The sequence below is a fragment of the Haemaphysalis longicornis genome, unplaced genomic scaffold (genome assembly GCF_048455015.1).
Source record: "Haemaphysalis longicornis isolate Haplotype H1 unplaced genomic scaffold, Haemaphysalis longicornis Haplotype H1 scaffold_8, whole genome shotgun sequence".
NCBI classification, from domain to species: domain Eukaryota; kingdom Metazoa; phylum Arthropoda; class Arachnida; order Ixodida; family Ixodidae; genus Haemaphysalis; species Haemaphysalis longicornis.
Window position 1 is genome coordinate 163896563 of NW_027526445.1, and position 72089 is coordinate 163968651.

Consider the following 72089-nt stretch of genomic DNA (forward strand, 5'->3'; position numbering starts at 1 on the left):
TCTCAAGGGCGATTGCAGTCAGAAGCAGAAATATACAAGTGGCGGTCATCGGAACGGTGTTTGCGCATTTGCAATCAGACGGGGCACTATGTGAGGCCGGAATAAATCCCCCTAGTGGGGGAAACTTTGCTCTGCAGTTCGCTTTTTTCAGTGGTCGATCTTTGCAGATGAGCTTGAGTTTTTAGTATGCGCGTGGACGCCGCGAGCGGCTTCCAGTGGCTGTCACTAACTCAGCCAATTCTCTACCCCACCACTTTCCTTTCTCTGGCGTTGCCTTTTCATAGTGGCTCCCATTATGGCAACTTCCAATCCGTGCAGGTGAGAGCAGAACTGTGCAGTTTGTGTGCAATAATTTTCATTAATTGAGGCGCACCGTGCCCTCCATCTAGCTGCTACGTTGTGCTTTTCCTTGCAGCTGGTGCTCGGTGTTGGCGGCCATTCTCTGTTGACTTTTCTTCAGTACATTATGTCACAGCTGTGAAACCTGCACAAATCGACATAAAATGGGTAACATAAGTGAAACTGGCATTGAGAAGCTGTTTAAAACAATTGTGAGCTCTGATGTTACGACTGAAAAATTGTGGGAATAAGGGACCCTCATGAGTGACCAACCCAAATCTCGGTTCTCAGTCCCCAACAACTCTAGATCACTTGACCACGGCGGCGGTAAGGCCAGTGTTGCCGCGGAGGGTGCTAAAAATCTCAAGGTGTGCACAGGCCGCGTTTGTAAATTGAACTTGACAACGTTCAATGCATGAACACTGATGAGCGAGGGAAGCTTAGCTGTACTAAAAGAGGAGCTCCCGGAAGGCAAATGGGATATTATTTGGCTAAATGAGGTTAGAACGGGAGAACGCTTCTTAGAACTGACCCACCGGCAGGGAGGAGTGGGACTCTCTTCTGCGTGGCCCCGCTCTAGCAAAGAAAATCCTGGCTGTCCGGCGTGCCCGCGTCCGAACCGGTGAGCTGGACCTGCCGGTCCCTACGTGGGACTACCCGGGTGCGCGACGAGCTCGCGTTATCGCCGGAACCCCAATAAAGGTATTTCACTCACTCAGTACACGAGAAGCTTGTCAGATCGTCTGGCGACGGTTAGGGGTAGAAAGGGTGGTACGAGCTGCTATAGCGTCATCTCTCTCCCCTTTCGGCAGGCTCTGCTGCTCCGCTCATCCCCGTGACATTTGCGCGGGACGTTCAAACACGATTTGCGACAACATGCTCGCCGGCACGCCGCCATGCGTTGGCTGACCTCACCATCACTTGTAGAGGCGCAGAAGATATGCGCCGAGACTGCAGTTCCTGCGGCGCATTTGGGAGTACAGTTCCCGCTGCGCGTTAGGAAACTTCTGCATTAGGGAGTATAGTTGTCTTCAGTGCATTTTTGGCCAGTTTTGTAGCCAAAACCAAAGAGGAGATGCCTTTCGAAGACCATCCTTGAAACGTGTAACTTGTGCTTTTTAAAGCTTTCAACCTGCCTCTGATGCCGTCTGTAGCCCACAAAAACGCACTGCGGGAAAGCTAACTTTCTCTGGCGATGATGATGATTGTGGATGGAGTGACGAGAAAATAAATCGGTCCCCGCGGTCGGAATCGAACCTGGGTCTTACGCGTTCTGAAGGCGGTGCATATCGATTGGTCATTAGAGGCGGACAAAGCAGATTGAATTTGGAGGTGGGTGCATGGACGCGCAAAATTAAGCAGGAAATGCACCCCTTCGTCGAACGACAACGATGATGAACGCTAGGGCAAACAGATAAGACAATACAAGCATTCACTATGAAGAAGTACGACTATAAATCTTTCTCATAAACCACGTTTCGGTATACATTTAGCTCGTCCGTGAATGGGCTTCTTAGTGCGCTAAAGATTGTCGCATGAGTTTGTTCGTCGTTTGCGATTTTGCGCTTTGAAGGTGTGACGATCGATTGTTTGCATTTCGAGAGAAGGTTGAGCGCTTTTTTAACGAACGTTTTGTCGCACTTCTTACGAATCTTTGATGAGAGAAAGCTTTCGCGCTTCACTCAACTTTCTTTAGGGTGGAAAGGAAATGTTTTTTTGTTATTTTAGTTTTGTTCATCTTTTTTCAGCTGGTGCAGTGGGTTGGGCAAAGCTTCATGCGTTCTCTGCAAGTAGCATGACGGTTAAGCCCCTGATTCGCGCAAACTACGAAACAGGTTTCCGCATGCGAATAGAGCAGGCCTCGCCACACGTATCCTGAGCGTAACGCAATGGAACACCATCTGGTATGGAGAAGGGTTTCGTAGATCGTCAGAGACAGTAAGACAGCTATCACTTCCGCTGGGTTCCGGCCACAGATATTTGTAATTATGGCATTTTATCTTTTGCTAAGCCTAAGAAAAAGGTGTATTTCCAAGAAACATGGAGGAAGCTGATGTCTACTTGCCCACTTTTGCAAAATCACAAGTTAAAAGCTAAAGACAACTAAGGACAAGACCCAGGCTTATAAAGAGATGATTTGTGCACTCACAACAGTCATCGCACGGTTTGGGCATGGAATTATCCATTCGCTTGATCTTATTAGGTGGGGGGAAAACCCGAAGTACGAATATGCAAGACTTCTAATAAAAACTGCACGCCGCCGCGTATGATCCCCGCGGTTAAAATGGTCGTAACCGATGCATAGTTTGTGGCAAATCGAGCATGACTTGATGGACAGTGTTATTTTTGTTGCCGGCATTCAGCGAGTACTATGTAACCCACACACGATAATGACTTTTTCAAGTACTCCTACAGACGACGCTGACAGAAGCATCTACGCAGCGTTGGATTGCCCTCTAGCATCATTTCCCAGTGCTTAAGGCACAACGGAAAAAGGAAACGGGACTGGAGGGATTCAGTGAGATGCCAAAGCCTTCCATCCCGACGTGATAATTTAAAGAGCCTGACTGCGCAAGTGCACAAACCCTTGGCCAATTCATCATAACATAGCTAGAGATAGCCTACGCAATCCTTCGAAGAAGTGGTTATGCAGACACGCTGGAAGAATAATGTCCAACGCGAAAGAAATGCTGCGGTACATGTGCATGGCGGAATAGCCACCTTGCATGGGTGTGATTTAGGAGAAGCGCATCGGTTTTCCATTTCATTTCATTTCATTTATTTTACTGTCAGGGCCGTTCAGGCGTTACAGAGAGGAGTGGGGTAAGTAAAAAAAAATGACTACACAACAAACATTAAAGGGATCAGTAAAAATGATTCGCGAGTGCAGACGTCAATTTTTCCAGTTCACGTGTAGAAACCATGGCGGCAGGAAGGCTGTTTCAGTCCACACTGGTTTTCGGGACGAATGAACCAAAATGAAGGTTGGTGTTGCTACTTGGCACACCTACTTTTAAATGGTGGTCAAGGCGAGAAGAAATGTATGTGGGGGGTTGAAAAGAGACTGTGTTAGAATTTTATTGTTGTAAAAAAATTTGTGATAAAGGCATCGAATCGTTAAAAATGGCAGATCTAAAGTTATTTTCATCATTGATGTGCTAGCTGTTCGGGCGTAATTGGACAAAATTAAACCTGCAGCACGATTCTGTACAGCTTCAAGGTTTTGGATTGTTGAGGCAGTTTGTGCATCCCACACTGATGAGGCATACTCCAATTTGGATCGAACTAGTGCTTTGTAGAGGAGCAGTTTTAGTGAACTGGGTGCACGTGAAAAATTCCGGCGAAGAAAACCAAGCATGCGATTTGCGTTATTAGTAACTTGTTCAATGTGCGCTTGCCAGGAAAGGTTGTAAGTGATATGGACACCAAGGTATTTGTAACTGTTAACGGAAGCTAAAGGTACAGTGTTAAGAAAGTACGTGGTGGCTGTTGTGCTAGTTTTTCGCGTTATTCTCATTGATTTACACGTAGCAATGTTAAGTTTCATTAACCAAGTGTCACACCAGTTAGATATGTGATTAAGATCATGCTGAAGTGAAAAGATATTGAAAGGGATGTAGATTTCTCGGTAGAGTACACAACCACCCGCGAAAAGCCTTATATGTGAGGTAACACAGTGCGGGAGATCATTAATATATACCAGAAAAATGAAGAGGTGCAAGTACAGAGCCCTGCGGAACCCCTGACTTGACTCGAAAAGGATCCGAATCGTGACCGATAGCAGTTACATACTGGATGCGGTTATGCAAGAAGTGTTCGATCCATTTTAAGATACTGGTTTCAAAATTAAGTTTGCTTAGCTTCAGAAGTAGTAAGTGGTGAGGAACAGTGTCAAACGCTTTAGCAAAGTCAATAAAAATACAATAAACAAGAGAAGAAATATCCAGGGCAGAAAACGAGTCATTAGTAAATGCAAGCAGTTGAGTTTCGCACCAGTAGTTTTTACGAAAACCATATTGGTACTGGGTGAAAAAAGAGTTACTTTCTAAGAAATTTATCAGATTAGCATAAATAATGTGTTCTAGAATTTTGAATGGGATTGAGGTTAGGGAAATTGGCCTGTAGTTCTGAGTATCACCGGCCTTGTGGACTGGAACCACTTTCCCAACCTTCCAGTCGATGGGCACCGCGGCACACAGCAAAGACTGCGAAAAAATATACGACAAGATTAAGGTAGAGTACACTTGCGGGCTTTTTAAAAAATTGTAGTTAATACCGTCTACGCCTGTCAACGCGAACGGGTGAAGGCACGCGGAGGAAAGGAGTAACGACGGCTGGAAAATCGATGAAAGGAGTGTGTTCTCGCCATTGTCTTAAGGGTGTGTCACACAAACAATGAGAATGTACTTCGCGCAGCGTGGTGGCCATGTCCACTGAGCGATAAGGAACGCAAATCAATTTGTGTTTAACAATACAACAGGGGACCCGCCAAGTTGCACCGTGCGGGAAGTGGGAGCACCGCCCGTACTTATGGCGCTGCCACATGCTTGCGCAACGTACGCAAGTACGCAGGGCGTTCGCTGCCGCTTATAAAGTGGCAACGAGGCGTGAAGAAAACCGAAGGCAAATTGAAAGGGAAAAAAATGAAAATAAGCTTGCTTCCCCTCCCGCAGTGTCGCACGCCTTGTCCCTGCCTCTCTTTCTCCTGTTTCCTCGATTGGATTGTTTGTCCCGCCGCCTCAAGCATTGGTTCCTTCAAAGCTCGTTACGGCTCGCGTGCACTCGTAATTAAAGGCGCGACTGAAGTAAAGGAGGCGAACACGACATCTCGGAGCCTTCTTTCCATTCCTGGAGGTGAGGCTTCACCGCAGCTACGGAGTGTTGTGCGTGTCTGCCGTGGTAAAGGAGGGCTTCCCGCGAACGGAAAGAAAGCGCGTTCTCAGCCCCGTCTCGTCGCGTGATTATGGTGGCTGTGGCGGGCACCTGTAAAGGCAAAAACGTGCAAAGGAAGTTCCGTCCCGCTCTTAAGTGGGGGACAGCGCCCTGACAATAGGAGCTGCTAATTGTTGTTCTGGTACCTGCTTTTTCCGACCTCTGAGCCGAAGTCAGGTCCTGCATGTTATTTTTTTAATAATTACTGCGAAGCAGTATGCCTCTAACCAGCAGAGCAATTTTCGTGTCCTGGTCAGCCGAAACTCAAAGGCCATTTCTAGCCACTGGCTCCACCCAGGCTCCGCCAGGGATTGAACCTGGGCCCGAAGAAAAGCGGAGAGAGAGCCCGTCGTTTTGGCGACAATGCTACGACCACACGTGGAGACGGGGACGGAGACGGTGGTTTGAATTCAGCGTCTGGGGGTTGGGAGGGACCTTTTTGGAGGCGACACATCAAACAAGAGTGAGCGGGAAGTAGCGAGACATGATGATGACGTCACTGCCGCGCGTGCTGCCCTCTCCGTTTTATTTCTCCGCTTTATTTCGCTGGACGCCGCCCCGCGAATCCCAGGTAAGAGCTGGCAGAGTCTCTTGTTTCACTCGTTGTAGAGGCACGTCTGTGAATTCAAGTGACGCTGCATGGGTAATCGTTGTAAGGGTCATTTACAGGTTTGAAGTCGTACCAGCTTCACAGCGTGGATTGGAGCCATTTTTTACAGTTATTTATACATACTGCAGCCCCCTCGCGCTATCGCAGGAGTGGGTAGGTAAGGCATGCATCACTGGTTACAAATAATAAAACAACGTACACCAGCGCTAGAAAACAAGGTCGTGCTTGCTATTTTATCCGTGGACCCACGTTAATCGAACCAATTTCGAAGGACAGTGATGTTTTCGGGTTTTCAAAACATATATTCTTGCGGCGAGCAGATACGGCGATCGTGAGTAATGAATTATTGTGCTGCTCGTACCAAATGCCGAAGTACAGTAACAATTGACGATCGTGATGATGAGGATGATGACACTTGACAGCAGCCAACCTTCTTTCAAGTGTGTCCTATTCATCATCACTGTCATTGCGACCGCATGTACGTTGGCTGCATGCAGTATCGAAGCTCTGCCTCTCTCACGTTAAATATTAGCGTAGGAAACGTAGTCTCTTTTAAAATTTGATTTACTAACCAGTCGCGACTTTTACACTGACGAAGGCATCCGCATACCGTGCTCAGTCACCTCCGTCATGAAGTGGTAGCGTGGCGGGCCAGCGCCAGCGGAAGTGCTCCCTTGGTGACTAAAAGCAGCTGAGAGCAAGACTTAACTGGTTTACTGCATGGCCAGGGATGAACAGTGACGATGCAGGAACAGCTGGAGTCGATGGGCAGAGCGGTACTCTTAGCTCAGCCTCCAGTTTCCACTGATACGAACCGCCTAGAGGGTGCAATTTATACAAAGAAGCGGCAACGGTTCCGCTTCTTCCAGGGCTTTGCACACAGCCTGAACAAATTACAGGCCTAGGGATAGCTGGCGCACGTTGAGTCTGACAGAGGGGTGGTACGAGAGATCTCCGTAGGCGGCGTCCTCTGGCAGAGCCAGGGCTCAACACTTCCCCTCTAGCACTAGTTTGTTCCGGGTTTTGCAACTTCCATGGTCGTGATTCACGGCAGCAAGGGCTTGCGCAGCGAATACGGTTCTGCGTGCCGTAGCTTGTTTCAGGAAGGTGGGCTTTGCTGCCATGCAAACAAAACTTCCTCCAACTACACCAGACTTGTAGCACGCGCGCTCAGGGTAGCGGCGCGCCGAATCGCAACAGGACAAAAGCCAACGTTCTAAAAAATTGAATCACAAAGCACACAACGGGAAGTAAGCAGGACGACAGAAAAGCGCTAAACCACAACTGGGTATATTCCAAGGCACCCTCTCATATAAATACTACCTCCAACTACGAGGTCCATACACAGTTAAAAACCACAGCTGAAAGGGTGAACTGAGCAAATTCAAAATTATATTCCGTACCGTCGGGTTGTTTCTCAGGTACCCGCCGCGGTGGCTCAGTGGCTAAGGCGTTGAGCTGCTGAGCACGAGGTCGCGGGTTCGATTCCCGGCCGCGGCGGCCGCTTTTCTGATGGAGGCGAAAAGCAAAAACGCCCGTGTGTACGAGATTTCGGCGCACGATAAAGATCCCCAGGTGGTCAAAATTAATCCGGAGCCCTACACTACGGCGCGCCTCATCGCCTGCGTTGCGTCGGCGCGTTAAACCCTACAATCAATCAATCAATCAGTTTCTCAGGCAGGCGCACATGCATGTCAGTGATGCATTAATCGCCCCTTTTCTTGATATAGGCCACTTCTAAGAGCTTCCGGGCTACGGCTGTGCCGCCCTTTCGTGACTACGCCCGTGGTGCGCGGAGGTTTAAGCAGATTGGATTTATCCGCATAGCGAGGCATTGTGGCCCGGGAGATTTAAAGAGAGTTCAAACGAGATTTAAAGACGAGAGCAGCGCCGACGACCTTTCAACGCTTGGTGCTGCAGAAAGAAGCTAATCGCCACTGGACGGGGGGCTGGAGGGAGGGGGGTGTCTTTTAATTCGTGGCTGTACATTTCTCACGCTCATGGGCACGGACCCCCAGCCATTTCTTGACATTTTGAAATGTTAAGAAATTTACTCAGTGCTTAGTGAAAAACCTGTTCCGCAGGTTTTTTCACTGAGTACAAAGTGCTGGTGAGTTAACCATTCCGCGTAGTCTACGGGACTTGGAGCTTTCACAAGAACGCAGATGCGTTGCGCCATTAGCCACTTCAAACTTCTGATGGCTAGCGCTGCCCAACAAAATACGTGCTCATATTCGATGTACTTCCTGCATTACCGTTTGCAGAAGATAAGTTAGCAGCTTTTACAGGAGACGATACGACACTGCGACAAGTGTATTCATGTAGAATATGGCAGAACTCTAGAACACATAAACCAACATATTCCTTTTTAAGAGAAGTCGGCACGTCAAGCTTGCTTCCTCTAAGGTTCGCGTGTAGTCACTCCTACCGCTGTTCGGCCGGATTGTTAAAAGTTAGTCCATGCCGGCCATGGAGGCACTGTCACCATAAATGCTTTAACTTACAGATATCATGGCGGCCTGTCATAAATAAACCTGGAACAAATGGTCACAATGTGTCCACAATGTCAAGTATACATGTAAAGGGAGTCTATAAATAACAATCTAGAATAAATATATGAATAATCTGCAAACTACATTTTATAAACTCGAGCTCGTGATGGCTCTACGAGGATATGAGTCGCACCACACCCAAAAACTGCGGCTGGAGAGCCGTTCACAAATTATCGCTGCGCAGTTAGGAAGCGTTCGCGCATAAGACACGGGAACGTCCCGCAGGAAATACGGCCAGTGCGACGGCAGGCTTACGCGCCGCAGAAGGCGAAAGTAGCCAGTACTCAGCCTGACGTTTCCAGTTCCACCCATTAGCAAGCATTTCCTGCTATTCAGAGGTGTGATTTCGTGCTTCTAAAGCACGGCGCAGGACACGTCTACATAAATAAATTAGTAAAAGCTATTCCGAAGCGGAATTGCCGAAGCCGAGTTGCCAAAGCCTTTATTGTTCTTTATATTTGTTCAGAACGTTGTTTATATTTGTTTATATTATATTTATATTTATATTATATTTATATTATTATATTATATTTGTTTATATTATTCAGAACGTTGGATTGGGAACAGGTGGGAGTAAGGGTTAATGGAGAATACCTCAGTAACCTCAGATTTGCTGATGACGTTGCCTTGCTAAGTATTAACTCGGGGGACGAATTGCAAAGCATGCTTTCCGCACTGGGCGAACAGAGTAGAACCGTGGGACTGAAAATTAATATGCAGAAAACTAAAGTAATGATCAATAACCTCGGGACAGCACAGCGGTTTGACATAGGTGGCGAGGCAGTAGAAGTGGTAAGCGAATATATCTATTTAGGCCAAGTTGTGACCCCAGATCCAAACCATGAGGCAGAGATAATTAGAAGGATCAGAATGGGGTGGGGTGCATATGGCAGACATTCTCAGATAATGAATAGCAGCCTACCATTGTCGCTGAAGAAGAAAGTGTATGACATCTGCATCTTACCGGTACTCACCTACGGGGCAGAAACTTGGAGACTCACTAAGAGGGTTCAACTTAAATTGAGAACGACTCAGCGGGCAATGGAGCGGAAAATGATAGGTGTAACATTAAGGGACAGGAAGAGAGCGGAGTGGGTCAGGGAGCAAACTGGTGTTAAAGACATATTAGTAGAAATTAATAAGAAGAAATGGACGTGGGCAGGACATGTAATGCGAAGGCAAGATAACCGCTGGTCATTAAGGGTAACAGAGTGGATCCCTAGAGAAGGCAAGCGTTGCAGGGGGCGGCAGAAAGTTAGATGGGCAGATGAGATACAGAAGTTTGCGGGGATAAATTGGTCACAGTTGGCACAGGACCGAGGCAATTGGAGAATAATGGGAGAGGCCTTTGCCCTGCAGTGGGCGTAGATAGGCTGGTGGTGATGATGATGATGATGATGATATTTGTTGAGCGAGAACAGCACGTACACTGCACCCCGCTGTTGGTGAGTCGCCACCATAGAGCAAATTGATGTTCCCTGCCACACTTCCCGCATATCCGTACATCCGTCCCAATCTACGGATTTCAGCATGAAGCGTTAACATATACAGCACATGATGCAAGAAGCTCTGACGACACAGGGGAAAGCAAGAAAATGTAATAAGACACCGTAGACAAATAGCGTCGATAACTTTGCAGCGTACACAGAAGAAAAAAACGTGATTTGCCGCTGTAGAGGGGATGGGGACATCTGTATTATTTGTATGCGGAGTTTGTCCACAATAGACCTGATTTTTCTCTCGGGTTGCGGCTCTTTAATAAAGCAACCAAGGGATTACGAAATGAGCAGGCGATCCGGCTACATTCTGTCTCTCGTCGCCTCTGGAACACGCCTGTACCACTCACAGAAACCGGCCAGGTGGTGGACCGCCAGTGGCCATGGCAAATTACGATTTGACAGACTAAACACGCTGGGAAGAATATAATCGAGGTACGTTTATAAAGCAAAGCTTTCTACGTTTACCAGCCAACGGTTCTTTCGCGGCGTGCGGAACAATAAACTCCCGATGCGGCGTAGGTGGCGGAGGGGGGAAGGTGGGGCGGAGGGTTTCAGTCACGGAGCACACTAACCCGCACTCACACTGCAGGCACCGTCACAAACACTGCTACAAATTAACAGAACTGAAACAATTCGATGTCTAATTCGCCTTGTAAAATGTACTTACAGGAGCACTAGTTCTTAGTTGCCTTTGAATGAACCACACATTTGCGCCCAAACGAACAAAAGCACGACTGTCATGAAATGCCAATGAAGCTCTTTATCGCCGTTTATAAATAGCGCTTAATATAGCCATTTATAAACAAGTTGCAGCGCAAAACAAAATACTGCGAAGAGCGTGCTTGTCGGATGGCAATCGACTCGCTCAGCTGCAGAGCCAGTGGCCGCTACCGAAAACAGCCGAAGCCCGCGGAAAGACAAAAGGCTCGGTTCCCCCGACAAATATCGAACACCACGGAAAAACGGCCATGGCATAATGTGCATCCCAGGGCAGGAAGGGGCCGGCTTCTCTGCTAACAGAACTGCTGTCTAATTACGATGCCTCTAAAGTTGATCCGATGGCCGTCGCTGCTCAATCTTCTGTTTGTAACCGCCACCGTGTTCACCCACCACTCTACCGGCCCCCAGTTTGCTGAACGCATCAGCCCACAAGCCTTTTCCGGGTATTAAACTTCTCCTTTACCTCCTTATTCTTCCGAACGCGTTCCTTTGTTCGGCACACAGGGAGGAAACACCTACGGCCGCGGCTTTGGATGTGGGGCGGGGGTGAAGTTGGGAATTTAACTTTGGGCCAAAATGTCGCCTCAGGGGTTCGTCGGTCGGTTCAGGAAATCCCCCTTTCATAAGACTCGCCGCGGTAGATTACCTTTTCTTGGTTCCTTTTGCCTCTCCCATTCGACGCAGTTTTCCGCTGAGCACGTTTCGTATTCTGGCGGGATTTCACTTCAACTAGTCCTCGGTTTCTTGTAGGCTCGAATGGTCAAAGGGATTTGTCGAAACGGGTGCCCGCTTGCTTGCATGCTCGATGCGGTAGGAAGCAAGGTGTTCGCTTGAGCGGCACTAGTGACGCTAGCAGCACCCCCTCCGCCTCCCTAGAACGTCTATTCGTTGGAAAGGCGACGTAGACTTCGGGGTTAGTCCACGAATAAGGCTTTCGAGCTAAAACATGTCTCTCAGAGATTCTGCTAAGAACGGTGCTCTAAATACAAGCTCCCGAAGTCGGCTATGATTTCCAAACCTCAAGGACTCACCATATGCGTAGAAAATGGCACCAAAAGAATGGGGCAACAATTAGGAGAATACAGATGGAGGGATGAGATAGAAAATGTAGGCCAAAAGTATGAGTTTTGATGCAAAAGTATGGGTTTTGATGCCACAGGGAATTCGTGGTTCTAACTTCAAACTCTGAAAGAGGCCTTATTCATACAGTAGAAAAAAGATGGCTGCCACTGTTGATGAAGATGATCATGATGGTGAACCCACAAAGAAAGAATGGGCAGTAGCAGAATTTCGCAGCTGCTTTACACTTGAACGCAGACAACCAAAGGCATTCGTCACCAAAACGCTTATAGCTTTGAAGCCCCCCGGATCCGAGCTGTCGCATTTTACCGCACGGCTTGTATTATGAAAACTGTACGACGCACAGACTAGAAAGTATATCACAGATGCGACAACTTCATGTTGTTTTCCCGTAGAAAACGTCCGCTTCTTAGCCTTTTTACCATTCTTTAACCATACCGCCCACTCGGATGTTATTTTTATATTTACATAAAAAACAACACTGCTTTTCTCGCGTTCGTCTTAAAAATGCATGTTACATCTGATTGCAGGCTCTAAATCAAAGCATTATAAACTTCATAAAAGTCTGCGCGCCTTCTTCCATTCCCCTCCCAGCATAAATGCCGTTTACGAGACTCTTGTCGACTAAGGCTATCAATACCCTCTCCATTGCATGCACTAACTTTATGCTTGCAATGCTGTACATCGCAATGGTAGACTAAATACGGCACAGGGTGCCCCAATTCCTTCCGACCCCGTCGCCTGTTAGTGCATGAACTTAATGAGGCCTTGTCTGAGAAAGGGATGCTTTGCGAGTTTTAACTGTTTGTAGAAACCCTAAACCCACCGTAAATGCATCTTACCCGTCGCTGGTCATCTCGCACCGGGCGCATTTTTATTTCATTCACTTACGAGGACAACAGTAACTCTCGTTGTAGGCTTTGATGCTGTCATGTGTCAGGACACCCACGGAGAGGGGATGTATCAAAACCTCTCGAAAAGGGAAAAAAAATAACAAGGAAACGGCCATTTGAATTTCGCGCCAGGAACGCACCAATGAGAGAACGCCAGCGCCAAAACTCCGAGGCATCATGGTCAAATATGGCAGCGCGCTGGTCAGCCAACTAGAGAACACCGCGCAGGAGACCAGTGTTGTGATGACCATATATGGACATGGAAAAGGCAAGGAGACAATGAGAGTGCGCCACGAGAGAGCCCAGAGGGCATAAAAGCGGGGCGCACAAAGAGAAAGTAGAGGCAAAAAAATTTTACCATCTTCCCGGGGGAGGAACCCTGAGGAGGATGCGAAGCAGCAGTGGGGGTTGGTTGGTGTGTAAGTAAAGTTGAAGTAAGTAGTGTGAGTAGAGTTGGCGTGTGGTGTTAGAGTAAGGAGACGCGTGGGTAGGGTGAGGAGGAGAATGGAGGAGAGACGCGCATGCGCAGTGGAGGTGTGGACGGCGCAACAACAAGGGACGGAACAGGCTCAACCATAAGCATCCTACGGGAAGATGGTGTGATTTTATTGGAGGGGGGGTGTTAGAGTGGAGAGGCATTAAAGAGAGAGAGAGAGAGAGAGACGTTGTACGTGGTATGAGTTTGTCTTTATTTAGGAATTATCATCATCATGTTCAACGTAGGTGACGTCGAGCTGTGGTTGGCGTTCCGCTTTTATTATGACCGCGTTATGGTCTGTGAAATGTAAAGTCACGGGCTGTTGCTGTGGATAAACCCTGAAGTTGATGAAGATAAGGTCGATGCACGTTCCCCGGATGGTTGTGGGCTGCTTGTAATAACTGCCCCCCGAGACTCGCCGATGCACACCGCCGCCGCCGACGACTATGAAACGTCGAAGGCGCGTGAAGCGTGCTCGTCTCGTGCCGGCCCAGGAAGACACCGGCAACACTGTCGCTCCAGGAGCCTTTAAAGGGGAAGCGTGCTCGTCTCGTGCCGGCCCAGGAAGACACCGGCAACACTGTCGCTCCAGGAGCCATTAAAGGGTAAGACGCCACCGGGCGTTGAGCAAGCGGAACAGGAGCAGTGGGGGTGTGGACGGCGCAACAACAACAAGGGAGGGACATAGCCCCGACCATGAGATGGTTCGCATCTAAAAAACCGAAAGGCAAGAAGCCAGGAGACGGCAGGAGCTCGTGAGCTTCAAGGCACTAGCCAGGGGGACGTGGCCAGGCCACCGACTAGGCGCACCACGAACCTGTGTCTTCGTGGCCCTAGCGGCGGCGGTCGGGCACCTGTGCCCAACGTCCACGCTCCGTCGACCTTCGTTTCGGCGGCCAAGAAAGGCTACGTTCGTGCCGAGCCTACCTGGGGCCTCCAGCGGCAGCGGCTACCAGGGCGTAGCCACCGAGGAAACCTCAGGACACGCGGAGCCACGTCGTCCAGGGAACGGTCGCGCGCATCGAGCGCCGGCCTCAAGGACCTCCAGCGGGAGCGGAGGAGGTTTTTGTCAAAGGGTGCTTTTTAAAGGTGGCGTGGTGGTTTTGAAGGATAAACGTTTACCACACGAAACGGGTAAGAAGCGGCAAAACCCGTGTTTTCCCGTGCATTTGCCAAACCCTTGTAAAATTGTGCGGTGTCCTTTTAGAAAAGAAAACAACAAACAAAAACATTTACACTGCACACGACCCGTGGGCTATCACCCATACATTACCGCGGGCGTATTTTACACACGCAAGCGCCTGTGTGATCGAATTCTCCCCGTACCTTTTTAAAAATAAATACCATTTTTGAACAGTCGTTGCTTATACTGTGTTGGTAATTTTATGTATTATTAAAAATACGTTTCTGTAGATGCGCAAGAGTATTTCAAAGAGATTGCTCGGTAAACTTAAGAAATTGGGAGTTCGTGTCTGCCCTGGAGCATTTCGTGTGTAACTTTTCTATATCCCATTTTCAAATCATGACATGAATCTCCGTGTCCAAAAATGTGTTTCACTCAGCATAACCATATGTCTAATATGGCCAGGTCTTAACCCCTTTAGGTGGACCTAAGTTTATAAAGAGGAAGGAAAAATCGCCTAATATAATGCACGTTGTTGCCCACATCTGTGGAAGGTGTGTGCCATGACTCGCTTTAAATACCATTTTGAATAAAAGGCGAGCCAAAATTCCATGAAAATCTCGTGCCAAAAGGGGGTTAATCAGTTTTCAAAACATTGGCGTCTATTTGTTGAAGTAGTGCTTTTTAACCGCTACGGAACACAACGCCTTGCGTATACTTCCAAGTGCAATTAAACCAAACGCCAATGTTTGGTTTTTCCCGTTACTTCTCGCTGTGTTTGGAATGTTGCCAGAACCCCTAAACCCCCCCCCCCCTCCCCAAGAAAAAAAAAGAAACGAAAAGCACACAAAACTTTTATCTGTGCCCTATTAAACCAATCCTCACGAATCAAAGCCAACACAAAAGCGTGGTTCCGTTTAGGACACAAAGCAGTTACCGGGAACCTGTTGCGATATTTCGTAACGAGAAATAAAGAGGAACGTTGTACTACATCTGCAACAGGGTAACTTCCTTTGCCATCTGTATGGTTCGTAAGCGACACTACGGAAGAATGCAAACACATCTCGCTATTCCGGGCACCTGTTAGATTTTAAAAGGAACGAAATGGTCAACAGTGGAGCTGTAACAACAAATCTTTGCTCACTGTGAGGTCCCATAAGGTTGGTTTGCACACTTTAAACCTGCTTGTCACTTCGCAAAAGTCTAGATAAACATGAGCTGTTGATTGTACTGCGCGCGTTAGCAATTTAATTCGCAGGTTCACTGCGAACAAAGCCATCAATCCGTCACCCAACACCGTTATTCGTCAAACCTGCCTTCAGAGTCGCCAAAATTTCGTTCAACTGAAGCCGCGCGCTAAAGATACGTCTGACAGTTGCATTATATCTGGCGCTGGTTAAACTTCAGTAATTTTATGTTGCTTTTCGAAAACACAAAAATATTGTAAGCTCTCAGAAAAAATGTAGGGGCAGTTGAGTCATGTTACCATTTCAGGGCATCGCACAAATCCAAGAATGCGTCACGCTACCAATGAAAGCGATTGAAACTGCTGTTGCAAACTGAATACCAAAGATCGAGACTTTTTGATTTGTTTCTATTTATGCTATTATTGAAGGCTCAAAACCATAGTCGGGAAAGATGAAGCTTGCTTCGAGCCACGGCGTTCAAGTTCATTGTCATTTTTTCGGCCGTTCCGAGATTCCCGGTAGGTCGCCGCTTATTCGGCGTAGTAATGAAAACTTATTGCCGCTTCCACGCAATGCTTTTAACGTTGAGGAACCGAACTACAGCATACCACTCTTTTCCGCGCCTTTCATGCTCACCTACGGCGCGAAAAAGGAACGAAGCATCCCCACAGTGTGCATTCACCTGAGGCGCTCAGCGGAGCATCCACACTATCAGCGCGACGCTGTTGCCACCTACATATCGATCTCGCGGCGAATACTCCGTCCTGCGTTTGGGGGCTCCCTAGTGATGCAAATAAAATTCTTCATTGTGTGCCAAGTAGGCTGAATGTCGTTGGGAAAGGAGAACACGTAGTGCAATTCCTCAGCTTTTCAACTGTTATTCGGGGTGCTTCGGCGCCCTGGCCAAGACCGAATATTCAAAGATACAAGAGTACATCATAGAACACAGGGTACGAGCTGTCGAGACAACACGCAGCGATAGGAACACTAAATCTCAAAGGAAAACAGCAAACATGAAACACCGAGTAGCATGTAAACAGGAAATAGAATTTTACACTGTTAACCTCTGTCTAGTCTTCAGAAACATCTACTAAGCACACTTTTCCAACGCCATTGATAGCAGGAACAAAAAAGAGGAAACGCAGACAGCCGCCAGCCAAATCCGTTACCTTATCGCTTTCCCCTGGTGGAAGCTCGGACATGATCTACCGGGAGGCATTTGCAAGAAGGACAGACATAATTAGCTTGTTCATGGAGAACGGCGAACACTGGAAACTCGCGTGTGTGTATTTTAATATCGTTCCCTGCACAAAAATATTCAATTTGTGTCGTCAAACCTTTATGCGTTCTACTGGCACTTATATTTTCTTTCTGAATAAAAAAGTTTCGTATCGGTACTAATCGCTTCGAGAAAACAAAATAAACTACGTAACTTAAACATTGTAGTTCTAGAGGGATATCTTTACCGCATGGGTCGATTTTGTACACACTAAAGTGCTAGAGGACCCTGCAAACCTTGTGTTCAATTAATGTTTCTGTTCGGTCATTGTCCGCACTACATCGGAGATATAGTTGGCTTAACGAAGAATATTAAACAACGCCGGATAGGCACAAAAACAACAAATAGCCATCGTTGCCTTTTTCTGGATTCGAAAAATTTGTTTTACTCAATCCTTCACCCCGGGCGGGTGCCCTAGCAACTAAACCTTTTATTCATTAAACAAAATGTCTTCTTTACTTATGCCCTCTCTTTATAGATATCGCTCTTAGAACTAGGCTCTGTATCCGTTCATTCCGCGCCCCGTAGCTGTAAGTGAACTCCACCCTCAATGATAAAATGAACGTGCTGCTTTGCATCCACAGTGTAACTAATGACCCGTTCCACGAGGAAAGAAAAAAGATTCCTTTCTTACACTTTGTGTCACTACCTTGAACGGACTGTGATCGTATAGGAACCTAATAGTAAATAAAATAGTGCCCCGTGCCTAACAAGAAAAAAAAATGTCATAGGTTTTGCCAACGCCAGAGAATCACGCCCGCATTAAGCGATAGGCTGTGTTTGACCATTGCTTCCAATCTTCACCGCTGCTATCGACGTAGCAGCGTGAAAGATATTTTTTTCTATCTGCGTTTCCTGGTGGTTCAACGGACTGCCACAAGACCATTAAAATTTGCTACTATATTTCCTTGCAGTGAACCACACCACTACTCTGGAAATTCTGTACATTAAAAAAAAAAGACGCACACACAAAAACAAGACGATGACGGCGTAATGAAGCCCATGACGGGTCCCGTCTCAGTGTTCTAATTTATAAAATCCCTACAAGTTTTTCTACGCAAGAATCATACCGGCGTGGCTCTCACCCGCATTATCTGCGACCTTTGGTACTGCGTGGTCAGTGTAGCGGAATCGGCACCCCTGCATCATTCAAACTTCATACCGGGAATTTTAAGTTTGTGACAGTTCTATTCTCTTAAACATTTTCTCTCTAGGTGTTTAGTAAGAAGCTAGCTTTCGACGCCAGAAGTCATTGCCGGCATAGCTATTGACTGGTAAACCCATATACGTTAACTCTAAAATTTTTTTGTGTAAAACAAACTGAAGCCGCTTACAGCAGCCTGCAACAGTTTTTCCATAGCAATCTTTTTATTACACTTTAATAATGTAGCCTCTGTGCAGCACGGAAATTGTTTGAGGGAGTTGCACTCTAAGCACCCTGACGGCTAACTTCATTGTTTTAAGTGATTGTATGAGTGTAGGACCCAATAAATTCCGGATGAGCAGACCTCATTCTCGAGGATCGGCTCAAATAATCATAACCTTTGTTCATTTTAAAAAACTCCAAGCGTCTCCAACTACGGGACCTTAGGAGCGTTGTAAGGTCATCTCAAGGTAACCTCTCAAGGCGGCAGGTGTGGCAAGTGCAGCAAGGCGGACCCTCTTTCGGCGTGGTTGTTTCTTTTTCCCGGCGTGCGCTCCGTCGCTCTGTGTCAGCGCCCTACTCCGGCCCTTGACGGACAAGCCTTGACGAACAAAGCAGCCACGGTCGCTGAGGAGCGGCGGCTGCTGGCCACCTACCCCGTCTAACCGAGTCCGATATGAATACCGTGCTTCTCTCTCTCTCTCTCTCTCTCTCTCTCTCTCTCTCTCTCTCTCTCTCTCTCTCTCTGCCTCTCTCTCTCTGGTGTCCGGCGACCCATTACGGAAAGACGTGCACGTGACGGAGCCTGTCAGCTCATGATGCATGTGCGCAGGTAAGAAGTGGGTTGCGAATTCTCGGAGGGCTCTTTAACTGTCCATGCGTATGGTAATTTGGTGCGTTGAGTGCCATTGCAGCGTGATCGAAGCAGCAATAACTTGTTTTTCAGCAGTTGTAGAAAAAGGTACACTAGAATGTTCGCCGATGATTTCCTCACATGGACCCAATGCGACAGTTGTGGATATGTTGTCTGTAAACATGGGGTCGGCGTTTTATGAGTCATGTGATGACCTGGAAATATAGAGGGCTTTATTTCAGCGGCTGCTGGAGTTTGAGGACGGGCCCATGTGGCTCGGGAGTAATTTGACCGTTATTCGAAGAATTGTGTCCCGTGGTGGAGGCTCTTTTGGTAGAGCACAAAAGGCAAGGTGTCCGAAACACGATAGCAACCGGGATGGTGCGGCCTTGGGTTGACGTCGTGAGCCTGTGCTGTTGGGGAGCGACGCGGGCGGCTAATTTCTTTTCAAAAGTATTGTGGAAGGCAGTTTCGGTAGGGAGACAGTTTGTGGCCTACTGTGGCACACCGAGCTCCGTTCACAGGGATTTCCGGAGGTCGATCCACAACTTATTGTATTGAGTTTTCGTGAGTTTACGCCGATGAGTTTACGGTAGGGAAGGGCGGACAAAAATGCGAAAAAGTTTGTTTCTTTTACCACCTAGCGAAGCTCACGTTCACTGAGGCCTGTGTTGTGGCTGCGGACACGACGAAGCATGCTATTCATAATGAGAATCGCTCCTACCGAGGCAACCTTTTTCTTGCTGCTGCTGATGCATCGTCAGAAGTAATATGCTTTGATTTCAAGTAGCGGTTTGCGCCTACCCCAATAGCCTGTCCTGTTTTCCGCTCGTTATATTTTGAAATCAGTTCACCCCTCTTTCGAGTATACTAAGCCAAGGGCAGTTGCTAAAGCATCGAGAGGCTGAGGCCAGAGGAGGAAAAAAAAACAAGGGTCGCCACCTTCATTTTCACACAATAATCAATTTTAAATCTACCCGCCCTGGCCAGCAGATGTAGGAGTGCTTGCTTGGAGTTGTTCTCAAGCAGCCATCCGAACTTGTGGGAATGGTTCTCAGGCAGTACACACCAAAACAAATTTGATTATCGCAGACCAACCCCTCGTAGCCGGCAAGAGGTTTGAAAAGCGCGATATTCATAGGTGCCGGAAATGCCTTTGCTTGAAGGGAACCCTCTCCTATTTCTGGTATGCGCATATGAAACACAAAATAGTGCTTGGAAATTTTTGCGCAAGGGTAAACTTCATTAGGTGTCACTTCGGACACCCTAGGATAAAAAAAAAGAATCAGGGTGATTTCACGGTGAAGGGGGATGACCAGCGGAGCCGTTTTTGGGTTGCTGTAGTAACGACACTGACTTCCCCGCAAACCAGAAACGTCGAAACACCGCATAGGAGGCCACAAACGTTTTGGCCACAAGTTCTGCCCAAACCATGCCATCCCGCAGGGGAGCTTTGAGCGAGATTATAGTTACGCCGACGTCGGGAGTTTTTTTTTGTTTTTTTGGCACGGGAATCGCCTTTACGCATGTCGTCCGCTGCGCGATCGTTCTGGTGGACTCCTTCCACAGCGTTCACTGTTTACAGTATAATTTCCCACTTGTTTGTGGGTGTCACTGGGACGAGAAAAGCCACTCGTTCTCTGGGGTCCGGGCCGGTGTTTTTTGCTCGTTCCGTGGATTGCCGCTCATGTTCTCCTTATGAAATTTATGGAACATAAATTTCATCAATTCAACTGCCTGGAGCCGGCTGGAATCAATGCTTCGAAAGGCAGCTTAGAAACCTGACGGTATCTGAATCGAGCAGAAAAATAATGCTCTTACAAAAAATGGGCATCTCCATTCGCAACAACCCTGCCTGCCCATCCCCAAAGCTGTTACTTGAATACAATTCCCGTGCTTTTATTTTCTTTTTTTTCCTCCTGCCTTGCTCCTAGCTGATTTCAACATACCACGTGCAGTCGCCTCGCTCGACCTTCGGCATTTCGTCTTACTACCTGCTTTACACACACGCGCAAAAAAAAAGTAAAAAGAAAGAAAACAGAAAAGAAGTCTTTGAATCTACGGCAAAGCTCCCCGTGGATTGTTCCTGCGCATCCCCTTCGATTCTTCTGCGAACACCGGCCTTCCCAACGGGAATTCTTCGGACTATACGGGCTGTTGTTGTTTACGAGTTTTCCCTCTTACACACAGTTCAGTAACCTTGCAATTTCACCCCCAAGATGCCCCTCTCGGCCCCAAAATTCCCGGCAGTCTCCTTTGAGGTCACCCGGCACCACCGCAGCCCAGCTTAAACCATTCCCCCTGTCTCCCCCGACCCTCTCGTAGTCTTCCCTCTTTCTCTCTTGCCGGGTCCTGTCGCAATAACCCAACACCACCTAGACTAGAAAGTCTAGGTGGTGTTGAATAACCACACCTCCGTTTCTCTCTCACTATTTCGCTCCTTTCAACCGACCGTTGAGTTACCCTGCTGTCCTCCTTCCGGCCCCGCTCGTAACAACCTCCCCCTTTCTCTCGAACTCAATCTGGATCTATAAAACAGTGTGCCAGAGATAAACCCTGATGCCTTGAAACAGACAAGTCCCCTTGTCGAAACGTTGGCAGAGGTCTGAGGCCGCTACCATATATATATATATATATATATATATATATATATATATATATATATATATATATATATATATATGTATATATATGTATATATAGTAAGGAAATGAGGGGCTCGTTGAGGAAATACAGAAAGATGCAGCAGTCTACAACGCCAAGGAGGCATAGGGGTGTGGTTAGGCTCTTTTTCTTTTTCACTACGGTTAATGAAGTAAACATTTTTTTTTAATATACAGAAGAAAGAAAGAAAGAAAAACACGCGCCCAGAGTGGGGACCGAACCCACGCCTTTCGATTACATGTCGAATGCCTTACCAATTCGGCTATCTGGGCGACTGTGTTCTCCTTCACTTTCCGGGCTATTTATATTTACTAGAAGTGTATCTGACGCTTGAGGGTGGTAGCCAGCGCCACTCTGACTACACGGGGAGAAGGGGACCTTCTTTTCAACCCCCGGGGCATGACTCGAGCGTCTACAGCCTGTCATGAGCGGGTAACTGGCGGGAAGCCCTCTTATGCTACCTAGGCATCAAGGCTGCCAGAACCGAGACCCTCGCTAGGCTTTCGCGGAATAATATAGTAAGGAAATGAGGGGCTCGTTGAGGAAATACAGAAAGATAGGGCAGCAGTCTACAACGCCAAGGAGGCATAGGGGTGTGGTTAGGCTCTTTTTCTTTTTCACTACGGTTAATGAAGTAAACATTTTTTTTAATATACAGAAGAAAGAAAGAAAGAAAAACACGCGCCCAGAGTGGGGACCGAACCCACGCCTTTCGATTACATGTCGAATGCCTTACCAATTCGGCTATCTGGGCGACTGTGTTCTCCTTCACTTTCTGGGCTATTTATATTTACTAGAAGTGTATCTGACGCTTGAGCGTGGTAGCCAGCGCCACTCTGACTACACGGGGAGAAAGGGACCTTCTTTTCAACCCCCGGGGCGTGACTCGAGCGTCTACAGCCTGTCATGAGCGGGTAACTGGCGGGAAGCCCTCTTATGCTACCTGGGCATCAAGGCTGCCAGAACCGAGACCCTCGCTAGGCTTTCGCGGAATAATATAGTAAGAAAATGAGGGGCTCGTTGAGGAAATACAGAAAGATAGGGCAGCAGTCTACAACGCCAAGGAGGCATAGGGGTGTGGTTAGGCTCTTTTTCTTTTTCACTACGGTTAATGAAGTAAACATTTTTTTTAATATACAGAAGAAAGAAAGAAAGGAAAACACGCGCCCAGAGTGGGGACCGAACCCACGCCTTTCGATTACATGTCGAATGCCTTACCAATTCGGCTATCTGGGCGACTGTGTTCTCCTTCACTTTCTGGGCTATTTATATTTACTAGAAGTGTATCTGACGCTTGAGGGTGGTAGCCAGCGCCACTCTGACTACACGGGGAGAAGGGGACCTTCTTTTCAACCCCCGGGGCGTGACTCGAGCGTCTACAGCCTGTCATGAGCGGGTAACTGGCGGGAAGCCCTCTTATGCTACCTAGGCATCAAGGCTGCCAGAACCGAGACCCTCGCTAGGCTTTCGCGGAATAATATAGTAAGGAAATGAGGGGCTCGTTGAGGAAAAACAGAAAGATAGGGCAGCAGTCTACAACGCCAAGGAGGCATAGGGGTGTGGTTAGGCTCTTTTTCTTTTTCACTACGGTTAATGAAGTAAACATTTTTTTTTAATATACAGAAGAAAGAAAGAAAGAAAAACACGCGCCCAGAGTGGGGACCGAACCCACGCCTTTCGATTACATGTCGAATGCCTTACCAATTCGGCTATCTGGGCGACTGTGTTCTCCTTCACTTTCTGGGCTATTTATATTTACTAGAAGTGTATCTGACGCTTGAGCGTGGTAGCCAGCGCCACTCTGACTACACGGGGAGAAAGGGACCTTCTTTTCAACCCCCGGGGCGTGACTCGAGCGTCTACAGCCTGTCATGAGCGGGTAACTGGCGGGAAGCCCTCTTATGCTACCTGGGCATCAAGGCTGCCAGAACCGAGACCCTCGCTAGGCTTTCGCGGAATAATATAGTAAGGAAATGAGGGGCTCGTTGAGGAAATACAGAAAGATAGGGCAGCAGTCTACAACGCCAAGGAGGCATAGGGGTGTGGTTAGGCTCTTTTTCTTTTTCACTACGGTTAATGAAGTAAACATTTTTTTTAATATACAGAAGAAAGAAAGAAAGAAAAACACGCGCCCAGAGTGGGGACCGAACCCACGCCTTTCGATTACATGTCGAATGCCTTACAAATTCGGCTATCTGGGCGACTGTGTTCTCCTTCACTTTCTGGGCTATTTATATTTACTAGAAGTGTATCTGACGCTTGAGGGTGGTAGCCAGCGCCACTCTGACTACACGGGGAGAAGGGGACCTTCTTTTCAACCCCCGGGGCGTGACTCGAGCGTCTACAGCCTGTCATGAGCGGGTAACTGGCGGGAAGCCCTCTTATGCTACCTAGGCATCAAGGCTGCCAGAACCGAGACCCTCGCTAGGCTTTCGCGGAATAATATAGTAAGGAAATGAGGGGCTCGTTGAGGAAATACAGAAAGATGCAGCAGTCTACAACGCCAAGGAGGCATAGGGGTGTGGTTAGGCTCTTTTTCTTTTTCACTACGGTTAATGAAGTAAACATTTTTTTTAATATACAGAAGAAAGAAAAACACGCGCCCAGAGTGGGGACCGAACCCACGCCTTTCGATTACATGTCGAATGCCTTACCAATTCGGCTATCTGGGCGACTGTGTTCTCCTTCACTTTCTGGGCTATTTATATTTACTAGAAGTGTATCTGACGCTTGAGGGTGGTAGCCAGCGCCACTCTGACTACACGGGGAGAAGGGGACCTTCTTTTCAACCCCCGGGGCGTGACTCGAGCGTCTACAGCCTGTCATGAGCGGGTAACTGGCGCGAAGCCCTCTTATGCTACCTAGGCATCAAGGCTGCCAGAACCGAGACCCTCGCTAGGCTTTCGCGGAATAATATAGTAAGGAAATGAGGGGCTCGTTGAGGAAATACAGAAAGATAGGGCAGCAGTCTACAACGCCAAGGAGGCATAGGGGTGTGGTTAGGCTCTTTTTCTTTTTCACTACGGTTAATGAAGTAAACATTTTTTTTAATATACAGAAGAAAGAAAGAAAGAAAAACACGCGCCCAGAGTGGGGACCGAACCCACGCCTTTCGATTACATGTCGAATGCCTTACTAATTCGGCTATCTGGGCGACTGTGTTCTCCTTCGCTTTCTGGGCTATTTATATTTACTAGAAGTGTATCTGACGCTTGAGGGTGGTAGCCAGCGCCACTCTGACTACACGGGGAGAAGGGGACCTCAAGCGTCAGATACACTTCTAGTAAATATAAATAGCCCAGAAAGTGAAGGAGAACACAGTCGCCCAGATAGCCGAATTGGTAAGGCATTCGACATGTAATCGAAAGGCGTGGGTTCGGTCCCCACTCTGGGCGCGTGTTTTTCTTTCTTTCTTTCTTCTGTATATTAAAAAAAAATGTTTACTTCATTAACCGTAGTGAAAAAGAAAAAGAGCCTAACCACACCCCTATGCCTCCTTGGCGTTGTAGACTGCTGCCCTATCTTTCTGTATTTCCTCAACGAGCCCTTCATTTCCTTACTAAATTATTCCGCGAAAGCCTAGCGAGGGTCTCGGTTCTGGCAGCCTTGATGCCTAGGTAGCATAAGAGGGCTTCCCGCCAGTTACCCGCTCATGAAAGGCTGTAGACGCTCGAGTCACGCCCCGGGGGTTGAAAAGAAGGTCCCCTTCTCCCCGTGTAGTCAGAGTGGCGCTGGCTACCACCCTCAAGCGTCAGATACACTTCTAGTAAATATAAATAGCCCAGAAAGTGAAGGAGAACACAGACGCCCAGATAGCCGAATTGGTAAGGCATTCGACATGTAATCGAAAGGCGTGGGTTCGGTCCCCACTCTGGGCGCGTGTTTTTCTTTCTTCTGTATATTAAAAAAAAATGTTTACTTCATTAACCGTAGTGAAAAAGAAAAAGAGCCTAACCACACCCCTATGCCTCCTTGGCGTTGTAGACTGCTGCCCTATCTTTCTGTATTTCCTCAACGAGCCCCTCATTTCCTTACTATATTATTCCGCGAAAGCCTAGCGAGGGTCTCGGTTCTGGCAGCCTTGATGCCTAGGTAGTATAAGAGGGCTTCCCGCCAGTTACCCGCTCATGACAGGCTGTAGACGCTCGAGTCACGCCCCGGGGGTTGAAAAGAAGGTCCCCTTCTCCCCGTGTAGTCAGAGTGGCGCTGGCTACCACCCTCAAGCGTCAGATACACTTCTAGTAAATATAAACAGCCCAGAAAATGAAGGAGAACACAGTCGCACAGATAGCCGAATTGGTAAGGCATTCGACATGTAATCGAAAGGCGTGGGTTCGGTCCCCACTCTGGGCGCGTGTTTTTCTTTCTTTCTTTCTTCTGTATATTAAAAAAAATGTTTACTTCATTAACCGTAGTGAAAAAGAAAAAGAGCCTAACCACACCCCTATGCCTCCTTGGCGTTGTAGACTGCTGCCCTATCTTTCTGTATTTCCTCAACGAGCCCCTCATTTCCTTACTATATTATTCCGCGAAAGCCTAGCGAGGGTCTCGGTTCTGGCAGCCTTGATGCCTAGGTAGTATAAGAGGGCTTCCCGCCAGTTACCCGCTCATGACAGGCTGTAGACGCTCGAGTCACGCCCCGGGGGTTGAAAAGAAGGTCCCCTTCTCCCCGTGTAGTCAGAGTGGCGCTGGCTACCACCCTCAAGCGTCAGATACACTTCTAGTAAATATAAATAGCCCAGAAAATGAAGGAGAACACAGTCGCACAGATAGCCGAATTGGTAAGGCATTCGACATGTAATCGAAAGGCGTGGGTTCGGTCCCCACTCTGGGCGCGTGTTTTTCTTTCTTTCTTTCTTCTGTATATTAAAAAAAAATGTTTACTTCATTAACCGTAGTGAAAAAGAAAAAGAGCCTAACCACACCCCTATGCCTCCTTGGCGTTGTAGACTGCTGCCCTATCTTTCTGTATATATATATATATATATATATATATATATATATATATATATATATATATATATATATATACATATACAGAAAGAAATGCGGCAGTACACTGCCGGCAAATGTAGACTGCCGGCATTTCTTTCTGTATTTTCTAACGAGCCCCTCATTTCCAAACCCTATATATATATATATATATATATATATATATATATATAAGCCCACCTTCATGTTGTGACGCCGGCAGACTTATTATAGCCAGCTGGTGATATTAAACGTGGATAAAAATCTCGACACACGGACGTTTTCGATTTCCATCTACTTCAGAAAAACGGTCGTTGGGAAGGGAGATCGAGGCCACTTGTGGTCAGCAGCAAACGGCTTAGCCACTGAGCAGCTCGTGCGGTCACACTCGTCAAGTGTTAACAATTTGCAGGTGTCGTACCTTTAAACAACTTATGAAATGCAAAACGTTTGCATACATTGGGCGTGGGCTTTCGTTGCTCCGCAGTGGAGCACTCCTGCAACCTGACTGCTCTAATAAAGTCGCAGCTAGGGAAGGGCAAAGTCGTTTTATATCCCCTGCAAGCTGCCGAGAATGACATTTTGTTTGGTCAGCTTGCACTACGCTCGCGCTTTCAGCAGTAACCGACCATTGCTATATTGATGCTCATTCATTTCCCCTGTAGTTACATAGAGCGTGAAAGTGTTCAGTTGTGTGGAGATGGAAGTGCCGGAGCGGGTACGAAGTTGATAGTGCGTGAAAGAAAAAAGGCCTGAAGTGCATTGACTGGGCAATATCAATAACTACGGGTCTAACCGCTTCGGCATGGACCAGTAACTGTTATTTCTTTTTTATGTTCAGTTCCGACAAAAATACCGGTTCAGTTCCGGCTTTCGGTTCGGTTCCGGTTCGACACCGTGACATATATATATATATATATATATATATAGATAGATAGGTCAGCAGTCTACAACGCCAAAGGAGGCATAGGGGTGTGGTTAGGCTCTTTTCTTTTTCACTACGGTTAATGAAGTAAACATTTTTTTTTAATATACAGAAGAAAGAAAGAAAGAAAAACACGCGCCCAGAGTGGGGACCGAACCCACGCCTTTCGATTACATGTCGAATGCCTTACCCATTCGGCTATCTGGGCGACTGTGTTCTCCTTCACTTTCTGGGCTATTTATATTTGGCGTTGTAGACTGCTGACCTATCTTTCTGTATTTCCTCAAGGAGCCCGTCATTTCCTTACTATATATATATCTATATATATATATATATATATATATATATATATATATATATATATATATATATATATTTACCTAAGACAGAAATAAGAGTTGGCAGTCAAGAAAACCTGGGACAGCAAAGGGGAGGATGTCGTAGGTCATTGAAACAGAAAAAGAATTTGGAACTTACTTTCTTGTCAAATTCTTTATCTGTTTCAATGACCTACAACATCCCCCCCTTTGCTGTCCGAGGTTTTCTTGACTGCCAACTCTTATTTCTGTCTTATTTTCAACGAGCCCCTCATTTACAAATATATATATATATATAATACAACTCAAACTATACAACCTTCCTTCCTCCTCAATATCTCCCCCTACATGCTCCCAAACCAATCTGCTTCCTGCATTCCACTTCCTTCTCCCTTCTCACCTGGCGACCTTCCCCTTATAAAGTGCGCCCACCAGGCGAGGGTGAGGGTTTGCCCTGACGTAGGCAACTGTCTTCGCTGAAACGTTTGCACGAACCGTTATCGGTAGCTTGAAGCCTGCGCATCGATCACCAAACTACGCGAACGCCTTGAACCAGCGAATAACACCAGGAAAAATGCCAAAGGTGCCCGGAAGACGAATAATTTAAAAGCTTTCGTGTAGTGAACAAACTGCTGGCCACTCACGCCTAAGTTCTACAATGTTGTTCTTTTTTTCAAAGTTCTGCGAATCCGAGATCCCGACATCCTTAAAGCAGGGTACCACACGGCGGCTCCTGTTTCGGCGTTAATAAGGAGGCCGATTCCATGTCCAGTGGCTTTCTATAGAACATACAACTAAACTAAAAACTGATGGTTTTTGGTTGTATACCCTTTTTAATAGATACAACAAGCTGCTTATAACCGCACATGTTAACAGTTTCTAGCAACACAACAGTATATTATGCTTCTTTTTTAGTTTTAAGTATCATGGGATACGCATTCAAGTCTAGAAACTTGCTGCGACAGTCGTAGTTTGGGGCTATATGCACGAAGATAACGACAATGCGCTTCGGGTATACGTAGACCTCGCCCAATGAAACTCAAGCTTCATATCAATGAAACTACGGAACGACTTCGTGATAATCATAATGAGCCGGCCCAGGCCCACTGCAGCGCGAAGGCCTCCTCCGTTGACTTTCAACCGTTGACGTTCGTCGAAAAGATTCAAAGACGAGCAGTCCGTTCTATTTTCTCGAAGTATGGTCGCGGAACATGAGTTACTAAACTTATGCGAGATAATGTATTCCAAATACTACAATCGCGGCGCCAGCTTCTACGTCTAAAATTCTTGTACTTACTAATTAACAACAAACTTGGTCTAGACCCATCACATTACGTTACCCCAGTTTCGACCGGGCAAACACGACATTTCCATGTCCTATCTTCAATTCTGTATTTTGCGCGGACAGATTTATTTGATTTTTCCTTTTTTCTAAGAACTGTCACAGAATGCAGCAACTTGCCCTCTGATTACCTCCAAACCTTAGATCTTGATGAACCAAATGTTTAATTCTGTGAATGCTGACACCCCCCCCCCTCCGATTATTGCTTGCTTTTTTTTGTTGTTGTGATGTTTTTCTTCTACTCGCTATCCTCTTACGCAGATGTATTTTAGTCAAGCTGTGTCACTCATGTACTGATCTTGTAGTTGTGTTTGGGCCACTCCTGCTTGGGCCTTTTGGCCTGCAGTATTCCACAAATAAATAAATAAATAAATAAATAAATAAATAAATAAATAAATAAATAAATAAATAAATAAATAACCGCTCCTGTCCTGCGCCGTTCGAGTCCACTGTTCGCCACAGAATTTTCCTATTTCATCCCTCCATCGTGTTATTGGCCTTCCCTTGAGGAGCCAAGATGTAAGGAGGCGTAGAGGCAATCCTGAGGAGGCGTACAGGTTGCCCCAGGAGGGGTAGAGGCAACTCCAAAAAAAGTAGTAAAAGCTCTACCTGAAGCGAAGCGCCCACATTCGCTGAGCGATAGCGGGCCATCGCGATACCGGGCCGTCCTTGGCTATTAAGGTTGGCGTTATTTAAATTTGACAACACAAATATGCATGCTTGATTTCAGGAAATGATCTTGAAACGTCTGGTCAAGTGTTGGGCGGGGCTACCGGTGGCAGTGGTCTACTGGGTGCGGCCGCGAACTTCGACAGTACCTTCAACAGCACATCAACAGAAAGCCTAAAAAGGTTTTCGTTTTCAAAATTTTAGAATGTAATAAGCGCTCCCCGTAGCTTTTGCTGGCTTAGGAACGAGTACAAACTGAAGTACAAACAGAAACCGCCACAACACTAAGCGCATTTGCAACACAGTGCTTAGTCCAATACTTGCTTGGCAGATCCCTCATATTGTCCAAATCGTCGAAGCTGCCGCTGCGTTGCGATGTTGATGCGTTGGCTTTTCAGTTCTGGTCATCACTAATGCCATCGTCATATGCTCTTCACTTACTAGAAACACAACCACTCTACGTTTTTGTTTTTCGCTTGCACGGAAGTTTCCTCGAAAGGTAGGCAGGAACATTTGGGGAACACTGTCGGAATAGCATCGTGAGTCAGGTATGGCGACCGCGGGGAATATGCACTATTTCCCCGTAATAATGTGCTTGTGGGCACGCTATATAAACGTTTTGGCAAAATTATCCTCACAGAGAACGGCGTTATTTTCCAGAGCCTTGTCAGCTCATGGGATCAAACGCTGCAAGCAAAGCGGCGTTCATCGTCGTCCGGAACGGCGAAGAGAGAGGCTTCTTCGCCTTTTTTTCCTGGCTGAACCATACCCCGTCGTGCATCTAGGAGCCAAACAGTGCTTTGCCACCAATCTACATCAGGCTCACCAATAAAGAGCGAATGCGCCCCATCAAAACAAGCGAATAAGTAGCTACAGAATGGAAGAACAGAACTTCACACTGCCGAGGTTCCGAACGGGGTAGAATTTATTTCCAACGAAAGCAAGCCACTCGAAGCAAGGTCTCGGGGAAAAGAATAATTATTTTCACTTGGGGTGCTTTCGTCCACACTCTCAAACGCGCAGGGCGTTGACACACTATTTCGTGTAGCCGACCACCCGCAAACGGAGCGGAGGTGGTTGTCGTCTGCCTAAGCCGCCTAGGTCGCGACGCACGCGCCATCTGTCGCCTTCATGAGAAACAGCGCGTCTACGAGAAGAGCATGCAACGGCTGACGCGCGGGGAACTAGGCCCGCCTGGCGGTAATACAAGAAGGCAAACAGCAACAGTAGCGAACAGTTCCAGTAGATGACGCTTGAAAAGCGCTAGGAGCCGTCGAACGCGGTAAATTTGAACTGACTTCAGCCAACCTCAAGCGTGCTGATGGTGGGAGGAGAGAGATGGAGAGGAATAGCATAATTAGTTGGCGTGAAAGGAAAGGGCGACATTTCGTGCAGACAAGTATCGTCTTTAGACGACGTTTGCAACGAAATGAGCAGGTATGCAGCTAATTTTTTAGGTCAATTTGTTCTGCTACGAAGTGTTCCATCAAGCTCAAAGAAGAATTTTAACGATGTTTACTTTTTCCATGTAAATTACCCGACTGCACGTAACGTCTTATCTATCATTTGGTCGAAGCGTCTGCCTCCTCCGATTGACCAGTGCAATCCGCATACTATAACTATCTGTTTCACGCACACTCCCTTGGCAGGCGCCGGGTTTTGAAAGGTTGTGTTTTTACACAGTTACCGGTGGGTGTAAGTGCTGATGCATACAAAAAGAAACGCCGTAGAATATAATCTGATTTGACAGTATAAACAAATGATTATTGTTCGTCTGTTTGCCACCTCTGAGAGACGCAATGGCGAAAGTAGGTCGGCCTTCTACCAGTAGCGGTCCCAGAGGTCGGTTTTGGGGGGGGGGCGATTTTTTTTTTTTTGGGGGAGGGGGGGGGGGGGCGAGGCGAATTAAGAATCGTTCCCCTCCTTGCGCCAATTCTGCGGAGGTGGTGATAACCATGGAGGCGTGTGCGCGTATGCGGTGCAACCCGCTGGGATTTAACTTCGCGCAAGTGGAATGCTTAAAAAAACTAAAAATAAGAAACTGAGGACCTCTTTGGGGGGGGGGGCGACCGCCCCCTTCGCCCCCCCCCCCTTGGGACCGCCACTGCCTTCTACTATACGGAAGTACAGTGGGACGTCATTAGGAGAGTAAGCTAGAAATACAAACAAACAGGGTCGGTACTATATTGCATCAATGAAATGAAAATGTTTCCACCAAATCGGCTGTTATCAGAAAGGGAAACTTCTCTCATTGTATTTATATTTCTAGCAAAACCAAAAGTCCAAAAAAGAAAGCAAAGCAGGCATTAAAGTGTGTTCAAAAAGATGCTCCACCCTAAAAATACTTTTTTGCTCAAATTATTGCTCTTGTTTCCCTATTCACATGCGCCATTCAACTATTTTACGTTTGGTCCATTTTCTTTTTGTCTAACCGTGGTCTTCATCAATAATTTCATCGTCGTCATCGTCGTCGTCGCCACCACCACCACCACCACCACCACCATCATCATCATCATCATCATCAGAATAAAATTTTGATCCCAATGCCGACGCAGCAATTCACAGGTGGTTGACATGTTGCTCGACTGAACGGTAAGCTTTAACGCCAAAGTGTTAGGCCGCGTTCAGACTATGTGCGATACGTCGCATTGTTTGTACGGATGGTAAGCGTAAACGCAAAAAACACGACGAGTTTTTGCATACTATCGCTGCATTGAGCGTAAAGTACGCACCGTTTGCGGTCAGGAGGGGCGTAATTGTTGGAAGTTCCGCAACTTTTACGACAAGCACAGATGCGACTGTTACGGCGGAGCCAATGGGCAGAGCAGTTTCGGTTTTCACTTTCCGGTCACGGGCCTTCCGGCCTTCCCAGTTGATTTTTCATCCGGTGACCGCCATCGCAGGCATCTGCCGATGCAGCGTTGTAGAACAACACAGTATCACCTGTCCTCAGCTTTGCAAAAAGATTGTGGGAATCTCCGTCAAAGGTTTTACCGAAGAAGACTTGACGAACCCACATAGTTCCACGACGCCTGCATCCATGTCAGTTAGCGCGTAGACGAGGATAAGCTCATTTTGGGCTTGAAGAGCCTCGACCCCCGCTAACAGCCGCTTTCTGATCGGCGCCATAATGAAAAATGCGGAACGCAGTTGCCGCAGAGCGGTGATTGGCTTGTCGTAAAATGCATATCTTAGGGAAGGGCTCAATGTGAACATACTGGGTTGCTAGCTGCGTAAACGGAAGTTCCAGCGGTTGCTCAGATTGCGATAAATACGCCGCTTACGGTGGATGCGACTTTAGTCTGAACTCGGCCTTACTGAATTCAGTTGGACGCAAGTCCGGCATCCCTGGCGTACAGACGCAGCACAAAATGGCCGACGAATTGCATGAAAACGGCCTACGGCCCACAGAAAAAAAATGTGGTTGATGCCTCTTTCATACGAATAGGTAAAGCACGACAGTGAAATGTGCCTTCACAGGAGCAATTAAATGGTTATTCTACATCCATATCAATTTGCACATCGCTATTTATATTTCGTCCGTGTGGCACCGTTAGAAGCATCAACGTTAGACACTGGTTTGCACGCGCTGGAACATTGCGTAAATCCGACTGAGACCACAGCCCCTTGAAAACCGTGCGAACGAAACCGAACTAAAACCGAAACCGAAAGCAGTAGGTGGCGTAGGGCGCCTCAATTCACCCGCGCACCGGATACACGAAGACGCTAGCATCGAGGCGCCAACTGTCGGCGCTCATTAGCGTCATGATGAACTACTTCGCTTCGGCTCTCCTAGACGGCAGCACCATCGCAATGCAAACGAAAGTAGTGGGAAATATATAAGGCGCCTTCGTAGATCTATTTACGCTCTAATTCATAGCCGAGTTAGTATAGCGCTAAGGACCTCCCGTTGCTACGAGAGAGTTCGTGGCTCGAATCCGGGCGGAGCCGCGCCTATTGAAATATTAGATGCAGAGCATCTGATTCACTCGCCTTGTCTCTCCGGCGTCGTCGTCGTTGTCGTCGTCGTCGTCGGCGTTGTCCACCCCTCCCCCATTCTCCTTGCCGCGCCAGCTGCGCTCTCCGCCGCTCACCCCCTCTCCCCTACGATAGCGAACACTCTCTCGTGAGGGGCATTGGATTAGCTTGGCTTGGCTTGGATTGGATTGGATTGGATTTGGATTGGATTGAATTAAAGTGGATTGTGTTGGATTGTGTTGCGTCATTGCGCGGCACGTTGCGTCATAGCCGCGGCAGACGCGCTGGGGCCGGCGCATGTGCAGTACTCTCTCTTCCGCGGTTTCCTCTCCTTCGGGCGCGCTGCGCATATAACCGGTGTGCCATTCTCCGGCGAAGCAACATCCACGCTTGGCTCAAACACCTAGAGTCCACGCCGCTTTACAAGTACGCCAACTTCGTCATCGACTGGGACCGGCTTACGCAGTCCCCTCAACGTTATGCGCGCTATAAAACGCGGTCCCTCCGCCCCTCCGCCTATGCGTCGCATCTACACAGGGGTTCCCACGAGGGGAGGTGGGAGTTTTATTTCTGGCGACGTCATTTCCGTGACGGATATGACGCCAATGGGATCTTGTGTACCTGGCATAAAACGCTTTCGTGTTAAAATGGCTCAGGTTTAACACTTTTTACCTAGTTCATTCATGTATCATCAGCATCTCTACGCCCACTGCAGGGCAAATGCCTCACCCATAGATCTGCAATTATCCCGATCGTGTGATAACTGCGATAAATGTATCCGAGCGAATTTCTTGACGGTATCTACCCACCTAACGTTCTGCTGCCCCCTGCCACGCTTGCCTTTTCGGGGGATCCCCTCTTTTGCCCGTAATGACCAATGGTTACCTTGATTTCGGATTACATGCCCTGCCCACGCCAATTTCTTCTCAACTTCTTGTGATATGTCGTTAAGACGTGCGTGTTCCCTGACCCACTCCGCTCTCTTTTTTTTGCCTTAACGTTGCACCTATCATCTTCCGTTCCGTTGCTCGCTGAGTTGTCCTCAAATTAGGTTGAACCCTTTAGTGAACCCCAACGTTTGTGCCCCGTAGGTGAGTACCGGTAAGATGCAGCTGTCATACACTTTCCTCTTCAGGGAGAATGGTAGGCTGAAAGGTATTATCTGAGAATGCCTAATAACGCAATGTATAACGACCAGATGTCTACAGGAATCTTGGAAGAGCGCGAACATCATCCTAATCCATAAGAAAGGTGACATGAAGGACTTGAAAAATTCCAGGCTGATCAGCTTACGGTCAGTCGTCTACAAGGTACTTACAAAGGTCATCGCTAACAGAATTTCGGCAACCTTAGAATTCAGTCATCCTATCGAACAATCTGGGCTTCGTAATGGCTATTCAACAATTTACAATATTAATACGACCAATCATGTCATAGAGAAATGCGCGGAGTATACTGAACCACTAAATATAGCCTTCATAGATTATGCGAAACATTTTACTCTGCCGAAACCTCAGCAGTCATTCAGGCATTGCGCAATAAAGGTGTAGGCGAGCATTACGTAAGAATACCAGAGGATATCTACGATGAGTCCACAGCTATAATAGTCCTCCACAAGGAGAGAATTAAATTACCCAGAAGAACGGGCGTCAGAAAAGGTGACATAATCTCTGCTATGGCATAAACAGCATGTTTGCAAGAGCTATTCAGAACATTCCATTGGGAACAGGTGGGCGTACGTGTTAGTAAAGCTAAGTAACCTCAGATTTTCTGATGACGTTTCCTTGCTAAGTAACTCGGGGGAAGAATGGCAAAGCATGATTACCGCACTGAACAAGCAGAGTACATTCGTAGGTCTGAAAATCATTCTTCAGAAAACACAAGCAATGCTCAATAACCTCGGGAGAGCACAGCGGCTTGAGAGAGGTGGCGATGGACGCCAGGAAAAACGGGTCAAAAGCGGAATGAGGCCGCCGATGACACAGCCCGAGGTCTTCTTATACCGGCCCTTTTGTACCAATCCCCGTCCTTGGGCATGGTGAGCGTAACCTTCGCAGAATATTTAGGCATATGCAGGCTTAACAGAAGAAAATTTCGACCACCGGACAAAAGCCTCGCTAAAGAAGAAGAGCTCACTCTCAGGAGATTACCGACGGACATACTACCCCTACTGACTAGACTACAATGCAGGTGCCCTACGCTATATTCTACGTTTTGCCCGCACGGCCGCGAGGGGGCGGACGCGTACCGTACAGTATGGGCATGCCAGTACACACCAACAGTGCACCCACTCACAAACACATCAAGGGAGCAGCGGCAGGCCATCCCGCGCAGCGATGCGCCTACCCGCCAGCGATGGCTGGTAGACAGAGCCATACCGGCATATAAAGCCAGTGGAATCCTGGAATTGGCAGAGCCACCTTCTTTCCTCCCTCTTTTTTTCTTTTCTTTTGAATAAAGACATTTTCAATCAATCAATCAATCAATCAATCAATCAATCAATCAATCAATCAATCAATCAATCAATCAATCAATCAATCAATCAATCAATCAATCAATCAATCAATCAATCAATCCCTTACAGGCGTGATCAGAGGAGAAGTGCAGCAAACACCTGGGACTTCTATGGCCAGCCATGGCCCGCGCGTATGGTGTACGTCGTCCTCCCCAACAAGTACCTCGTCACCCGGAGGCTTCGTACTACCGTCCCACGTCGCCTATCCGACCTCCTACCGGCCACCCTCCACCTGAGGAAGACCGATGTGGGGCGACACCCTATTGTCGTCCGCTGTATTACCACAGCGGAGAAGCCATACATATCTACCATCGGGGCCCCTACAAACGACTAGGGCTGCGAGCACTCTGAGAAGACGCACAGCACCCCCTTCCCACCTCTGTAGTCCAGCAGCAACCAAGGTCTAACACGCTTGCAGCTTTCACCGTCAATCTACCCAACCCGATCGCCTAGTTGCCGCAGAAACGGCGAATTCACGCGTGAGTGATCCTCAAGCCCACGTAAGGGAAAATACTGAAAGCTGTACCTTCTGTAGGTGAAGTTGCTTTGCGGTGAAAAAAGGAAACCCGCCAACGTTACAACGACGCCGGAAAACCGTGATTCACGAAACCACCACAGCCGGATGACATGATCTAACCCTGACGTGACCCCCCAACCTGACTAGAGGCACGCTGAGCGACCTACACCCGACACGACAAAGCTCGCCATTGAATGGGCATGGCTGCCGCACAAGAAGCAAAATGGTGACCAACCCTTTTTGCTTTGTGCTTCAGGTATTCCTGAGCGTCCATCTGGCACCGGACAATCTTCAAGAGACATGTGCAGATGACGGACGGCGGGCTGCTCTGCAACTAACAGGTCCTATAAAAAATACCGCGTTTGAATCTGCTGAGCTTCGCTTCGTGGTGGCAGCGTGGCTTTTTACTACCGTGACGTCATATCACCTGACGTATTCAAGGAGTACAAGAGCCTCTCCAGACCACGACAGGCGTTATAGACAGCCACCTGCCCATCGCAGCCGGTAACAATGGGAGCCAAGCTGCCAAAAATATCCGTGTATTGAAGGCGCGCTCCGTCAGGTGAGGCTAAGTTTAGTCCCTAAACTTGCGTGCGGCGCTTCGTTCGCAGTGGGGCCTCCGATTGTTCATATAAAAAGCAGTGGTTGTAAATGTCAGCGTCGATTGTATCAATCATTACCTATAATACTGGCCTGCAACAAGAATGCACAGTGAAATCTAGAACCGCTCCCTAGGTATGAATACCACCACGTGCTCAATTAATCCAGACAGGTGCCTCAACCCCTGCTCGGATAGCATTCTTTATTTTTGAGCATTTTCACTCATTTACACATGCGAAAACTTTGTCGACTTTCGGTTTGCATCAAGAAGCTTTCTTTCTAAGTGAGGTCGTCTATGCACGTGCAGAAGTTCACTGGGTAGGCTCATATTTGTATAAACACCCGAACCTGGTCACTCTGGCCGTGGAAGAGCCGTCATTCTTGCGGGAAACACAATGTTTTTCAATCGAAGGGCACTAATCGACGGTGACCTTACCACCGGTAGCCGCCTTTTTATTAAAACTGCGTAACTGGAGCACCACGCTTGTCGGGCCTCCTTGGGGGGCATTAGAAGCCGAAGAAACGGCAAAGTTGGGGGGTGGAGCCGTCCCAGGTAATGCTGGTGGTGAGAACCACAGTTATCTTCGTGATATCTTTTTGAGGCACTGCCCTTGCACCGAAGCGATCGGAACCTGGTGAAAACAAATTGCCTTTAACATGCGGCTGGCGGGCTTGCCGTACCCAAAAAATTCTATGGCATACGATGTGTTCACTCAAAGTACCATCCAAATATATTGCAGGATCTTTCAGCATACTCGTTCACGAACGCGTTTTATTCGGCACGTTTGTCGCCGAGCCTCCGGCCTAAGTTGACTATAATCTACAACCTCGGCATCAGACTCACTTTAGATACTTTTTCAAGAATTACTATTGGGTCATTCCATGCCAAACGTCCCAGCCGTAAAATGGACCATCACGAATTTGCTCAGTAAAAATTGTGGGTCATCCTCGCATGGTCCACAATGCTCCCTGGAAGTGTTTTTGTCCAAAAAAAATTGTGTTCTTTTTCTAGAGCCCCTTTTACCTCCAGGGTTTAGAGCAAACTTACGTCCGTGAAAAAAATCATGAAAAAGTAACTTCTCTCACAATGGCCACCATTTTTTTTTTGTGAACATCATGTCGGGGCCCTGGGCTGCTCTATGCCGAATTTTTAAATTATTTTTCCTTTTCTTTGCTGTGATTACGCCATTCGGAAAATACACGATGTCGAGCATTTTCAAACATTTTTAGCAAACACAAGTACATTCTCTCAGCCAATGAAGCATTTGTACCGGTATCTCAGCTTTGTGTAAAATTGGTAAAAACTATATTTACACTGAAAAAAGGTGAAGTGTGCGAGAAAACGTTTGTCAAACTTGAAAAAATCTCCTTTCTGGCTCATATTCACCTTGGAATTGCGCATTGTTGTGCTCGTAGTAAAAATATCAAATACAAGCCATTCAATAGTACAAATGATCACAGTTTATTTCAGAAAGTTTAATCAGAACAGTTTTTGCTTTAGCAGAGAAAGTTATTTTTCAACTTGTAAAGCGACACTACCTCACTCCGTTGTTCCACAGAGCGTCTTCTCTGCACGGCATGCACCTGCCTGCATGAAAGAGCCGCGAGCCAGCGGGTTTGCGCTACAAGAATACCTTTCGCCGCAATGGTAGTTGGTAGCGTCAGTACAGGAAAAAGGAAGAATTCGCGTGTTAGAGGGAAAAGTACAACGTGGAGCTAGCGGTGGTGCGCCCATTCCATAAGTACGGGTAACTCAGCGGCTGCACATCAGATGTGCATTTAAAGCATCGGGTTATGCAAATCCCGCTAACGCATACAAATAACTTCGCTTAACTCGATGACTCAACCGCTGTTTATTTCATAATTTTCGGCATACTTAAAAGATACCGCGTATAGCATACCCTGCTTCTTTAAATGCACGTCCATGCACGTCCATGCCACCCGTTGCGTTACCCGCGCTCATAGAATGGGCGCACCACCGTTAGCTGCATGTTGTACTTTTCCCACTAACACGCCAATTATTCCTTTTTCCTGTACTGACGCTACGAATTATCATTGCGGCGAAACGTATTCTTCTAGCGCAAACCCACTGGCTCGCGGCTCTTTCATGCAGGCTGGTGCATGCCGTGCAGAGAAGACTCTGTGGAACAACGGGGTGAGGTAGTGTCGCTGTACAAATTGAAAAAATTTTTTTCTCTGCTAAAACAAAAACTGTTCTGATTAAACTTTCTGAAATAAACTGTGATCATTGGTACTATTGAATGGCTTGTATTTGATATTTTTACTACGAGCACAACAATGCGCAATTCCAAGGTGAATATGAGCCAGAAAGGAGATTTTTTCAAGTTTGACAAACGTTTTCTCGCACACTTCACCTTTTTTCAGTGTAAATATAGTTTTTACCAATTTTACACAATGCTGAGATACCGGTACAAATGCTTCTGTTAAATGGCATTTCTTATAGCAATGGCCTGTTAGAACACTGAAGGTATGAGTGCCTGCATTGCACTTGAAAGAATAATGAAGCTGGATTTTCCCGAGCAATTACGAAATGGCACGTATGCTGCAAGTGGGAAACAAGGTTTCTTAAGTCATTATAACTCACACATAAACACTTTAGTGTTTGCTAAAACCTTAGCAGTAAGGTTGGCAGGTATAATGTTGTAAGTCGCTTATGTTCAGAGTGTGGTATAATTTTGTAATTATGCTCTTAGCCTGGAAAAGTTCTTGTTTGGTAGCATTCCTTTCAACCGCATAGTGAGACTTCTTCCTGCTTCATTTTCTGTTTCAATATATGATGCGTAGGGGTTGACAAAAGCTACAAGTGCTAGATAATCACTAGCGCCCCTGTTCAACCAGGGAAGCAGCGTTTACGCCTTTTGCGTGAGCATGTGGCTTCCATTGAAGTTCTTCTGCCAAGCAGCCTGCGAGAAGGTGGCGAGGACCCCTGGCGCGAATTTATTGGAGCGTAGCGCAGTGGCAAAAAAGCGAGCGGTAGCGGCCAATTTGCTGTACTGATAGGCCGCGTCTGTTCTGCGCGGGGTCTCGACAGCAGACGTAGCGCAACGACACGCCGCAGCGGTTGGTTTTTGCCACTGCTCCCGTGGTGCATAAACGTGAGCTCACGGGAGTACGTAGTACGGACTAGCAGTCGGTAGATGCCGGACGCTACAACCTCTGAATCCGATGCGTTCAGTATCACCCAGGCGATCGTTTGTGGGTTGGGCTCTCATTCGAATACGCAGACCAGTGAGGAGCTCCTGCGACAGTATTTCGGACTCTACCAGATTCAACGTCGCGTTTGCAAAGTTATCTATGGAGTGATTCCCGACGGTCATTCTGACACATCACGATGGCGGATGGAACACGAATTCAAGTCGTCTATGTGGTTTTCCTGAAGTCTTATTATGCGAGATAACAGACTTTTTTGTTTGGACTGCCAGTTTATTTTAGCATTCTGTCGATGTTCTCTTATAGGGGGCAATGCCAAAAACCATGCATTCTGTTTGTTTACTTATGTGTTTTGTTTGTGCCGTCTGGCAGCGCCCGGCTTTGTTATCCGTGTTTCAGGCTAAGTGCGTGTTTCATTCCCTGTATTTTGTATGCCGAATGATTGATTGATTGTGGGGTTTAACGCGCCTACGCAACGCAGGCGATGAGGCGCGCCGTAGTGGAGGGCACCGGATTAATTTTGACCAACCTGGGGATCTTTAATGTGCGCCGAAATCTCGTACACACGGGCATTTTTGCTTCTCGCCTCCACCAGAAAAGCGGCCGCCGCAGCTGGGAATCGATCCCGCGTCCTCGTGCTCAGCAGCAGAACACCTCCACCCGCGGCGGGTGCATGCCGAATGGGCTATCTTACGTGGGAGGGACAGTGTTTTTTCTTGACATCACCAGCCTAGAATAATAATCTTTCATTTCCAGTGTTCGCGAATTAATTCGACGGTTCGGGAAGCAATCGCGCCGAAAGATATATGCCCGTGGGGCAGACGCCGCGGCATTCTATTCGCCGATGCAAGTCTGCCGGTGTCACTTCTTTGACTGCTGCTGCGTCACTTGCATTGTCATTTGAGCTTTAGCGGAGAATTTCGCGCTGCAATCAACTTGGTCCTTAAAGAAACTTGCATCTTATTTGGCTACGAGACAATATTAGCACTATTAAAATAAAATGTATAACCCCACGGAATAAAGTGATATAATCGAACTACCAAGGCTCAAAAAGATAAATTTTCATGAATTGGCTAAGTTTTGGAATACATTTGTGAGAAAAGTACACGACATAGATAGCATGGCGCAGACGCGAAAACTTAATTACTTGCTTGCATCGTTAACTGGTGAAGCTGTATCACTTGTACAAGGGTTGCAGTACGCAGAAGAGAATTGTGAGTACGCCGTACAACTTTTTCCGTCTTCTGCAAAGAGGAGAATCTGCAAGAGGTATATATGAACGAGCTTAAAAGTCGCTAAAGTGTCAAGGGCAGGAAATATCTCATCGGAACCAAGCGGCTCTATAACTATAGTTGCAGCTCAATAAACATGGACTCGACTCATTGGGAGTAAAACTGAAAAGCTACGCGCTAACGCCATTGTCATTGAACCAGAAAGCTTTGCCTTCGGATACGATGGTCGACTTCACAATGAAGGAAACCATCACAGAAATAATTCGAAAGCATTATCTCTGCCGGCATCGGACGCCGGCATTTAAATGCTGCAGAGGCTGTTATATTTTCTGCGAACTCATATCGGCAGCAGAGAAGAATTTGACGACCGAAGCTGCAACCTAGCAGAAGACCATCGCGTACCCAGGACGAACGTGAGACCTACGTCCTGGATGTATAGTTTCCGAAGCGTCGGGAAAAACAAGTGCGTAATCTGCGAAAAGCAATGCTCCTGATGTACCAAACCAACTCCCACGGCACAATATTGCCGAGCAAAGTTCTCTGGAAGACCTTAAAAGAAGACACGCCGCTTGGATGTGCTGGCTGAAAAAACGCGACCATGATCGGAGTGATGGAGAAACAATTTCCAAGGGCGATCAACAGTCGAGCAGAGCTGCACCAACCGGTCGTGCAATACGCAAGCACAAGAGACAAACAACACCTCTTCGCATTTGTTGCTACAAACTTCGGTTTCGTGGATGCAAGGCAGAAATCGGTGTGCTATGCGGGAATAATGCCTGGCAGTGAGAGCCAAAAATCCTTAACCCTTGAAAGCTTCTCACAAAAATTGGGATGGAAGGAGAAAGGAATCGAAAAGCTCACCGTTGGGCCGTTCGTTGGCGGCAAGGATAAAATGGAAATGAGGGATGTGAAAGTGATAATTAGGAGACTTGCGTCAGAAAAAGAGATTATAATTGAAGCACTGGAAGTCACTACCCCAGAGTTGTGCAGGACATTTTTATTTGTTTATTTATTTGTTTATTTATTTACATATACTGCTGTCTCCCGCCTGGGACATTGCAGGAGAGAATACAGAAAAATTCAGCAATTACACAGAAGCAAACAATAGTGCACACAATTTCGTGACTAACACATTAAAGTATCTCCGAACGATACACTATTCAGCCTACGCAAGACACAATCAAGCTTGTTACACAGTTCCACCACGCCCGGAAGAAAAGGGAATTTGAAACAATCCAAACGAGATCTGAAGGGTACAAGGTTCAAAGCATCTGTCCTACGTGTTGTGCGGACTGGCACATCAGCGAAAGATTAGGTCGTGTGAATGCGGGTTGTTTTGTGTACAATTTTTTTGCAACAAGATAACACTGTCATGCGTACGGCGGTGTTCTAGAGAATGAAGTGACAAGTGAGCATGTGGAGACGTGAGAAGTCTCGATCATAACCATTAAAAATGAACCGTATAGCCTTTTTATGCACAGGTTATAACCGGTTTTTATCTTGCTCAAGATGAAAACTGAGAAACGATAGCTCCCAGACTGATAATATCTGATGACATGATGCAGTCTTACCAGCAAAAGGCTTCCATAACCATATTTTTGTTCATCGGAGCGGATTATTACTGGCAGATCGTTAAGAGGCAAATAAAATGGCTTCAAGACATAGTAAGATCGCTAAGAGAAAGACAAAAAGGCTTCAAGACGTAGTAATGGCCGCGGAAACGAACATGGGGTGGAACATACAGTCTCTCCGGTGAGATCTTGGTCTCGTACCAAATCTTTCCTCACAGTCACTACTCTGCACCCCGTGCCACGCAAAACTGAAACGTCTTGATCGGCCACCTTTCCTTGAGCAACGGGCATACGCTCCCCTCGGAACACCGATCCCGTCATAATGACCGCGTTCACGACCGGGATCTTCTTGCCATTCTTCAGTTCTACAAAGCCTTCACTGATATCGTCGGGCTTTGGCTGCTTAGGTGGTGCGTAGACGCACGAAACATGAGACACTTTGTTGTTGGTCCTGCAAACGTCAGCCTTGTGTCCGTGGCGCCCGCACTTAAAGCATTTTGGAGCGTTGTTTCCTGTGAAATTGCTGCGGCAGTTGTTTGCGTGGTGCCCCAACTAGTTACACAGGTAACACTTGGGCGGGGGCTTCTGTCCGGCCGTTTTCTTTTCCGGCTCAATGCGTCCAGAGTCTTCTCGTTTCTCCGTTTTAGCCCTTCGTAGATTGGTGCTTCTCTTCGCCTCAAGGTACTGGTCGGCCGGTTCCAGCATTTCGCCAAGAGACGTCGCTCTTCCTTCTTTCAGGTACATTGAGAGACATGGGTGACACCCATTCAGAAATTGCTCTTTTATCAGCAGCTCCCGCAGTGACGCATACTCCTTTTCTATTTCGGCTAGCTCTGTCCAGCGGTCGAAATAGTGGCTCAGGCGAGCCACAAATTGTGTGGCGGTTTCGCCATCTGCGGGCGTGTCACTTCTGAACTTCTCTCGGAAGCCATCCACTGTGAAGCGAAACCTTTCAAACAGCGCGGCCTTGACCTTGCCGTAATCAGCGGCGTCCTCTGGTGTCAATCTGCCAAGCACGCTCAGTGTTTCGCCTCTTAAGCGGGTACTTAGAGCAATACACCATTGGTCTTCCGGCCAATTTTGGCTTCTGGCTATTCCTTCGAACCGACGAATGTAAGCACCGAAATCATCGTTTTTTTGTCAAATGCCACAACGAGCTTGCTTGAGTTCAGGCGTACGCCGTTATCTTCTTCTCTTATGCTCCGATAGGCTGACGTAATCTCTCGCCAACCGTAGTGCCTCGACTTCTGTTTTTAATTTCTCAATATTCTCACTTCCTGCTTTCTCCACTCGCTCCGCTTTCGGTCGCTCCCTTTCGGCCTCTGCCTGGCGGGCTTTTTCTTACCGCTCCACTTTCTCTCGCTCCCACTGTTCTCTCAAATTCTTTCTCTCTTTCTCTTTCAGCCCTCTGAGACTCTTCTCGTGCTGCCTGTGTTGCTCTCTCAGCCTCTTCGCGAGCTTTCTAAGCTTTCTCATTTTCGTCTTTTACTTTCTGCGCGACCCACTTTCGTAGTTCGTCCGCTGACAGGCCCAGTTGGCAGCCCAACGCTACAATTTTCTTTAGATCCATGATTGCGAATTTACCGCAATCTAAGACACAATACTCTAGCCTACAGCTAGGTATGTGTATTCAGAGAAAGCTAACAAGAGCACCAACTTAAAAGGCAGTAGTAACCTATGCCGCAAAAGTTCTAGGCTCTTTCTCTTCCCCACCGCTCACATCAGACGTCCTGTAACGGACGCCAGAAATTTTCAATGTTTCCTAATTGGGTGCACTGTTAGAAGATGTGGGGAGTCGACTCAAGCGAACAAAAAACCCCACAGAATCTACAGGGCACAGGTGACGAAGGGGGTGGCCGTCTGATGTGCGGCTTTCGCCGACCAGAGCGGTAAGAATGAGTCAGAGCCCTGAAGGAAACCAACACAAAGACATATTTGGACAGGCAAAACACTGTACAAGCACGAGGTCATATCACGTAAACGAGAGGAAACTTAGAATGGATACAAATGCGAGGAACATTTCAAATGTAGACAAAATGATACAATCAGGAGCGTTAACAAATTGGTATTACGAAGTATAGTAGTTAGCTAAAAAAGAGCGAACAGTTCGATGCATATGGGAGACAGCGTCCCACAATATTCATTGACCGGGCCGGATGATGCACCGCTGTCGGAGGCGATTCGGCTACCTGTGAGGCGTGGCTTGGTCGTAGGCCAGACCGACCGCAACAATCACGGTGATTCGAGGCCCGGGAGTACGTAGGAGTCCTCCAGGGCGCGGGTCGCAGATGGTGTGGTGCACAAACTGGCAGAAGCCATTGTCACATCACGATGTCCAAACGTAGCTAATTAGTTTCGGCGCGGATTATCTTTTTAGAACTGCCGGCGCGGAGAGAGGGGGCACAACACACAACGTGCCAGCCGCCGTCGAGAGCACAACTTCCCTCTTTCTCCCTTCTGGAAGCATCGACGCGCCTTAGCACTGGCAAAGCTACGCTCGCCCCCTCGAAAGAACTCGAAGCCTCGGTGAAAGCTGAGCGGCGGAGCTTTTATTTTGGTATTTTCTTGCCTCGAGCCGGTGAGTGGTAGCGTTACCGCCGCTCCGTTCGAGAGAGTTCGTGTTTTCTCGGGCCGAATAGAACCGAACTGAACGAATGGGACGACTGTACAAGAATTAGGCGCGGTACAATATATATGAAAAAGCTATACGGTACATTTGGACGTCGTACGCTCGAGTTTGTGACAGGGTGGAACGTCTGATTCTTTATTCGAGTGTAATACAGAGCTTTTATGACATACCATTAGTTTACCACAAGAAAGACACCCTATACAGTGGAACGACTAAAAAATAAACTTTTACACTCCCATTTCCCGGCTGCGTTCACTTTTCCTCTGCTCTTTCGCTGCACTATTTCGTGATGTCTCAATACTGCTCTAATTGCAACCCCCGATGCTTATTTGGCTTCGTTGTTCAGGTGAAGTTTTCAAGAACATTCGCAACACAAGCTTTCACCGTGCGACAGCTCAACACATTTCCTTAAGTATACTGAACTGCAAATCATGCCACAAAACGCCTGTTGGATGCGTAGCGCGGTACAGCCACACTCTTTTTGCAAAAAATAAGCCACATCGTCTGCACGCGACATAACCTTGACCTCATTAGATCTTATTGTGTAGCGCTGTGTCTGGGTGTCCAGCTTATTTTCGCTCATAAAGGCTCCAGAGGGAGAGCGAAAAGAGGATACGACAAGGCACACTCCTGACGCACCGATGCCCGCATTTTGACTTGGTGAATTGATCATTGATGAAAATTCTTGTGGTGCGGTCTTCATATGCAATCTTCACTAATTTTAAATGCAATTTTCTAGTACAGAGATGTTCCAGGATAAAGCTGGTCAAAATCCTTCAGAAAGTCTTTAAGATAGCCATTCTCCTGAAGTCTACATCGCAAGATTCTGATATACTCCTTGCCACGTGAGGTTATTACATGCTTCCTCCTTTTATACCGCATGATTGTAGGCTTCGCACTGAGGTTGCAATAACTCCTTGTTTACTGTTTTGCGGCCACCTGCATAAAAATTTTATAGTAGGCATGGGTCGGTATATAGTGAATTTCGCGAGTTGTTCCGTATTATTGCTTTTGAGTATACAAATTGTGCGGGCTTTGGAAAATCCGCAAGGGTCTTTTCTTAAAAATGCATATACAACAAAACATAAAATTAGGGTAGTGTGGTCTCTAAACGCCTCATAAACCGGCATCTCTTAACCAAGTAAGACTAGGTGACTTACCGTTATTTAAGGTATCAATACGATCCTCTCTTTCCTTCCAAGTCATTCGACGTTGCAGTTAATCCTTTATACCTTCATCTAGTAGTGACAATAGTGCTAAAAGAGACAGCTTAAACTTTTGGTGGGGTGTTCTGAAAAAAGAAAGGTCTTCGTAGTGTTTTGTGAACTCCGCCACTATTTCCCCTTGCTCTGCTCCCTCAAAACAATTCCTTCGTGGTATATTTTGGGAATTTTGTTCATTCCATCGCGACTCTTTTCATCCGCCAACAACCGTTTCGTTGGCATTTCCCCCTTAAGAGTCTTTCCGTTGGACCGCTTATTGTATGTCTCATATATGTCTACCTGGATTCGTTATATTTTTGCCTTTATCGTCAAAACACAAACACAAACCCAGTGAACAAACACGGCGCAATGGACTCAACTGTCATTTGCGCTAACAAGTTACGAAGTTCGTTTTGTTTTTTTCCATAATTAAGTTTTATCTGTGTCAATGGTTCAATAGCAACCAGCTTGAAGTCCTGCTTGAAGTATTCCCTTGCTTCCATGATGGTATGAGTGCCGATATTTTCCTGTTCTGCTTGCAGCCACCGCGGCTAGAAACTTATCATCTTTCATCAGCTTGTCGTTAATTTTCAAAAGTTGCCAGTGAAGTTTTGTTGCCGCTGCTCCCCCCCCCCCCTCACAGACGCACAGATGCAGACGAAAAATAAACAATGATTTTGAAAAAAAAAGCCGTCTCTACGGCGGGCTATCTACAAGAAGGTACTAGTGCTGCCGTCATGTAGATTCTATCTGAATGGGTGCGTCTTTTACACCGATAGTGTGCACAACGGCCGGTACTTGTTACGTTAGCGAAAGACATAATATCTTCAAGGTTTGAACAGCTCCCACACTGCGCTAAGAAAAGGCCACCGGGATCCGATAGTTCCCTTTAACTGGCACAATATGCGGACGTACAGACGCAATTGAAATCAGCAAAGAAAATAAGTTGCTTTTCACAATCGACTAGTTTGTCCACGCCTTCAAAAACGATTCGGCCCTTCCTGGCCTTTGTTGGTGCTTACAAAGACACTGGCCGCAAACAATGTTCGGCGTGATTAAATCCGCAACATAACGCTTTTCCGGACAACTGGGAACCAACTCTACCTCGGAGATGATATCTTTTTTTTTTAAACAGCATGGCCACACCTTTTCCACGGCGGGACTTAAGGCACCGTAATACTCCCACAGGAAAGTTTTCACCACGGTTTCTGTGTCCAGATCACTCTCATCTTACGCCTCTTGGACGCCAATGATAGTCATTTGTTTCCGCTCCAGTCGCTTCTTCAGCTTAAGCTGACGCTTTTTCGAACCAAGACCTTATACGTTGAGTTGCTACTTTAAGGGATGCACTTTTCAGCATTGCTCATTGGTAAAAGGGCCCTCACTCACTCAGTCACCAAGCCTTTTATATTCGCGGAGGCATGTAAATATCAAATGGAGACGTAGAATTTGTAGAATAGAGTGTGACGCTTGACAGCTGAACGTTACGGCAGGTGAGTTAAAGAAAAAGCGGCCGAAGTAATTTACACACACGGAGAAAACAAAAGCTAAAGCGAAGAAAGACGCGCAAACACGGCGTAGCTGAAAAGAAATTAGCAACTGCCGCCACGCTTGCGCCGTCAAAGCACCTCAGCAGAATTAATTCCCCATGAATCTTTATTCGTAGCAACAGTTTTCAATAAAGCGTTTTTCACGCTAGTCTATTCGCCTGTATACGCACACTGTAGCCACAGGGATGTAGCAGAAATGGGCTTGGGTGAAGGAAGAGCAAAAAGCTTGTTTTAAAAAATACGTACAAAAAATAAGTAGCGCAAAATACTTTTCACCAAAATCTCCTTTTCACCAAATATACTTTTCACCAATACGTTTCACCAAATTTGAAAACGCATCTATTTTATGTCAATCAAATAAAACAAAGCAAACATTGAAACAAATTCCAGCTGCCAGAAAATTCGCTCATATGGAGACTAGTAAGAACGCGCCATTTTCATCAAAAGTCCTTTGCTAGATCAGTTTGCCGACTTCGAACCTCGTCGCCTGGATAATCCCGAGAGCATATGCCTCGCATGGAACATCCTTCCCGTGGTGGTCGGTGTAAGTAACGTTGGCTGCAAGGTCCAGGTCATGATCTCGGAGGACGAAGGCCAGGGGGCTCACATTGGCTTTCTTCAGCTGCTTCAGCATCAGGTAGGCCTGCAGTCACGAAGAACAAGTCAGCGCAGCTTCATTTGCATGGCGTATATTAATTCGGAGCCCTGTCGCTTCAGCGCCATGCAAAGAACGTGCAAAAAAAGAACTGCCGGGTAAGTATAATCAGAGTCCTCCAACACGCTTCTATTCACAAAACTCCTGCGTAACGATTTGGGACAGCTTCATATGTGGATGAAGGCTCCCGCGCAGCGGCTCCGCTAGTCCGGTGCAGGGGGCGTGGGCAGCTGCGTCCGCATTGTCAGTGCGCTGAGTCGTGATCTTGCTGCGGTATTTGGTGCGCGAAATACCATTGTTCACTCATCGCGAAGCGCCAACGATGTAAACTACGATACCTCAGATGTGCGGCATGCCTGGTTGCTGCTCCACCCATCTAAGTCTACAGTAAAAATCTTCGGTGTTCTGCTTCCTTAGCGACCCCAAAGAGCGCGAAATGTTGAAGCATGACGGATGTTTTCAGTCTAGAGCCTAAACATGCGCGCGTGAGCAAGAAGCCACTACATTTTGACTCCACTGAAGTTTTTCAAGCCGATGGTTTCATAAAAAGCGGCCAATTTGTGCATCTTCAGCGCGAGAAGCCCAAGCTCCGCGTTGGCGCCATCCCCCGGATATTCGAAAACCTTCCGGTGCATCAGACGGATCCGCAGACGCGGTCGCGGTCACGAAGAGTAAACCCTCCTGCACAATGACGTTGGTTTTCATCGCCTAACAAGGAAGAAACAAGAGCTACTGCAGGTATAATGTCTGCCATGAAATTTGTATGATGGGTAAATCCATCCCGTTATTACCAAAACTTCATGTAAATAAACACTTGTTCAGCACAGGCGTGGCAAGCTTGTGAAATGTCTTAAGGCATTCCCCCTTTTCTGTACGGGCTTGGAATCTGCCTGCTACGGCCAGCGGGCGGTCAAAGTTTCCTGTCATCTGTGTTGCGCCCGGAAAATCCCACTCTGATAATCCAATCAGTTATATCACTTATACCGAGTTCTGTAAAGCAGGGCGTGGCTCACCTTGCCTGCAATTCTTTTTTCACATGCTTTGGGTGTCTGAGTGGAAGGCACTCTGCGTTTGAGTTTTTATCGGTTAGACACACTAGGTATGCTCAGCCTAGCAGTCACCCACGGCTGTTGTACCTACACCTCCCGCCGCTCCACTCTGAGCTACCCTGAGGCTGCTTCCCTTTTTTTAGCGCTTTTCTTATGCTGGCCATGCTCACTTTCCAACAGCACGTTCCTATTATTATTATACTATTGCCTCGCTATCAATCACGCAGGTGCAGCGCAAAACCAACGGGCCCAGAGGCGGGTTTTGTATATCTGTTTGCTCAGCGCAGCAGGACACCGACGGCTGTATACAGCTTTATTGACGGCGCTAGTTATCTCCTATTATCTAGGCGAGAAACCAAAGGCTAGTAAAACAACCGAAAACGCGAAATGTCCGCCCTCCCAACGGGCAAACGTAGCAGTGCCTTTCGCAACTAACGAACACCGCAACATGCCTTTGTAATATGAGGGGTATTGCCCACATCTCGCAGCTGAGCGACACGAGAATACCTGACACAAAAATATTTCAATTTTGCTCTCGTTTTTACTGGTGGCATGTAGAGAAAAAGATGTAGGCGTGTTGCTGTTGGAGAAGCTGCCGGGCAGCCAGCGTCGCGGAAGGTCTCACTGCCTGGTCCTCACAGGAAAGATGGCTAGACACCGAGCTCTGCAATATATGCTCATCGCTTCAAGCCAGTTCCTGTGACTCTACTCTAGTCGACAGCTCTGCCGAATCATTATGACCCACCATTTGTCGCATTTGATCACATACACGTTGGGAACCACGCCCCCGAAGATGTAGTCATGCCCGGGATTCGCCAAGCCTAACCAAAAAGTTCGAATTCGGTGCCATGGCAACGGCGCGAACACCGCTGTCCCCAATTGCTGCCGATGCATCTTCAGCCGAAGCATGCGCTCTCGCGGCCGAAGAAACACCTCGTGCCGCCGAAGAAGCTCATTTTCGGTGCACCAGCATCCTCACGAGAGGAGCAGGCTCGCCCAGCCGCAGCCTGCCTCAAGGCAGCCTGCCGATAACAGCGACATTGGTGCCGGCTGAGGTACGCCGTCATGTGGCGCGACACCGCCGGCCCATTAGTGTCGACTGTGCACGCAACCTAGAACTCCTTTTAGCCGGGTGCAGCGATATAGTGGCCAGCCATGCTCGCGCTACTGATCTGCATCAAGCTCGGGGAAGGAGACCTCTCCCTCTCGTCGCTGTGTTGTCGACCGCCATGCTCTTCCTTGTTACGTCTGGCGACCAATGTGAAGGCGTGGAAACGCAGCAGAGCCCTCCCGACGCCGATGCAGACGACCAGGTGGTCAGCATGTACACTGCGCCACCGAATAACGCGGCCGAGACTCCGCCGATGGTTCGGGAGACGAGCGAGAGTACGCCGGGGATAAACCTGGTCACATTTCGACCGTGGACCCAGAGACGGTGGGCAATGCGCGCGCCCCCACCCCCAAGCGCCGCAACCAGACCAGCGATGCTGCGAAAGGGGTGACAACGTCCCAAGCTGCGCAGATCGGCAAAACACAAAAGGCCAAGTCGAGCTCGCACGTGAGCTCCCCTGCGCTTTACCGGCCTCTTGCTACCTCCACTGGACAGGTCGCCACAGCAGCTGCGGGGAAGTTATTTCAGCGCCCTGCTGCCAGCGCCCTGCTGCTGCCCCGCTACCTCGCCGAGTGGCGCCGCGCTCGTCAACGAGCTTGTGCGCTTTGCGCAGTGCGCCACTGAGCTGTGTGACAGAGCGGCGGCCGCGTCCGGTCTTTTGGCCGAGGATAAAAACGGCGATACGCCACAGTGCACAGTCACACCAGTTGATTTTACCGCCAGCGAGGTCCCCACAGAAGGGCGATCCAACGGCGGACCTTCTTCGGACGACTCGGAGGGCATGTGCATGCAAACGATTTCAAAGGCACACCGCGGCAAAGCGCGGAAGCTTGGTGCCGGGCGACCGATACACCAGCCTGCTATCGGCACCTGCCTGTTCCGCCCCACTGACTTTTCTGCCTCCTTCCTTGCGGTATCGAGGGACGCAGTCGCCCGTGAATTGGACACTGTCGGCGGTGTCTCCCGATTGAGGATGAACACTCGCTTAAGCGTTTTTGCCTCCAGTGCCGAGACTACTGAGTGCCTCGCTTGTCTGCTGCCAACGTAGGAAATATGCGGTATTCCTGTACGAGCCTACAGACCCGTCGAACGCGGCAGAAGTCGTGGCCTGATCTTCGGCGCGGACCCGCGACTCATGTTGGAAGAGATATTGGCCAACATTATCTCCGATGTGCCTGTAAGTAACGTGTCGCGCAAGCGCGGTGGTGCTCTTTGCGGGACCGGTCCTTCCCCACTTTATCGCTGTATACGAGCTGCTACTCCCCGTGAGAGCCTGCCACCCCAGACCCATCCAATGCGGCCGATTTGGGATACTAGACCATGTGACGGCCGCCTGCAAGGGTTCCGCGAGCTGTGCGCGTTGTGGGGAAACACAACTCACAACAGTGCACCGCCGGTGTTGCCCGCTGCTCCAACTGTAGTGGCCGTCATAGTGTGACGGACCCCCGTTGCCCACGCTGGCAGCACAAGCGCCGTGTGGCCACAGCCATGGCCCAGGCGCGGCAGCCAGTGCCACGTGCAGCAGCCAGCTGCGAAAAATGATCAGGTGGCCCAGCACCCAGCGGCAGTAACGGCTTGGTCCACAGACGCAGCAGCCTGCCCCGCAGAAACCACAGCAGCACTGTCTGTCGCACAGCGGGAAGCAGCCAGGCACCCCACTGCCCAGCAGCCCGCCACGCCCGCAGCCCCAGTTGTTCGGCTTGCAGCCCCCACCCCAGAGCAGCTGATGCCCGTCCTCCTGGCCCTGTCGCAGAGCTTGGTGAGCCGGCTGCCCGCCGATCACTCTGCACGGATGGCAGCCACAGACGCCCTGGCCCTCCCGAAACCCCCAACCACCTACACCATGGCTACCAGAAACTGTGGGAAAGGCCAGCGGTCGCGCATACTAGATTAGACCTGCAACGGCATGGCCCCGTCACAGCGCGGAGCTAATTGAGCACCTGCTGCGGGAGTCCTTCAACCTGCTGGCACTGCAGCAGGTGTATATCTACGGTGACACACCACGCTTGCCGGGCTACATGTGTCATCTCAGCGCCACCAGCTGCTGCCTTAGGTGTTGCAACAGCAGACCATGCTACAACGCCACTCAACCACCGGTAAAGTTGCGGGCAGCGCTCTATGTGCGACGGGCCACCCTCAACAGCGCTCCTGTTGACCTGGCCCCAGTTACTGACGGCCCCATGGAGTGTGCCGCCATGACGGCGTGCATGGGGACAACGGACACCACCATGGCCGGCGCCTACATCCGGCCGCAGAAACCATGGGATGCCGCGGCGCTGTGCTGGCTGCGCGCAAACATGGGCTCAGGAGCTGTAATGTGCGCCCATTCAACGCACATAACTCGGCCTTGGGGAGTCAGCGAGCCACCCGAAGGGGACGGGAGCTGTTGGACGCCGCCACCTCCTGTGGACTGCACGTGGGCAACACTGTCAGCCCTACTTTCGTCCGCCCTGTTCGTCGTCGTGGCCCGGTCCAGCAGCCATGCATCGACCTAACCCTGGTGACGCAGCGGTGTGCCTATTCCTGGGAGACCACCGCCAGCACGTGGGGTTCTGACCACTACCCCATTCTGGTCACCCCCGGGAACCACCGCAAGCGAGCCGACACAAGGGCTGACGCAGTTACTAGCTGGGTCGACTTCCGCAAAGAAATTAGCAACTTTTACCGAGGACCCAGAAGTCGACTTCCTTGCAGAAGTCGTGCGGAGCGCAGGCAAGGCAACGGTACGGGGAGAGGTACCTCTCTGCACGCCACTCCCGGACATGGAACTGCTTCGGCTTCAGACGCGCCGCAACCAGATAAAGATGAAGGCTATGCGAAGCAAGCGCCCACAGGACTGGACGGAGTACCGGCGGGCAGACGCCGAATGCTGCCGACGGGTAGAGCAGTGTAGCAGGCAGGGCTGAGAGTCGCTGCGTTAGTCCATGGACTCTCGAACTGATGCGGGCAGAGCCTTTCGTATCTTTGAGGCTCTTCTGGGGCCTACCACCACCAGCCGGCGTCCCCTGCTCATGGTCGCCGTATCTCTACGCATCAACGAAGAGGCCCTGGCGGAGTTGCTCGCCAACTAGTTTGCCAGGGTCGCTTAAATCCCGCCTTCAGTTCCCGCGGCCTGGCGTCGCTTCACACGAGGAGCAAATGGTGTCCCTCTGCTCCACGGACATCACACTTCGTGAGCTGCAGGCACGCTGAATCGCTGCCCCAAGCAGCGGAGTGCTCATGGTATTGGCGGGGTAATGTACCAGATGCTGCGGAACCCAGACGTGGCTCAACTGGAGCCGCTTCTGCGACTGTTTAACCGGGTCTGGCAAACTGGTGTCCTCAAGCCACCCTGGCTCGTGGGGCTCTTATCACCAACCCTCAAGATCAGTAAGCTCCCGACGGAGCCAGAGTCCTACCGTCCTGTGTCCGTGACGTCGGCTGCTGGGAAGGTCACGGAGAGTGCAGCCCTGGCCCGTCTTGAGTGGATCGCGGACCACAGAGGCGTCTCCCGGGAGCAGCAAAGCGGCATCAGGCGGCGCCGCTGCACGGCTGACTCCCTGGGGGACGTTATCTCCATGGTGCAAAAAGACCGCCAAGACAACGACGTGTCCTTCCTCCTCCTACTGGATATGCGGTCGGCATTCGACACGGTCACCCACGGGGCCATCCTGGAGACCCTGGATGGCATGGGCGCTGTGGGGCGCCTCGGAGGCTACATCTGGGCATTGCTGCGTGACCGGACACTGCGGGTGAATGTCGGCTGGTCGACCAGCAGTCCTCGAGACGTGCGCTCTTGGGTGCCCTAATGGAGCGTTCTTAGCCAGTTCCTATTCAACTTGGTGCTAGCTCCTCTCCCCGACTTCATCCCACCAGGCTTGCGATACCCGGTGGAGGTGGCGGTGTACGCTGACGACGTGGGATTCTGGACCCATGGTCCCACCAATGACTGCCACACAGTCAAAGCGTGCCCGCAGGAGGCTCTAAGAGCAGTTGCTGTCTGCCTCGAGATTCGTGACCTGCAGATTTCTCGGGCCAAAACGCAGGCCCTTATGCTACACCCGAGAAGATGCAGGGCTAGACAGGCAACACGGCCCATCACACTCAATGGACGGCCTCTTTCCTGGCGGCTGACCATGAAGTACCTGCTGCTGCTCATCGACTGCCCGCTCACATGGCTGCAGGCTGTCATGGCCCTCTAGTGCACGCAGCGCAAGGTGCTCCAAGGGGTGCGGCAGCTTCTACCTCGACGCAATGGCTGCTCCAAAAAGTGGCGCAGCACGTGCTCCACAGCATGGCCTCCGCAGCTGTGCTGTACGCACTTCCACTCGCCTACCTGGGACATCGACGCTGGCAGGAGCTGGAGATTGATCAGCGCCCCGCCATCCGCCTCTGCCTGGACCTCCCTTCGCCTTCCCCGGTGGCGGGCACTTACACCGAGGCGGCCACCCGGGCCATCGATTTTCGGGCCTTGCTGACGGGGCTCCGGCACATCCAACGTCTGGAGACTTCAAGTGACGGGGCTGCACTCCTGCAGAGGTTCCGTAGCTGGCTGAACTCGCACATGGGAGCGCTGCTCACAATCTTCGAGGTATGCCGAACCGACCTTGCCTGGAGCCGCCACCACCAGGCTCTGGGGAGGACCCCGCAGATCACCACAACCCTCCACGGGGTCCGCAACAAGCGGACCACACCGCCCCAGGCCATCTGCCGCCAGGCGGCCGCCCTGCTGCAGGGCGAGCTGAGCAGCTACCTGCATCTCTTCACGGCCGGCTCCGTCAAGCACAGCACGTACGAGGGGGCGGCTAAGTGCGTGGTGTCTCCTGAGCTGGGAGCCAGCGCGAGCGGCCGCCTATCCTTCCCCACTTCCTCCAAATAGGCATAGCTGGTAGCACTTCACCTAGAGAGGGGGCCCCAGAACAACCCCGTGGACGTCACCCTCACGGGCTTGAGGACTGCCCTGCTACGGCTGCACGCGGCCGACCAGCCGACCAACAGCAGCGGCTACCCGGAGTGCACCCTAGCAGCCAAGCTGCTCACTGTGGCCTCCCGAGGCTGCAACCTGCGGCTCCACCGGCTGCCAGGCCACTGTGGAATCCGGGGCAACGAGGACGCCGACGCCCGAGGCAGGGAGGCCCAACAGGATGGCACCCCAGTTTCTCAAGACGTCACCACCTTCGACGAGGCCCGCACCGCCCCGGCCCGCATGGTGCAGATGATGCACGCAGATCATCGGGTTGTGAGCGGCCTAGCCCCACAGCCACTGCCTGCACGCATCAACAGGGATGCCCGCCGCCTGCTTCTCCGCATGCAGCTCGACTGCTGGAATGTGGCGGAGCGCTTGCACCGACATGGCCGCAAGGATTCCCCTACATGTGTGGATTGCCCAGAACCAGCGACGCTCGCGCACCTACTCTGTTTCTGCCCCCACCACGTGGGCCCGAGAGCAGAACTTCACCGAGCGATACAGCGTGGATGCCTTCCCAGCGCCGGCATGGAGGACATTCTGTTCCTGAAGGGGCCTGCGGCCACCCAACGGGAAGTCTTCGCCCATCTGCTCCATCACCTGGAGACGACCGTCCTCACACAGCGGCCGTAGCCCGGAGTGCCGTGACTGAGTGATGTGCCTGGACTGACAGATTTCTAAAGCTGACAGCTCCCTTTATACCCCTCTCTCTCTCTCAGTCTCTCTCCATTTTATCCTGTCACTCCCCCTCTACTTCCGTTCCCCAGCACTGGGTTGTATGCAGCTGAGCTCCCTGCCGAGCTCAAAATATCCCCAGTGCCTTTCCTTTCCTATTCCTCTCCCACAAACCACAACCCCCTCCCGCCGTCGAGGCCCTGTAATGGACGGGGGCGATCCTAGCGGCAGCTTGTGGTCCTGGGTGAAACTTCGTCAGGAGCCTCGTGGCCAAAAAAGCATTGAAGAACCCTGGCATGATCAATGCTAGGAAATTTACAAACGCTGTCGTGATGTTTTTGCTCTCGGTGTGTAGGGTAGATAATTAGTTTTCCTTTCAAACTGCAGTGATCTTTGGTGAAAAAGAAACACTTTTGGGTCACAGCAAACGAAGGTGGCCAGGTGCATCTCTCGGGCTCATCACAATTTTTCCAGAAAAGATTACAGTTATTGAGTGTAATGCAAAGAGGTATTATCTGATACTACTGAGGGGTAAAGCTTCTTGCCCAGTGCAGCATTTTAAGTGTTGCACTTCACCCTACTGATTTCGAGAGCCATGAAAACTATCTTATTGAAATGTAATGGCGGTAACGTTTGTGGGGTAACACCGCAAAAAATAATCAGCGTTCTGGAAAGTATCTTTACAATGCTCCTTGCGAGGAAGACTAATAGGATTACTCTCAGAGCAGCGAGGACAACCTAAGCCTACCTGAATTTAACGACTAAAACGCAAAAACAAGAAAATGCCGGTGCTCATGAACCGTCGCAGTGTAAACAAATGTCATGTAACGCGAACTGATCAATGAACCTGCTGGCGACAAGAAACACTAGGAGAAAAGTGCGCCGATAACCCTTATCTAGTGACACTAGCCGAGCGCGAGCGACATGCCCACTAAGAAGACGAAAAACATTTCGTACCCTCCTCCATCGTCATTTGTAGCTGTTTACAACCGTTTTGCTAGACATCCACTTTCGCAGGTAGGGATGGCGACCAATTTTTAAAGTAGCTATCGGTTATGCTCATTACTGCAGCTGAAGGAAAGCCGGCCAATAGCCGCTACACCACTTCAATGACGTGTAATTCCAGGTGTCGAAGAACACCACTACTGGGAACGAGAGAACATCTTTTTAGAACGTTTATAAGTCATGCTCAGAGCAGTAATTTTTAGCTGAGGTGCTTCGCGGCCCACTATTCTAAGTACTGAATGTGTTGGCCGCCTACGTTCTGCAAACATTTCGGATTTAAACAAACGTGAAAAAGTGTTGCAGGGTTCCCCTGAGGTGACCGTCTTTGTGTTCAGTTCACCGCTTCTGGTTAAGTGTGCAAAATCACAAGCCGTAGGTACCAAAGTCAGAGCAGCCGACCTTTTTCGACACCGTATGTTGCGTCTCGAAAAAGACGTCCTCCGTGAGGGCGCTATTGTTGCCGCCTGTGTAGCGCCTTGTCACCAAAGAGTAGTAGTGGCCCTGAATGAAGGCCGGCTGTAGTTTGCATATCTGGAATGGCAAACGGACACAATGCGCACCACAGCGTCACAATGTAGTCGCAGGTGGTGTAGAAGAACATTTTTTACAGATGGGCGTCGTAGCGCTATGCTTGTACGCACCACGTAAAAGAAAAAAAATAGGAGGGGAAACGCTGCTTCCTTGGCCGGCTAGATAACGTCACAAGCGCTTGTCCCACGTTAAGCTAGTGGCATTATCACTGGAGAAGAAAGTGCGCGGCCGCCGCGATCAGAATTTTACTCGGCAGTCGAGGACTGAATTGCGACAGCTAGAATTTCGTCCATGACGTGCCGATACCTTCTCTTTTGCCGTCGCAGCAGCGAAGCTTTGTAGTCCGCGTTGGTTTCTAATGTGACATTACTGGTCTCTCGCCCGTTGCCGCCGCAACGGGCGCTTGCGCTGACTGCATATATTCTGGCTCTGTGATGAGCTGAATATTTCGTCTGAGTCCCCACTAACCTATATACTAGGCTTAACTAACATTTCCCCAGTGCGACGTTGTAAATAAGATCATTCGTAATGTAGAAGACCTGCGGCTTCGATACTTGTATTCGTTAGATTTGCATGCGAAGGAAAACTTGCCCATCCGCCTAGAACGCAGCCACATGACTAGAAAGGAAAGGATTTCAGCTGTCGCAGAAACTTCGCAGTTGAAGAAAAATTTGTCCTAGTCTCCAGTATGAACCTAGGACCAGCGCCTATCTAGGGCACTCTACCATCTTAGTTAACCAGCAGGCTAGTCGTGTGTAGAGTCGCGCTACGGCAGCTGGAGCTCTGTGTTGAAATTCCGGAACAAGACGAGCTTTTTTTCAACTGCGAAGTATTAAAAAAGGTTAGTTGGTGTTCTGCTGTAACCGTATGTCTGTATTTCAGGTGAATGGCACATTTTGCCTCTGTAGAAACTCACGTCGCCTTGCGGATTTTTTCCCCTGAACTGGCTGTCTGATATCATGCGTGCATCCGGTTCTTGTCGGGGCATATCGCAATGCACAAATTCCGGATTTTAGGTAGGGTACCCAACACGCACTGTAGTCCGACGCACAGATGTTGGGCTACTCTACCACTTGATATGACTTCCCTCAATGCACTGCCATTTCTTTATCTCGACCGAAAGATGAAGAGACATAAAATGCCTGTCGTAATAAAAACAACAAGAAAGGTATAAATTGCTATCTTTAAAACAGCATGGAGGTGTCTGTACAGCGCATAGAGTGATGGCAACCGTACAGATGATTGGCCAGGGAGCTCGAAGCAGCAAGAAAACGAAAGAGTTTATTATAAGATCAAAAGCGTTTCCAAAATTTATGCGTGCCATCATACGAAACAAAAAAAAACAGGTGAACAGGTGATTCTGACGTGGGTCATATATTCCCCTTCGCCCCAATGCCTATACAAGCTGTCCTACCAACAAGCTGTAGACCTAGTGCTTAAAGGTTTTCATCGTGATCCACTACATTGTCGAAATAAATAATCATCTAGTAATAATAATAAGCCCATCCCAATAAATAATCATCTAGTAAAAACTTGTTATTTGGCAAACAGGTACCCTGTTGTCAACATCAAAATGCTTGGGCAAGATGCTTAAATGGGTATTCAAACTTAACAAACGCTCCCTCTCTATCTGTAGGGGTTCCCGCACGGGGCACCTTGAGCAATCTTGGTAACGGTATTGGCGACACTGCGGGCCCTGAGTCCCCATACTCACGCTGTAACCAGCCGTGGTAATGAGTTTTAAGGCGAAGGGTAGGAACCTCAAACGGTGGCCGTCGGAGCCCAGGTCAAGCTTCGGCGGATGGGCTCCCTGTTTGTTTACCAGGCAGACAGCTCCGGGACCTCTTCAGCTATCAGGGTAAGACTGACGAAGAAAGTACCCCCGTTCCCTGCTTTTATACATGCTGTATGTTTTTTTCTAAATTTCCCAAACCCAATGATCAGCCCCCTAGAAGGGGCCGCACCATAGTATCTATCCACCGCTTCCTACCATGACAATTCATAAACACCTCGCGGTAATTTATTCTTTTGAAAATACCCGGCCTATTGCTTCACAGCCCATGTTCTTGATTTCAAAGTTCTTAGAAAGTATTATAGGAGAATCTTATAAAGCTAAGAAGCAACGAACCGGCGAGATCTTGGTCGAGGTATACAATCAACAGCAGGCCACCAAACTCCTGAAGCAGACACGAATTGTCTATCTTGACATCAAAGTCACGCCCAACCACAGCATCATCAGCTCGGATGGCGTGATCTCGGAGCCAGATCTAGCAAACGAGACAGAGGCCGATCTTCTTGGAGGCTTGAAATGTGAAGGTGTGACGGCTGTCAGGCGCATACCCATAAGAAGGGACGATAAGGTAGTACCCACAAAGCATATCATCCTGACATTTGATCGTTCTGTCTTTCCACACCACATCAATGCTGGTTTCTTCCGGTGCTCCGTCCGAGCGTACAACCCTAGCCCGCGGCGCGGTTTCCAGTGCCAGCGGTTTGGGCATGCTACTAACTCGTGTCGGGGCTAAATAAGCTGTGCCAAGTGCGCCCAATATGACCACCCCACATATAATTGTAGTTCAGAACAACTCCTCTGCATTAACTGTCAGGGCCCACACGTGGCGTACTCCAGGAAATGTGAAAAGTTCCAGCTTGAAAAGAAAATAATAAACATCAAGGTTACCGAAAACATCACCTTCCCAGAGGCGCGGAAGAGCTTGGCCTCTTCCCCCTGGGAAGGTACGTCGACGCAGTTCGCCGGGGGGCGGAGCGGCGCCTGGTTTCGGCGGGGACCCAGTACCTCGAGTCAGACTTGGTCCCGCCCCTGCGCCCTCCACCCAGAGTTTCCCCGCGCAGCCCAACCCGCCTCTGCCCCGCTCGCTCAGCCAGCAGTGGCTGTGGGGGCAACCACGTCTGTTGGGGATGCTGCTGCATCCAATGCTTCCTCTCCACCGACCCAATGCACACACAAGGACACGAAGGAGATGGAGACGGTGGCAGTCACAGTGACCCCCTCCCCCGCCTAAATGCCTGTGCCACCTGTGGGGCTCCCCACGCCTTCGGCGCTGGCAGCGCAGGCACAGAACACCCGAACGGGTACCAAGTCAATGGTGCGCATTCCGCTGGGCACCCCCTTGCTTTCAGATTACGACATGGACGTCGAGCCCTTCCGGATTTGATCGCAGCGAAAGGGACGGGCTGTGACGTCCATGTCCGTAGAGAAGGTAAAAAAAACCCTTCCAAGAGTCCAAGCCACGAAAGACCTTACATAGTCACACTCTAGTAGCTCTGAACACTTAATAATGGGAAGAGAAAATATTGTTCAATGGAACTGCACAGGCCTTCTTAATAACCTTGACGACGTGTACGAGATCATGCATGCTAATCAGCCAAGGGTAATGTGTGTTCAGGAAAGGCATTGGAATTCCAAACACACAACTTTCTTGAATAGTTACATTGTATTTAGAACGGACAGGGATGGCTGTACACACTCTCCTGGCGGTGTGGCCATAATCGCTCGGAAATCCTTAGCATGCTACCCTGTCACTTTGAACACTGACCTTGAGGATGTAACAAACCGCACAATAACGTTTAATAGGTTGATAACGGTATGCTCCATATACATTGCTCCCGATCTTGCACTTTCGAGCTCCGACTTCGCGGCGCTGGTTGACCAGCTGCCCCAACGATACATCCTCACAGGCGACCTCAATGCACACAATTCTCTTTGTCGCTCTTATCGCACTGATGCCCGAGGTCGCCTGATAGAGACGTTTTTAACATCGGCTGGAGAATGCCTTTTCAACATGAAACAGCCTATATACCATAATATAGGACACAACACATACTCATTTCTTGACTTGGCTATTGTCTCCGCAGTTCTCTGTCCATGTCTTGAGTGGGGTATGGGCACAGACCCATATGGTAGTGACCACTTCCCCACCTCCCTAATATATATAAGTAAAGGCCCATGCAGTCCATCTTCCCAAAACACGTGCAATGAAGCCAGAGCAAACTCTAATACATTTATGAGCCATCCAAACTACACCACACATCCATAGGACACCTATACGTTGAACAAGCTACCCAAGTCCACACGACGCACATCGTCGACGCCGCCGAAAATTAAATTACCCACGCCTCTGGTGATCCGCGCAATCAGAGAAGGCCGTGGTGGAATGAGGACTGTAGGCGGGTGCGAGGGGCCCAGAACAAGGCATGGGGTATCCTCCGTCAGTACACTATGTCGGGAAACCTTTTATTGTTTAAAAGGGCAAAGGCGATGGGAAAACGTGTGCGCCGTGAGGCAAAACGAGAGAGTTGGCGCTCATTCATAACATCCATAAACTCATACACCGACACGCGAAAAGTATGGACATGAATACGGGAACTCAAAGGGCAACAAACACACAGCCTGATTCTGGTCAGCACAACAGGAGGCACACTCGAAGACCCGGCTGACACGCTCGCACAACATTTCGAACAGGTGTCCACTTCAGCATACTACACAAACACTTTCATAAAACAAAAACAATTGGCCGCAAAGAAGCCTATACTGTATAACAAGAGGTCAAAATGTTATAACTCAGAGTTTTCAATCCATAAGCTCAGGGCTGCTTTGAGCACGTGTAAACCCTGAGCTCCAGGCACAGACAACATCACATATACAATGGTACAACACCTACACGCCGACACACTTAAAACACTTCTATATCTATATAATAAAATATGGCTTTCGGGGCACATTCCATACTCTTGGAGGGAGGCCATAGTAGTGGCTTTCTTGAAGGAGGGAAAGAACCCTTCGTCCCCCTCAAGTTACCGTCCCTTACCCCTAATGAGCTGCCTGTGCAACCTTCTCGAGAAGATGATAAATCGCAGGCTCGTGCACTTCCTTGAGTACAACGGTCTTCTGGAGAGCTGCCAGGCAGGCTTCAGGCTGGAGCGATCGACGAACGATCAACTGGTCGCACTTGACTCGTACATCAAGGATGCCTTCTTGCATAAGCAGTATTATTTAACTGTATTTTTCGACCTCAAGAAGGCCTACGACACCGCTTGGCGTTACGGGATCCGGAGTGACCTCAACTCATTCGGTGTTTCGGGTAACATGTTAAACACCGTTTTTAGTTACTTGTCAGAGAGAACGTTTCAAGTGAGAGTCGGTAGTGCCCTGTCATAGGTTCATGTGCAAGAAAATGGCGTGCCGCAAGGCGGAGTGTTGAGCTGCACCGTATTCATAATTAAGATGAACTCTCTTGGAAAACCATTGACACCTACAATCTCTTATTCCATGTATGTAGACGACGTCCAGATTTCCGTTAAATCGCGTATTATGTCAATCTGCGAGCGTCAGGTCCAGCTCGGCGTCAAGAAACTTGCCAGCTGGGCAGACAAGAATGGTTTTAAAATTAATCCTGGAAAGAGCTCTTGCGTTGTGCTCTCCAGGAAGCGTGGGGTCCATCCGGACCAAGACATTACTCTTAATAGCGTGTCACTTTCTGTGAACAAGGAGCACAAGTCTTTAGGTGTTGTGTTTGACCACAAACTCACATTCATTCCACACATAAAGGAACTTAAACATAAATGCCTAAAAACAATGAATATCCTTAAGGTTCTCTCCCACCAATTGTATGGGGCTGAAAAAGAACTCCTGCTGCGGTTGTATACTGGTTTGGTTGGGTTTCGTTAGGACTATGGCAGTGTGGTGTATGAGTCCGCGACTAAAACAGTGTTCCGAATGCTTGATCCAATGCTACACTTGGGGATACTTCTTGCGTCGGGTGCTTTTCGCACTAGCCCGGTCCAAAGTTTGTATGTCGAGTGTAACAAGTGATCCCTTGAGAACCAACAGATGTACATGGACTTGCTTTATGCTTTTAAAATTTCATCGCTGAACAACCATCCTTTTTATCCTGTCTTGATCAATACATCCACATCTCTGTTCTTTGTAAATCGCCCGTGAGTTCCTCTGCCCTTTTCGCTTCGAGTGAGAGAGCGAGCCTCGGATCCCAGCGCTGCGTTTCTAGATGTGTACAGATAATCCTTTTCAGACATTTTACCACCTTTGAAAGCTCGTCCTGTGTCCTGCGACCTTTCGTTTATGAAATTTGACAAAAATGGGGTACCGCGAGCTGCAATACTGCAGCACTTTCTATCTTTGCAGTTTAAATATCCATCTGCAGAATTTTACAGTGACGCATCTAAAACATCCACTATGGTGTCCTGTGCTGCTCATGGTACACATTTCAATGCAGCCAGAACCATAAGCGTGCACACAACAATTTTTTCAGCAGAAGCGTATGAAATTTTACGGAATGTATGACATATACTTGAAAATAAAATTCACAATTCCATCATCTATACAGATTCCTTGAGTGTTGTTCGCGCACTATCATTGCGCAAGCCCCCCCATAAACGACGTAGTTATTCTTGTATTCAACCTATCATGTCTATGCATGCGCAAAAGCATGACCTGCTCCTCTACTGGGTCCCGGGACACGCTGGGATTGCTGGGAACTAGTTGGCCGACAAGAGGGCCGCTGCTGCTGCACTCAGGAACACTGTACACATAACAACCGTATCATATACAGACCTCAAGCCACACATAAGACAACACTTGCGTAGAACATGGTAAGCACACTGAAGTAAACAGACAGATAACAGGTTACACGTTATAAAACCCCGCTTGCGAGCATACACCACTGACACACGCAACAAACACACGGAAGTGGCCTTGGCTAGGCTACGGAGAGGGCACACCCATGCAACGCACACGTATCTGCCCACAAAATCTTTAAGACCCCAGTGGAGCAGATGCGGAGAGGCCCTATCCGTAGTTCACATACTCATTCAACGCACAGCACTTCACAGAACGCGACGTAAACACTTCCCGCAACTATACAGTCTCCACGTCCCACTACACCCAGCATTTTTCTTGTCTGACGATCTCATGTTTTCTATCAAGTGTGTTTTTAAATATTTAGAAGGACTTAAATTTTTAGACTTCATTTCATAACACGTGGTTACTCACTGGCCCTACACACCAGCCAGGTTCATTGTCGTTTTCTGATTTTGTGTTTTTTCTGACTTAGTGTTTACGGTTTCACCTCTCATATATAACCATTGTTTGGGCGCTCTTTGCCCGTGTTGGCCTTGAGCCATTAACATCCAACCGTCATCATCATCTATCTCTAGGGTAGATAAGAACTTTAAATGCTTACAGCGAAGCTCGGAAAAAAAGAATACCGACTGGCGTACTGCAGCAGGTATACGACAGAATTGAAATCATTTATTTCTGTGTTAGAAACGTTCTGTAAAACACAAATGTTATACGTTTTCCCCACTTGAAAACAAACCATGTTATGGCTGGAGTATTTCCTATCCCTACCAATAAATCAATGATTAGTGGATGTAATTAAAAAAACGCAGGTTTGGGGAAATCAGTCCCTAGAGCGAGTTTTAGACTTACCTTGAGGCAATGTATAGAAGATAAATGCGTAAAAACGCACAACCGCTGCCTATTAACTGATAGGATGCACTTATTAAAATATAGAAGGCGCCCTAGCGACTAACAAAAACTTTTCCCAGCAATATAACGTCCACATATGCTACGATTTCTTTTTGGCAGCCGACAATCTTAAGCTACCTCGCCACGCTTCACGTCAAAGCCGGCGAAGGAAGGCTGTACCTGGGCTGTGTCAAGGGGAATCCTGGAACAGGGCGTTGGATTTGTGCCCTTGTAAACGGTGTTTGCTGGACACCCCATAGCGATGAGGGACATTCCGATGGCCACCTTCACCTTTTCACCCGACTGCTTGATTGGTGTGATCAATTCTTCTTCAATAACCTGCATCTGTTTCAAACAAAGACGGCATAATTTCAATGGAAAAATTTTAACTATGCTTTTGATATTGGGACAGTTCCATATTCACGAGCCTCGAGAGATTTTGTGGCTACGCCTGTTTGAAACCGATTAGTAGCTCTCGGAGACAGCACTGCCGAGCAAACATCCCAGCAACAAGATTGCTCCTCAGCTGGAGGTCTATATCAGAAAATAAGCTGTCTTTTAACAGGGGCTTAAAGGGCTATTTTTTCATGAGTTTTTCATGGCCGCGAACAGGAAAACCCGAAGATCCACGCGTCGTTGATGCCCGAGGCGTTCTAACCCCGAGGCGTTGAAAACCAGACATCTCTGTGTGCGCGCCGTTAGCACGCGGTCATGCGCACAAGTGATTCAAAAAATTATTTGGGCATCACGCTTATAGGTATCCTTCCTTGAGTTTTTATTTTGAGTAGTTTAAGAAAAATGACTATTTTCAAAGCCAAACATGCCTGAGTCATCAAACTTATACGTCTCAGCAATTCGATATGCACTTAGAGTAGATGAGAGCGCGTTCTTTTGAAAATCAACGGAGCCAAAATATAAATCTATGAGTGCATGCATGCGTCTGTCCTTCTTAGGGATGACTGTCGTCAACGCTCAAGAGAAACAAAATTTGCGGATACTGTTAACCTAAATTCTGTATCACCTCTTTGCCGTGGACTGAACAGCTTCGCTGGTCATCTAATCACAAAGCAAAAATGGCTGGAATGGCTCGTTGGCTCAGAGTGGAATGGCTTGAGTACTCAGCGCACCGCAACTACTTTCGGGCTATGATGCGCAAAGTGGTTGCCTTTGGATTAATTTTAAGCTCCCGGGGATCTTTACCCTGCGCCGAAATCTTGACACAGAGGAATTTTGGATTTTCGGGTTGTCATGTGTCAGGGCACCCCCGGAGAGGGGATTCACCAACCCCCGTTCTCCCCTCCCCCCCCCCCCCTCCAGATAGACAGACATAGAACTTTATTAAAGGTCTTGAGGGACTATCCTGGATGGCCTCTGAGGGTCTTCATCGGGTAGTCGCTGGCCACACCCGCGCAGGAGGTGAGAGACCTTGGTCTTCCGCCCTCTCGCAGGCTCTCTGGACAGCCATCAGTTGCTTGCGCAGATTGTTGCTCGAGAGAGCGCTCGTCCATTCGTGCTCGGTGCTGTAGTCCGTGGCCGCACGTAACGCAGGACATTGCCATAGCATGTGTTCAAGATTGCAGTAAGCCTCTGAGCAGTTAAGGCAATTAGGTTCAATGGAAGGCAGGATAAGGCTGAACCTGCTTCTAGTCGGAAACGTATTCGTCTGTAGCATTCGGAAAGCTATGGATTATGGTCGTGTGAGCTTGGGGTGAGGTAATGGGAGTGTCCTCCGGGATAGCTGATAGCGGGAAATGATTTCATGAAAAGTGAGTAAAGGGTCTCTGTACTCGCCCAGCCTGTCACTCGAGATAGCGTTAGGACCGGCGCGGCACGTGAAACCTCGCGCACGGTCGTTAGCTAACTCGTTGACGTTGGGGATTTCTGGGTGCACTGTGTGTCCCATATGCGCGGGGAACCATTTAATGTTGTGGAAGGCTTCTTCGCTGCGTGCGGTGAGAATTTTGGCTGCGTCCGTCGCAATCCTCCCCAACAGGAAGGCCCTGGCCGCGGAGCGAGAGTCCGCATATACGTTGGGCCGTGACAAGTCTTGCATTGCTTGAGCTATCGCCACTTGCTCGGCTATGACTGCAGTCGGTGCTTTGATGGTCGCCGCGAATAGAACGGTCCCTGCGAAGTCCACCACTACCGTCGTGAAAAGTCCGGGGGTCGCATTCTGAGCAACGTCTACAAACGCCGTTTTTGTGGGGTTCTTCGCCGCGTGTTGTAGGAGGGCTCGCGCTCTGGCTGCGCGTCTTCCCTCATTATGCTGCGGATGGACGTTCCGTGGGACAGGCTCAACATGTATGGTTTCCCGTATATGTGGGGGGAGCTGTACGGTATGTTTTCCCAGGTCTTCCGCTCTGTAGCCCAGGGTGCGCAGGATCTGGCGACCCGCTCTCGTTGTGAGAAGACGTTGTGTCTGGGCAGTGCTCTGTGCTTCGATAACTTCAACCCCCCCCCAAAAAAAAAAGTGCAAGAAAAGAACAAAGGAACGGGAATTTGAAGTGCGCGCCAAGAGCGCAGCAATAAGGGAATGCCAGCGCCTAAACGTCGAGGCATCATGGTAAAATTGGCAGCGCGCTGGTCATCCAATCAGGGAACGCCGCGCAAAAGACCAGTGGCGTGATGGCCATATATGGACATGGAAAAGGCAAAGAGCCAATGAGGATGCGCCACGACAAAGCCCAGACGGGGTAAAAGCGGGGCGTGCAAAGAGAAAAGGGAGGCAAGACACCGGGAGACAAGAAACCAGGAGGCGGCAGGAGCACATGAGCTTCACGGAGCGAGCCAGGGGGACGCGGCCAGGCCATCGACCACGACCTCCGAGCCTGGGCGGGAGCGGACCAACTTCGCATCGGCACCGTCATCCTAGGTGCACCACGAACCGGTGTCTTCGTGGCCCCAGCGGCATCGGTCGGGCACCAGCGGCCAACGTCCACGCTTCGTCGACGTTCGTCTCGACGGCCCCGAAAGGCTACGTTCGTGCCGAGCCTACCTGGGACCACTAGCGGCAGCGGCTACCAGGGGGTTTCCACAGAGGAAACACCAGGACGCGCGGAGCCCACGCTGTCCAAGGAAAGGCCGAGCGCATCGAATGCCGGCACGGAAGCGAGACGAGGACGGCTACCACCAGTTCGCGGCCACGCAACGGCTGCGACACGTCAGCGCCGACGGCCGGGGTCGGCCAGTCCAATAGGGACGTATTCATAGGACACAACTAAGGAGTTGTGGTGGTAGAGAGATTACCTAGAAGGTGATGGACGTAGGGTTATTCAACTAATGATGTGGGACTTTATTGTAGAGACTTTTAGGTTTTGATTTGAATTGTATTTTGAGATATTTAGTCTGGGGTTTGATTGGTTATAGTTTGTGTGCAGTTTATTGCTGGAGTGCCTTGCTTTAGGGTTTTTCCAAGTGTGCATTAAATGTGTGCGTTGTTAAACATGTCAACGGCTCTCCTGCGTCCATCTCTCTGAGCTGGTAAAGACAACCTCACCATCCGTTCACGTGACACTAGTGTATGTGAAAAGTGTAGCCACCACGGCCGGAATCACCTGCGCGTTGCTGGGCTTGATCCCGGCATGCGAAATTACCTGACGCCGACAACTCACCGAATACCATTCGAAAACAGCGCTTCCTCTCCCAGCGAGCCCGAGATAGCCTTGGACTGTTCATATTCATTACCCAGGTTGGCGTCATAACCATCATCATGAACAGCCTAGTCAGGCTCACTGAACGGCGTAGGCCTCTCCCAGTGTCTTCCAACAGCTCCTGTGCTGCGCTGCCCGATCCATTGTTGGCACCGAATTTACCGATTTCGTCCCTACATCGTGATACTGGCTTTTCCCTTCTTATATGAACCCGTCTCTTGGTATCCACTCTGTTATCCTAATTCTCCACCGGTTGTCGTTCCATTTCACTACATGGCGTTCGCAGAAGTGATATGCTGTGACGGATAGTAGCAAATGTTCTTTCTCTGAGTTAAAAAGCCAATTGAGGATTCCTTATAGCCGAGGAACCATTTGGGCACTTCAACGGAAGATTTTATGTATCCTTTAAGCAAACCTTGCAAGGATTTGCTCTGAGTAATTTTTTGCATACGGGGAAGACTTTCTTACTTCCTGGCAGCAGAAAAAAACAAAAGACGCGTTTTGAGTCTGTAGCTGAACTCAGGTTATCATGTCTGCGCATGAAGAAGGAAGCCGTGGTGAAAGTCCATCATCCAGTGCAGGCTCTATGCAGGGTCTGTAGCTGGTCTGTACTTGCTGTAATTGATTAGTGACGCTGGCCCCGCACCTCAGGTTTAGGAAGGCTGGAACAAAGGAAAGCAGCGACCCATGTTATACTGTATATTGAGCTGTATACTGTCTACACTCGGCACACTCGGCATCTTCGATGAGGATTGTGTGCTGTGTGAGCGCGTGGGAGAGTGCGTGCGTGCGTGATGTGCGTGCGCGCGCGTGTGTGTGTGTGTGTGTGTGTGTGTGTGTGCGCGTGCGTGTGTGCGTGTGTGTGTGTGTGTGTGTGTGTGTGTGCGCGCGTGCGTGTGTGCGCGTGCGCGCGCGCGCTTGCCTATAAAACCGCCGGCAATAAAAGCCTATAAAAGCGCAATAGCTATATAAAAGCCTATATAGCCTATATAGGCTTATAAAAGCCTATATAGGCAATAGCCTATAGCCTATAAAAGCCTATATAGGCAATAGCCTATAGCCTATAAAAGCCTATATAGGCAATAAAAGCCTATAAAAAAGTCTATAAAAGCGCACGGACGCTTGCCTATAAAACTGCCGGCTATCTTGGTGCAAAACAGGAACGACTGGGTGCAAAGCCAACTCTGTCGACACACCGGTAATTTAAGAAGCCTAGGTAAATTAAGGCCTCGATGTAACCAATTATCAGTTATGGCGTGGAGTGAGCACTATCGCGGATGTGAGCGCTATCGCGGATGCAAGTCTCTGTTACGGGGCTGGAGAAATCAATATGAGGCACCGGGATGTTAACGTGCTCGCGTTATTAGCCGTATTGTTCGATTTTGCCGTGGGCGCTAGCCGTCCGCTATCAGGCGTGCTCATCAAGCGTCCGCGGAAATACGTCATTGGTGCTTGTAGGCAACTACATCTGGGGAAGCCAGATACGACTGCTCGCCGAAGTCAGGAATGCCGAACAGTGGCAATTAGATTGTGAAAAGTAGGACAATGGTTCTACGGTGGAGGCAAAATAAAAGATACGCGATTTGAGCAGGCGGCATGCCTGTGCAGTGAGGTTCGTCTTACACGCCGAGTGTAGTCGCATGCTGAGTAGACATGGTCGCCAGCCCTGCCTTTACCTTACGCCACCACTACAACTCCTCTCCGACGACCTAAAATGATGCCGGCGCCAACAGTGTGTTACCTCGCTTAAAAAGGTCGCAAAAGAAGAATGCGACGCTCTGAAAAACCAAGGAAAGCGTATATTGTAACTAGAAACCAACTAAAATGTGGCCATACGAAACAAGACCTAGTATATGGCGTTTATTTATGGGAATTTTAAACTAACTTAAACCCTTTCGGGGTCGTATCACCGTCGCCAGTACTTTCCGGCGAACGATAATACACGAGAAAAATTAAAAAAGAAAACCCTAACAATCGGCTAGCACGTGATCCCCGAAAGACGTCAAGTAAGCATTTTTGGCTTGGACCTACAGAGAAGCGGCCCGGTCGACATCACAATCGCCAAAATACAGGAAATCTTTCACTGTTTATCGCCAATTGTAAAACGCCTGTAACAAGGGGAGTTCAGGAATGACAGAAAAAACAATAATAAAACTAGTGCAGGCCGTGACCGTGAGCCTGATATCGTACAGCCTGAAGTACAAGAAACTACTGCAGAAGGCCAAATAAACACCATCATCAGGGCAGCATAGAGTAAAGCCCTTAATCTCCTTGTTTTCCCAATTACCGCAAGGGCCCTTAAATTTTATTAATGACTTTAAAGAAATCAAAGAGGCCACCCCCATAGCACAAAAAGTGCGTCTGGGAAAAACAAAATGGGGACCGGTCGTTGCACAAATTACAGTCACACCTCCAGAAA

General features: G+C 48.7%; 7 non-coding genes across 7 annotated transcripts; 2 read left to right on the forward strand and 5 right to left on the reverse strand.

The window, feature by feature from the left end:
* Window positions 1-21553: 21553 nt before the first annotated feature.
* Trnat-ugu (transfer RNA threonine (anticodon UGU)) lies at window positions 21554-21625 on the reverse strand. Its single transcript has one exon. It is a non-coding gene; the product is annotated as a tRNA-Thr (tRNA).
* Window positions 21626-22035: 410 nt separating this feature from the next.
* On the reverse strand, window positions 22036-22107 carry Trnat-ugu (transfer RNA threonine (anticodon UGU)). Its single transcript has one exon. It is a non-coding gene; the product is annotated as a tRNA-Thr (tRNA).
* A 410-nt stretch (window positions 22108-22517) lies between these two features.
* On the reverse strand, window positions 22518-22589 carry Trnat-ugu (transfer RNA threonine (anticodon UGU)). Its single transcript has one exon. It is a non-coding gene; the product is annotated as a tRNA-Thr (tRNA).
* A 411-nt stretch (window positions 22590-23000) lies between these two features.
* Trnat-ugu (transfer RNA threonine (anticodon UGU)) lies at window positions 23001-23072 on the reverse strand. The gene has a single exon. It is a non-coding gene; the product is annotated as a tRNA-Thr (tRNA).
* Window positions 23073-23953: 881 nt separating this feature from the next.
* Window positions 23954-24025, reverse strand: Trnat-ugu (transfer RNA threonine (anticodon UGU)). Its single transcript has one exon. It is a non-coding gene; the product is annotated as a tRNA-Thr (tRNA).
* Window positions 24026-24676: 651 nt separating this feature from the next.
* Window positions 24677-24748, forward strand: Trnat-ugu (transfer RNA threonine (anticodon UGU)). Its single transcript has one exon. It is a non-coding gene; the product is annotated as a tRNA-Thr (tRNA).
* Window positions 24749-25159: 411 nt separating this feature from the next.
* Trnat-ugu (transfer RNA threonine (anticodon UGU)) lies at window positions 25160-25231 on the forward strand. Its single transcript has one exon. It is a non-coding gene; the product is annotated as a tRNA-Thr (tRNA).
* Window positions 25232-72089: the final 46858 nt, after the last annotated feature.